The sequence below is a fragment of the Xenopus laevis genome, chromosome 2S (genome assembly GCF_017654675.1).
Source record: "Xenopus laevis strain J_2021 chromosome 2S, Xenopus_laevis_v10.1, whole genome shotgun sequence".
Lineage (NCBI taxonomy): Eukaryota > Metazoa > Chordata > Amphibia > Anura > Pipidae > Xenopus > Xenopus laevis.
The window spans coordinates 162,065,582-162,137,670 of record NC_054374.1 but is presented as its reverse complement, the minus strand read 5'-3'; the positions used below and the strand labels follow the sequence as shown (position 1 = coordinate 162,137,670).

The 72,089-nt window shown below is 42.2% G+C and overlaps 1 protein-coding gene across 1 annotated transcript; it reads left to right on the top strand.

Moving 5' to 3' along the window:
* The first annotated feature begins 16,469 nt into the window (after positions 1 to 16,469).
* Positions 16,470 to 59,002, top strand: rab30.S (RAB30, member RAS oncogene family S homeolog). Its single transcript, NM_001091707.1, is given in 5 exon segments — positions 16,470 to 16,603; positions 52,688 to 52,787; positions 55,007 to 55,090; positions 57,796 to 57,979; positions 58,220 to 59,002. Coding segments are annotated over 4 exon segments (612 nt in total). The 5' UTR covers positions 16,470 to 16,603; positions 52,688 to 52,694; the 3' UTR covers positions 58,471 to 59,002.
* Positions 59,003 to 72,089: the final 13,087 nt, after the last annotated feature.

The window sequence follows — 72,089 nt, the reverse complement described above, 5'->3', positions numbered from 1 at the left end:
ACAGCCCCTAAATTTGCTCATAATCTGTACAGGGAGATCCCATAAAACTATGGCAGCATAGGTATTCCCCTGTACTAAGCACAATTCAGCAGGAACAGCCCCCAAATTTGCTCATAGTCTGTACAGAGAGATACCATAAAACTATTGTAGCATAGGTATTCCCCTGTACTAAGCACAATTCAGCAGGAACAGCCCCTTAGATTGTTCATAGTCTGTACCAGGGCCGGACTGGGATTAAAAAGCAGCCCTGGCAAAAAAAATCAAAGCAGCCCACTTCAGGTATGGGGGTTATCCGGAAACCCATTTTCCGGAAAGCTCCAAATTACAGAAAGGCCATCTTCCATAGACTCCATTATATTCAAACAATCCAAATGTTTAAAATTGATTTCATTTTCTCTGTAATAATAAAACAGTAGCTTGTACTTGAGCCAAACTAAGATATAATTAGTCTTTATTGGGAGCAAAATTATATTATTGGGATTATTTAATGTTTATATGATTTTCTAGTAGACTTAAAGTATGAAGATCAAGATTTGGGAAAGATCCATTATCCTTAAAACCCCAGGTCTGGAGCATTCTGGATTACAGGTCCCATACCTGTATATATGTGTGACATTGGCAACCAAGCTCCCCCACCCACACAAGCTATAAATAAAACATTGGTGGTCAGGGCTCCCAATAAAATTAGGAAAAAAAGGTGGTCCAGGCCTCCGATAAGAAAAAAAATATCGGGACAGCAGACTGTGCAGAGAGGCCCATGTGGAGGGCTGGTTTTACCAACTGTGGGGCCCAATTGAAACCATTTTGGCATGGCCCCCTAAATGGAGTTTTTCCATTTGGCACAGGGTTCCAAGGCTGGGTGACGAAAAGTGACTGCCTTTCCTTTTGTCCCATGATAATTACTCATTTCACTTATTTATTTCTATAGAGTTCAACTGCAAACATAACACAGGAATTCATTTTCACAGTATTTTTGTATTTTTAAAGAACTACCTTCAAACCTTCCTGTTATATGGTAAATAGAACAGGGGAATACCTATGCTGCCATCGTTTTATGGGATCTCTCTGAACAGACTATGAGCAAACTTAGGGACTGTTCCTGCTGAATTGTGCTTAGTACAGAGGAATATCTATGCTGCCATAGTTTTATGGGATCTCTCTGTACAGACTATGAGCAAACTTAGGGACTGTTCCTGCTGAATTGTGCTTAGTACATGGGAATACCTATGCTGCCATAGTTTTATGGGATCTCTCTGTACAGACTATGAGCAAACTTAGGGGACTGTTACTGCTGAATTGTGCTTAGTACAGGGAATACCTATGCTGCCATAGTTTTATGGGATCTCTCTCTCTGTACAGACTATGAGCAAACTTAGGGACTGTTCCTGCTGAATTGTGCTTAGTACAGGGGAATACCTATGCTGCCATAGTTTTATGGGATCTCTCTGTACAGACTATGAGCAAACTTAGGGACTGTTCCTGCTGAATTGTGCTTAGTACAGGGGAATACCTATGCTGCCATAGTTTTATGGGATCTCTCTGTACAGACTATGAGCAAACTAAGGGTCCCATAGCTGAGAGCACACAGGTGACGTATAGGACGCTTCTTCTTTCAGTCCCACCTCTCCTCCGCATACTTGCTTAAACCCCCACCCCCCTCAGCAGTCCAGACACGGGAAAAAAAAAAACAGAAAAGAAAACATACGCGGCCCTTGGGGTGAGCTCTTCAGACTGAAGAAAATGATCTGTTTATCGTCTGCTACTGTGCGCACAGAGGATCTTGCGGGAGGAAGTAAGCTCCTTAATTTTGTTATGGTGCGGTGCGCACTGCCCCGCGGCCCATTTACACTGCACAGGCAGCGGCCCAACGGGCATTTGCCCGTATTCACAAACGGCCAGTCCGGGCCTGGTCTGTACAAAGAGATCCCATACAACTATGGCAGCATAGGTATTCCCCTGTACTAAGCACAATTCAGCAGGAACAGCCCCTAAATTTGCTCATAATCTGTACAGGGAGATCCCATACAACTATGGCAGCATAGGTATTCCCCTGTGCTAAGCACAATTCAGCAGGAACAGCCCCTAAATTTGCTCATAATCTGTACAGGGAGATCCCATAAAACTATGGCAGCATAGGTATTCCCCTGTACTAAGCACAATTCAGCAGGAACAGCCCCCAAATTTGCTCATAATCTGTACAGAGAGATCCCATGAAAATATGGCAGCATAGGTATTCCCCTGTATTAAGCACAATTCAGCAGGAACAGTCCCTAAGTTTGCTCATAGTCTGTACAGAGAGATCCCATAAAACTATGGCAGCATAGGTATTCCCTGTACTAAGCACAATTCAGCAGGAACAGCCCCTAAGTTTGCTCATAGTCTGTACAGAGAGATCCCATAAAATTATGGCAGCATAGGTATTCCCTGTACTAAGCACAGTAAAAGTGACGTAAGTGTTTTGAGTAACAGTCACAAATCCTTTCAAGAAATATAGGATACACAGTAGATAACAGATAAGTACTACTATAGTTTATATAAACAAGCTGCTGTGTAGCCATGGGGGCAGCCATTCAAGCACAGGTTACACAGTAGATAACAGATAAGTACTACTATAGTTTATATAAACAAGCTGCTGTGTAGCCATGGGGGCAGCCATTCAAGCACAGGATACACAGTAGATAACAGATGAGTAATACTGTAGTTTATATAAACAAGCTGCTGTGTAGCCATGGGGGCAGACATTCAAGCACAGGATACACAGTAGATAACAGATAAGTACTACTATAGTTTATATAAACAAGCTGCTGTGTAGCCATGGGGGCAGCCATTCAAGCACAGGATACACAGTAGATAACAGATAAGATATTTAGTATACAATGGGATTCTTGAGAACTTATCTGTTTTGATAAGGTAGCTCCATTCTCAAGGTTCTAAATTATGCGAATAGACCTTCTTTCATTTACAACAAGGCCCCACACTTCATAGAACGAAATGTTTTACATAAAACACCCTTTCCCCCAGCTAGGAGGCAAATTTTCCTAACCTGCTTTGACACACCAGCCTGTACAGCTACTGGATCCCCAAACTAACTCGGCGTATGGGCACACACTGTCTATACTAGCATAGGTATTCCCCATAAAACTATGGCAGCATAGGTATCCCCTGTACTAAGCACAATTCAGCAGGAACAGCCCCTAAGTTTGCTCATAGTCTGTACAGAGAAATACCATAAAACTATGGCTGCATAGGAAATCCCCTGTACTAAGCACAATTCAGCAGGAACAGCCCCTAAGGTTCTAGATAATATACTTTATATGCTATCGTCCCTGATCTCAGGAACAGGCTTTATCTGACGTTCACAGCAATGTAATATAGTTAGTAAGGAACACGCCCTGCTGCCAAATAAAAACTGATATTTAAATTGCATTCTCCCATGAATCCAGCAGGGGGCTGTGTTTCACTGTTTTTGACCAGCAGGTACTGAATCATTTTTGGGACTGCGTTCCACATTCCCATTTAGTGGGAAGGGGAACTGCGTATAAAGCAACTCCAGAACTGGATCATTATCCCACTAATGACACAGAGTTATTGTCTCTGATTGTAGTACCCTCTGTATCCCCCTGATGGCGACCCTGTACATTTCTATATTAGGGATCATTAGAGATCATTAAAGGGGTTATTCAACTTTAAATTAACTTTTAGTATGATGTAGAGAGTAATATTTAGAGACAATTTGCAATAGGTTTTCATTTTTTTATTATTTGTGGTTTTTTTTAGTTATTTCGCTTTTTATTCAGAAGCTCTCCCGTTTGCAGGTTTAGCAATCTGGTTGATAGGATCCTAATTACCCTAGCAACCATGCACTGATTTGAATAAGAGACTGGAATATGAATAGGAGAGACCTGAATAGAAAGATGAGTAATAAAAAATAGAAAAAACAATAGATTTGTAGCCTTACAGAGCATTTGTTTTTTTTATGTGGTCAGTGACAACCATTTGAAAGCTGGAAAGAATCAAAAGAAGAAGAAGGCAAATGATTCAAAAACTATAAACATAAATAATGAAGACCAATTCAAAAGTTGCCTAAAATTAGCCATTCTATAACATACTAAAAGGTGAACTAACCCTTTAAGCAACGGTCCCTTAACTGAAGGCGGCTCTTTCTTACTGTTGCCCTTGGCATCAGGGCTGACTGGTAGTTGAAACTGGGAATGAACTGCTGCCAATTGTGTCCATGGCAGGTGAGTTGAACAGCAGGGGGTGCTGTCGTTTCACATTCATTAGGTTCATAGAAACTGCTAAAATCTTGAAAACAAGAAAAAAACTTAATGTAAATTGCAAAAGTGCTCAGAAGATTAAATCATTTCTTTCAATTGTTTACATTCTCTTCAAGTCAAGTAAAAGATGGTCAAACACTCCAAAACGTATTGCAATAAAACAGATCTTGACACATTTACACACAGGGGTTAGAAATAACTGGGGGAGGGGATTTTCTTTCCAATGGCTGCAGGGTCCTAACATCTGTGCAAGGACCCCCCCCATATGCAGATGAGCGTGCGCATGTTCAAGAGCACTGGGGATCAGTGTCGAAATTAGGGGTAAGCAGAGGTGGCACGTGCCTATTGCACAAAGGTAGAGGGATGCCAGGCACGTATCTCTTGTGCTGTCTTCCCCCTGTTCCTTCCTTCTTCTGCCGCCTTCCCCTAGTTCCTTCCTTCTTTCTTCTGCTGCCTTCTATTAGTTCCTTCCTTCCTCTTCCTCCTTCCCCCAGTTCCTTCCTTCTTCTGCCGCCTTCCCCTAATTCCTTCCTTATTCTTCCACTTTCCGCCGAGGTCCTTCATTCTGCTGCTGACTTCGCCTAGTTCCTTCCGTCTTCTGCTGCCTTCCCCTAGTTCCTTCCTTCTTCTGCCACCTTTCCCTAATTCAGTGCTGTCCAAATTCTTTGGTACCAAGGGCCAAAATTTTACTGGCCTATGTGGAGGAGGGCCGATAATGGAAGTCAGTGTTGACCACGCCCCTTTTAAACCACACCCACTGTAAACCACACCCATGTTACCACAAGAACTTTTAAGATCATATCCACATTAACGGTGGTAGCACACCAAACAATCAAATGGTTGGTGCTCACTGCAGGGAAATCCCTCATCACTCATATGTGAAAAATTGAAGTCATGTTAAAAACACACCCTTAGATCCATATGCCTCATCCTCCCCTGTGGATAATACAAATAAAACCCCAACACATGATTCAGGGGCCCCTAACAACAATTTCCAAATGCTAATAACCCCAAGAACAAACCCCTAACAGGCTTACATCCCACAGGTAGGGTAGGGCAAGCAGAGAATGGCACACACAGGGAGGCAGGGCCGGGCCAAGGTATTTTTGCACCCTAGGCAAGGGCTTCAATCAGTGCCCCCCCACCCAGTCCTGCATTACCATTTCCCACCTTACCAGTCATATAGCCCCCCTGTACCTGTGCCAGCACCTATCATATTGCCTCCATTTGTACGTATGCCAATGGCAGTCAATCCCTCAGATTGCCCCCAGGCCCCAATCTGTACCTGTGGCAGCATAAGATAAAACATCCATCATATTTTTACCCCCAATGTGTACCTATGCCAGCGGCAACCAAAAGAATCCATCATATTGCCCCAATTTGTATCTGTTCCAACAGTAGCCAATAATCCATGATATTGCCCTCAAACATGTGTGTACCTGTGCCAGCAGCCACCATATTGCCCCATGTACCTGAGCCAGCAGCAGCCAATCCCTTATATTGCCCCCAATCTGTACCTGTGCCAGCATCAGCCAAAAAATACACACTATTGCCTCCATATATGTACTTGTGCCAGCAGCAGCCAAATATCCATCATATCATCTGTTTACCTGTGCAAGTAGCAGCCAAGATATTGCCCACAAATATGTACCTGTGCCAGCAGCTGCCAAAAGGGAGCTGAGAGTGATTCTGTCTGGAACAGGGGGTTTATAAAGTTGAAAAACTATTAAAGGCCAAGCAAATCAGGGTTTAAAAAAGAAAGAAAGGAAATTCTCCTTAAAAGTGTGCCCCCCCATGATTGCGCTCTAGGTGGGCGCCTACTCTGCCTGCCCCTAGTTCCAGCCCTGCAGGGAGGGAAGGCAGAAAGGAGCAGGAGACAAGGAAAGCTCTCAGTCTAATATGTACAACATACAGTGACACAGTGCTGGTGCCTCATTAGCATTTTGTATAAAGTGTGAACAGGTGAACAATGTGGCAGTTTCAGTCTGGATCTCAGGTAGAACAGTACAGGCTTTAGGATATAAACAATAGAGGTGTCACAAGTGTGAACAATACAGGGGGATCACAGGTATGAACAATACAGGGGGTTAGAGTCTGAATTTGAGGTTTAAACAATGCAGGGTGCAGTTTATATCTACAGTGATACCTTTTAAAGTTTACATATGGTAAACAGACACATCATCTGGGGGTCCAAAGAAGTGGGGGTCGCGGGCCGCCAGTTGGACAGCCCTGCCCTAATTCATTCCTTCTTCTGCCGCCTTCCGCTAGTTCCTTCCTTCCTTCTTCTGCCGCCTTCCCCTAGTCTCTTTCTTCTGGCACCTTCCCATAGTTCCTTCCTTCTTCTGCTGCCTTCCCTTCAGGGGGCTCCTATTGATATTCCAGTTGCTTGTTCAAATCAATGCATGGTTGCTAGGATGATTAAAATTCTAGCAACCAGATTGCAGAAACAGCAAACTGGATAGCTGCTGAATAAAAAGCTTAATAACTTGAAAACCACAGATAATAAAAAATGAAAACCAATTGCAAATTATCACCCTCTACATCTGTCAGGGAGCCGGGATCTCCCTCCAGGGAGGTAGTCAGGATCAAGGAGGAAGCCCTCTTGAGGGAACAAGGTCGCGGTGTCCAAAGGGTTAATCGAAGAATAGTCAGGATCCAGGCAAGAGTTCTCAGGCAGGTAGATATCGGCAAGGTCCAAAGTCCAGGCAAGGGTCAAGGATAATAAACAGGAACAGGATTAGCAATATGAGCACACAGGGAACCCAGGAAATACTTTGGGAAAGGTTTCCTATACTTGGGCGCCATTCTGGCGTCTAGATCGTCTTTTTATTTTGAATTTGGCGCCATTGACGCCCTTGCGCCGACGTCGGCGCACTGACGTCATCGCGCCGGCGCCGCTTACCCACGTGGCGGCCATGGGCGCCGCCATTTTGGGAGCGACGCCGGCAGGAGAGGACGCGCCGCCCGGAGCTCCTGGATCTGCTCCGGGCGGCGATCGCGACAACATCATACTAAAAGCTATTTTTAAGGTGAACAATCCCTTTAAGGAGCACTTGAGAAGGGAGCAGAACCAGGAAGGTAGGATCTCCATTCCCACCTTCCCCTAGTTCCTTCCTTCTTCTGCCCTAGTTTCTTCCTTCTTTTGCCACACATGTATTGTTATTGCTTTCTATTTTTCATTTTTCTATTTTAGGGGTCTCCTATTTATATTCCAGTCTCTTATTTAAATCAATGCAATAATTATTGCCATAACTTGGATGGTCCATAGTACATTTGCAGCTCCTTGTCTTTAAGGACATAGGTGTATAGAGTGCAGAGCATGGGGCAGAGTATGGCTAACTGCACTCACACATTGTCTTCTGGTGCCTCCTGGATGCCTTGAGAGTCACTTACATCTACATCTACATTTAACACTGGAGTCTCTATAGTAACTGACCCAATTTAAAACTCCTTGTAAGCATTAATTGTCTCATGCAACTGAAGCACTTCAGCTTTGTATGGACTCACTCGCATGATCTTCATCCCCACCTGAACTCTTCCCTTGGGTCTTCACCACACCAAATACATTTGTAGTTGTTCTATTGTCTCATGTACAGGCCCAGTCTGATTTTGGCTATAATTATGGGCCATGGTTGATGAGGCTCAGGGCTGGGCCAAGCGCCCTGGGCAACATGGTCAGCCACTCTGCCCCCCCCCCACGCATACGGGGCGATCAACAGGAAGAAGAACAATCAGCAACCATGATGAGACAAGGGTCAAGACTTGGTGTAAGTTACTATTGCCCCCCACCTTTGCACCCTAGAAAGGTGTCTCTTCTGCCAACCCCTAGTTCCGTCCCTGATGAGGCTGCAGACCCCTCCAGTGTTATCTTTTATCCATGCTGTTGTTGGTCCAAGAGCTGAACTGTTTGATAGGCCTAATATTACCACCACGTAGCCACTTGGTGACCTGTTTAAACAAGCAGATCTTACTGTGCATGACTAACTAAAGGCACTTTCCTGACCTTGTATAATCCAAGGGGTTCGTTGGATGCCACCTCAATAACATGGAAATCTAACCCACTCCCATGGCATCTGACATCACTATAAGGGAGGCTTCCCCACATCTTCCACTCCAGGGAAACACCATCCTTCCAGATAGGAACACCATTTCCTTGGTCTCTCTGGTGGCACATAATACTTGGGATAGCTATAGGTCGCTCCATTAACATTAGACACAAGGGTTCTCCTACACCAGTTATGGGATAGTTTCTACCCTCATTTGTACTTCTGCAGAACCCCAATTTAAATGGGCGCCCATTAAAGTCAATGGGAGTCCGTTAATTGTTGCCGACGTCGATTCCGATTGTCGCTGTCGTAAATTTTTCGGGGCAAATTCGCAAATTTATTAACCTGCGGCGAAACGTGGAAATTCACTGCGAATTTGCATCTGTCGAATAAATTTGCCCATCACTAACTACTGTTGCTCTAGTCTGGACGTACTGTACCTCCTCTTCTCTTCCTTGAAGGACAATTTCCATCTAAGAGACCACGGGGGTCATTTATAAAGTTCGCGCATATTTTTCGCAAATGGTTGTATTGCGCATGTTTTTTGCTGAGCGCTAATATATTGCACTGCTCTGCCCGTCTTTCCGGTTTTTGCGAATTCGCAGTGTGAATAAATTTTCGCAAATGGCGCGCAAATGAGACAGGAGTTTGCGCGAGCGCACCCAATGTGCGAGGTTGTTGTGCGCGAAAATAGCGTTAAATTCGCAGTTTGCAAAACTGTTTTGCGAATATTTTATCCGTAATTGAGTCGCAGAGTGTGCGCATAAAGATTCGCAATTTGCGAATTGTGACATATTTATAAAGCCCCTTTAGACATTCGCATTGTGAATAAAAAATTCGCAATTCTGTATGCACCCTCTTATTCAGCTTTATAAATATAACCATGCGCAGGGCAAATATATTCACTATGCGAACCAATCTGCCCTGCGCGAACTTTATAAATGACCCCCCACGTGTCATCCACAGCCCACTAGGGAGTGTCACCTGACTGGCCCCCAACATTTACAGAGGTTGCTGTGTTTTACCAATATATTTTGAAATTGCTCATTAATTAGGGCCGCATGGGCCCTCCTATACTTCCTTGGCTTCCTCTGTAGTCACATCCCTGATGGGGCCTCATACAATGACTGGGTGGCTATAGTATCCACTAGGCCCCTAAGGGTGTTTATATGGAAACTTTTACAGACAGTGGCGGACTGGGACACCAAGGGCTCACCAAAAAACCTTAGACAAGGGCCCACCAAAAAACTTTAGACTAGGGCCTCACCCTCAGTACATTTTCTTCCTCTCCTCACTCAACCTCTATTCTCCTAGTCTTTTTTCTTTACATACTATAATATATTATTATATTCTATTTAGCCTCTTTGTTCTCATAGAAATAGGGAATGGCTATGAAATAGGCCAAGTGTTTAGTAACATGAGGGCCCATTTTCCTGGTATCCCGGTGGGCCAGTGGCGTAACTAGAGTGCCCCCTGCAAAAAAATCTTCAGAGCGGCCCGGCGCACGATGATCTCCATTCTACTGCCCACTTCCCGCCTGCCTCCACCCGCCCACATCCTACTGCTGCCCCTCCCATGCCCCACCTCCACCTGCCCACTCCATGCACTGACTCCACCCACTCCTGCCCACCACAGGTAATAGAACGGCTGGAGAGGAGGGTTTTTTTATTATCTATAGAAGAAGTCTCTATAGTTAGAGAGATGTAATGGACTATGTTAATGACTGTGGGACACAATATGGCACTGAAAAACATTGCGTGCAGTTACTAATCCCAATATATATATAACCCTCAATATTTGGTGTTTTTCTGGTGAATGATCTACCCCCCGGTAGCTCCAGTTTAATCCATTTGAGGCATGCACATTTACTGTTTCTGTAATGTTTAGCATATCCATGTCACAGACTGAACTGGGGTCTTTAGTGAGCAAATCATTTTCCATTACAATCCCATGTACAAATAGGACGACAGAGAGAATCACTAGAGCTATGACCTTGGGAATTTTGCACCCAGCAGCTATTTTATATTTAGCTTCTTGGGAAGGATGAATTGGTCTCCTGCTGTGTGATCTACACAATGTGAGCCTTTTGTTAAGCAAACCTCTTATTATAAGCAAGGCAGGCGCTGCAGAACCTCTTGGTTAAAGGGAAGTATTACCATTTGGACAACATATTGAGGTCTTAGTGCAAGTGTTAAAGTGGACCTGTCACCTACACATAAAAAGCTGTATAACAAAAGTCGTTTGCAAATTAAACATTGAACCCAAATAGTTTTTTTCATTAAAGCATCTATACCTGTTATAAAGGTATTTAAATATCTGAGCTGTCAATCAAATATTACATGCCCCGCCTCTATGCCTGAAGCAGTTCCTACATGTCACTGTTCTCCCCACATCTCTATACTTGTGTAGGGCACTATCTATTTGCATTAGGTTCCCCCATTCGGGCGCATATAAAAGATTTTGAGGTGAAACACATCTTGTCTTAATAACAGTGTCCACAAAATAGCTCCTGCCTGCTTGCTGTGATTGTGTAATTGCAAGACTGAAGGAAACAAAATGTAAATAATAAATGTAGTGTAAGTACGTTTTATTTTGCTCAACTAACATGATAAAAATTGTTTGGAATTATTTCTTCGGGTGACAGGTCCCCTTTATGCTAATTGGTAGCATGTCAAGGCAATGGAACATAAAATCATTCAGATTCATATCTCCCAACTGTCCCATTTTTAGAGGGACAGTCCCTCTTTTGACAGCTCAACTGGCAGTCCCTTGTTTGCACTGGAAAGTCCAGTTTTTCTCTGCACTGAACAGCCAGAAAAAGAAACAAAGTTTCTAACTTAATTGGCTTTTGGCAGAGAGCCCAGAACAGCCACACCTGCAGATAAGATACGTTTGTAATAATTTTGAGATAAGCAAATAAGTAATTGTAACAATATAAGATAACAGGCCCCTTGGGAGAAGTTAGACTCACAGCTTAAAGGGCAATTCACCTTCATTAGCAAAACTGTAATAACTGGAAAAAAAATGCAGAAATATGTTCAAACTTTCATAACCTGCCAAATTTGGTGAAATGAACATGGTAATTAGGGGGTTTGAAACATAAATGGGTGTGGTCAAGAAACTTTTTCTTCCCTCTTTTTATTTAAAAAAAGTTGGGAGGTATGAGATAGTGGCCCACAGAGTTTAATAATTAGCCACAAGATAAAAAGTGCTACTGTAAGCAATGTTTTCCAAACGTAGCTGCCCCCATGGCTACACAGCAGCTTGTTTATATAAACTATAGTAGTACTTATCTGTTATCTACTGTGTATCCTGTGCTTGAATGGCTGCCCCCATGGCTACACAGCAGCTTGTTTATATAAACTATAGTAGTACTTATCTGTTATCTACTGTATATCCTGTGCTTGAATGGCTGCCCCCATGGCTAAAAAGCAGCTTGTTTATATAAACTATAGTAGTACTTATCTGTTATCTACTGTGTATCCTGTGCTTGAATGGCTGCCCCCATGGCTACACAGCAGCTTGTTTATATAAACTATAGTAGTACTTATCTCTTATCTACTGTGTAACCTGTGCTTGAATGGCTGTCCCCATGGCTACACAGCAGCTTGTTTATATAAACTATAGTAGTACTTATCTGTTCTCTACTGTGTATCCTGTGCTTGAATGGCTGTCCCCATGGCTACACAGCAGCTTGTTTATATAAACTATAGTAGTACTTATCTGTTATCTACTGTGTAACCTGTGCTTGAATGGCTGTCCCCATGGCTACACAGCAGCTTGTTTATATAAACTATAGTTGTACTTATCTGTTATCTACTGTGTATCCTGTGCTTGAATGGCTGCCCCCATGGCTACACAGCAGCTTGTTTATATAAACTATAGTAGTACTTATCTGTTATCTACTGTGTATCCTGTGCTTGAATGGCTGACCCCATGGCTACACAGCAGCTTGTTTATATAAACTATAGTAGTACTTATCTGTTATCTACTGTGTATCCTGTGCTTGAATGGCTGCCCCCATGGCTACACAGCAGCTTGTTTATATAAACTATAGTAGTGTTTCTGAAGCAAACACACAGCTTTTACCAGTGCATACTAACAGTATATTATATACTTATGACTTTAAAACACTTAAACACTTTAAAACACACTTTTTTGGTGTTACTGTTCCTTTAAGATCTGCCTTGGCAAGGATTTCTCCTCTGACACCTTTACAGACTCAGGTATTGGAAAAGGGCTTATCGTTCGGTTTAACTAACAAACCTGACTTTTTTGAATTAGATCTGGAACTTTACCGTCTTTTCAGGACCATTAAATTAAAGGCACAATTTCAGGATAGGACTCCCCTAGATATACCGGACCCTATTGGGACTTTCAATGGCGGTCCATTGGGATTAAAATTGCCTAGTAATTATGTACCTGATTCCGACAATGTATTCATTGGGGCATTTATTAAAAATGTTATGAAGGATATGGTGGCACTTGAAAACAAATATAGAAAGGGGGAATGTAAATTGACAATTTGAGTAAGCCGCAAATGGATGCTTTACAGGAATTAACTAACAATAAGAGTCTTGTCATCAAATCTGCTGATAAGGGAGGGGCACTGGTGATCATGGACAGAAAGTCCTATGTGGACGAAATTCAGAGACAGTTGTCCGATTCGACAACATATCAAATCCTTGATCACAGTCCCCTCCCACGTATCCGCAAGCAAATTAACCAATTAGTGAATAATGCCATGGAGCTCAAAGTTATTGATGGGACATTGGCAGTCTTTTTAGAGGTTGAACATCCAACCACGCCCGTTTTCTACATTCTTCCGAAGATACACAAAAATTTGAATAATCCCCCTGGGCGCTCCATTGTATCTTGTGTGGGATCCCTTCTTTCTCCTCTCTCTGTATTTGTTGATCGTATTATTATTAATCCATACGTTAAAGCACATAAGTCATATCTTAAAGATACAGGAGATTTCTTTGATAAGATCCATACATGCACAGAACTAGGGGATGACACATTACTAGTCACGCTTGATGTGGAGAGCCTCTACACCTCCATCCCACATGATGGGGGTGTGGAGGCGGTCCGCCTCGAGCTGGACATGGATCCGGCTATGGATAATGCCCAAAAAAAGTTTGTCATACAATGTCTTGAAATGGTTCTGTATAACAATTTCTTTTTGTTCCAAGACCAATACTACGTACAAACACGAGGTACGGCGATGGGATCGAATGTGGCCCCGTCCTACACGAACATCTTCATGAACAGATTTGAGGAACAATATATCTATACTAACATGCTATTTACGAAATACTGCCACAAATGGTTTCGGTTCATCGATGATGTTTTCGCCATTTGGACGGGGCCACAGTCGACCCTAGAGAGGTTTATTAGAGAAATTAATTCTGCATTTACGTGCATTAAATTCACTTTAGCGTCCAGTTCAGAATGTATCCCGTTTTTGGACACAAGGGTGTGGAGATGTGGTGGGTCCCTGTCAGTTGATCTGTACGTCAAACCAACCGACAGGAATACCCTACTCCATTTTGATTCCTTTCACCCCAAGCAGGTAAAAAAGTCTCTTCCTAAATCCCAGTTTACTAGGGTTAAGCGAATTGTAAGGGACGAGCCCTTGTTGGGCTTAAGATTGACTGAGATGCAGGATAAATTCAAAGTACGAGGTTACCCCAATGATATGCTTATGTCACAACGTAGACAGGTTGAAGAAATGGAGGGAACAAATAGCAAAACGTGCCAGATAACTCAAGAGCAAGATCGTATTCCCTTTGTCTCCAAGTTCAATACCTTATCCCATAATGTCTCAAATATTGTAAAAAAAAACACTGGAAAATTTTGAGGGAAGGTCTTCCTAATGTGAATAGCTTTCAAAAATTTCCCATTATGTCCTATAAGAAAAGTAAAACTTTAGCCTCAATACTAGTAAAATCTGATATAGGCAGCCAAAAAATGAAACAAGGCACATTAAGACCAATTAAATGTGGCACTTTCCCGTGTCTTGGATGTAACTGTTGTTCTAATTGCCAAAAGGGTGAAGTGGTGCATCATCCCCGACAGGGTACACCATTTAAGATACGTGGTTACTACACATGCGCTACAAGCTTTGTAGTATACAGCATCAAATGCCCTTGTGGCTTTTCATATGTTGGTCAAACCTCACGCCCTATTCGTGAAAGAATTAGGGAACATAAATCAGCAATTAGAACAAAAAAGGTTGACCAAGCAGTTGCTGCACACTTTATAGAGGCGGGACATGGGATACATCAATTAAAATTCCAGGTATTGGACCATATACCCATGCTCAGATGAGGGGGTGATCGTAAAAAACTTCTACTCAAAAAGGAAGCTCAATGGATTAGGAGACTTGGGACACTGTCCCCACAGGGACTGAACAGGGAATACGATCTACAGGCTATCTTTCGCTGATTTTGCTTTTAAACAATTTTTAATTCGCTTTTTTAATTTGTTCTTGTTTTTCAGACAACTTGCATATATTGATTGGTCTGTGACCGACAAAGAGTTCACTACGATACTTAATGATGTGAAGTACTTAGTAACAGTATGTATGTAATATACTTTTTTGATACTTAAATGTAACCAATAGGTGGCGTGTTTATGATACAATTGTGTTACCATTATAACAATATGTATGCATTTTGTTGCGAACACTGCTGTACAACCAGTAGATGGCGAAAATTTCCTTTGTATAAAAGGGGTGGTTTTAGAGGGTGATTTTAGAGCTTGAAAAAAGGCCGGTAGGCCTGAAACGTCGCAGACCAGGCTGTTTGCCATAAAATGTACCAATAAAGGCATTTTAAATTGATGGGTGCTGTACGAAAAATTTCTTCTCTAAGGATTTCTCCTTGGCCCAATTCTTTATTCACTCCCCTTCCTTATCTAATGGCATACATAAGTATATAGTTTATAAGTACCATGGGGCTCTTGCCAATATGACCTTCGGAGAATACACGTGGGGATTTAGTCTCTGAGTATTATTTCTTATTAGACATAAATCCCAGGGGCCAGACCCTGAATGTATTAAGAGACGGCAGCAGCAAATGTACCTCCCACCTGCTTCTCTTCTTCTTCAAGAAATCTTGCTGCTTCTGACTTTTGAGACCAATGTAGAGATGGATATTCTGAGACAATTTGTAATTGTTTTTTATTTTGTATTATTTGTGGGTTATTTAGCTTTTCTCCAGTTTGCAGTTATATCAGTCTGGTTGCTAGGTTCCAAATTCCCCTAGCAACCATGCATTGATTTGAAAAAAGGAATATGAATAGGAGAGGCCTGAATAGAAAGATGAGTAATAAAAAGTAGCAATAAATGTATAGCTTTATGGAGCATTTGTTTTGGTTTTTTTTTAGATGGGGTCAGTGACCCCCATTGGAAAGCTGTAAAGAGTCAGAAGAAGAAGGCAAATAATTAATAAAAAAAAAAAAACTAAAGAGCAATTGAATAGTTGCTTACAATGAGCAATTCTATAACAAGCTAAAACTGATTCTGATACATTTTTTCAGGAGTCAGAACTAGCAGTGCAGAAAACCAGGCGGTGCTTTCAGGATCTGTTGCATTTGATAAATGTGACCATTTAAAACCATTTGCTTTATTTTATTATTATTATTATTATTATTATTTATTATTAACATGCATTTATTTCATGAATGTTTATGGGAAAGCTGCTTAGGAATAGGGAATAACAAGGGATAAAATAAGTCCTGTTAATAAAAGACTTTCCCTTTAGAGCAGAGGAGACACTGCTGCACAGATCACTTGGTTGCTACTCATTACTTTCCATTAGAGGAAATAAACTTGCAGCCTTTCCCTGCTCCTTCCCTGTATCAGTCGTATTCCAACATTCCTGCTGCTGCTGCTGCCTCCGCTATTCAGCCTTCGCTGCTCTCCTCTGGGACTTGTAGTTCAGCAGCCGCCAGTAAGCACCACGCCGGCTGCACATTATCATCAGGCAGGAACTACAATTCCCATAATCCTTCGGTTCAGATTGCTTCCCGAACCTATTGGCCGCTGTCCCGAGGAATGATGTCATAGTGAGAAGAGGGAGAGCTCCCGTGTATTCATTGTGCTCTCATGGAACGTTGCTAGAGGTCGGGATGTAGGAGGAGCGGATCCCCAGCAGCAGCAGCAGCAGCAGAAGCAGCAGAAGCAGCAGAAGCAGCAGCAAGAGCCCATGTCCTGGTGACTGTGCAGCCAAGAGCTTCTCTCTTCCTTTATATGTGGGAGACATCCCAGTCAAGGTGAGTGTCAGCGAGATGCCAACTTACCTCAAGCTGTGTGTGTGATGCCCAGGGCTGCCATGTAACTACTACTACTGCTTTGTCATGTGTCTGTGCTGCACCTCCCTATACAGTGTGTGTGTGTCAGTGTCACTGCAACATCTGCTTGTCCTTAGGCTTCTCCTGCTGCTGCTCCACTTCTCCACTCTCACAGCTGCCCCCAACCCCCAACATCACCATCATCCTCATCATCATCACTGCTCTTTCTGCTTATCCCATCAATTCTGCCTTTGCCAAAATGGAAAAAAAGGATAAAACACCTTGAGTGAGAGCGAGAAATGTCATTATCTGGCTCACGAGTTGTAATGTCACAATGGAGCTCAGGCTGTGCTGGGGGAGGACTGAGAGAGACGACAGACATTGGGCTTTATAGGTGAGGGGCCCCACTGGGCAGCAGTTACAGCTGGAAGAGTCAACACTCAATAATGCAGCACAGATTCACTTGTAGCCTTCTACCTGTATTACATTATAGCTTAGAGAAGCAATGGGATAGCATTCTGTGGGATAGCAGGTATAGTAGGGATGATGGTGCCTATAGTAACAGTGGATAATAGTCTCTCGGAAGGGAGTGTGACTGTGGGATAGCAGGTATAGTAGGGAAACATGGTGCCTATAGTAACAGTGGATAATAGTCTCTGGGAAGGGAGTGTGACTGTGGGATAGCAGGTATAGTAGGGAGAGATGGTGTCTATAGTAACAGTGGGATAATAGTCTCTGGGAAGGGAGTGTGACTGTGGGATAGCAGGTATAGTAGGGAGAGATGGTGCCTATAGTAACAGTGGATAATAGTCTCTGGGAAGGGAGTGTGACTGTGGGATAGCAGGTATAGTAGGGAGAGATGGTGCCTATAGTAACAGTGGGATAATAGTCTCTGGGAAGGGAGTGTGACTGTGGGATAGCAGGTATAGTAGGGAGAGATGGTGCCTATAGTAACTGTGGGATAATAGTCTCTGGGAAGGGAGTGTGACTGTGGGATAGCAGGTATAGTAGGGAGAGATGGTGTCTATAGTAACAGTGGATAATAGTCTCTGGGAAGGGAGTGTGACTGTGGGATAACAGGTATAGTAGGGAGAGATGGTGTCTATAGTAACAGTGGATAATAGTCTCTGGGAAGGGAGTGTGACTGTGGGATAGCAGGTATAGTAGGGAGAGATGGTGTCTATAGTAACAGTGGGATAATAGTCTCTGGGAAGGGAGTGTGACTGTGGGATAGCAGGTATAGTAGGGAGAGATGGTGCCTATAGTAACAGTGGATAATAGTCTCTGGGAAGGGGGTGTAACTGTGGGATAGCAGGTATAGTAGGGAGAGATGGTGCCTATAGTAACAGTGGATAATAGTCTCTGGGAAGGGAGTGTGACTGTGGGATAGCAAGTATAGTAGGGAGAGATGGTGCCTATAGTAACAGTGGATAATAGTCTCTGGGAAGGGAGTGTGACTGTGGGATAGCAGGTATAGTAGGGAGAGATGGTGCCTATAGTAACAGTGGATAATAGTCTCTGGGAAGGGAGTGTGACTGTGGGATAGCAGGTATAGTAGGGATAGATGGTGTCTATAGTAACAGTGGATAATAGTCTCTGGGAAGGGAGTGTGACTGTGGGATAGCAGGTATAGTAGGGAGAGATTGTGTCTATAGTAACAGTGGATAATAGTCTCTGGGAAGGGAGTGTGACTGTGGGATAGCAGGTATAGTAGGGAGAGATGGTGCCTATAGTAACAGTGGGGATTATAACTCCATATTTCCCACCTCTTACATAGTTACATAGTTACATAGTTAAATTGGGTTGAAAAAAGACAAAGTCCATCAAGTTCAACCCCTCCAAATGAAAACCCATAAAGTCTGTTTCATATTAAGGTACGAATGACAAAATAGGAATATCATGGGATTACTTTGTCAATCTGTGAGTAGTTATAGTTTTATCCCCAAAATCCGCTCTGTGTGGCTGACTCAATGGTTCCAGGTGGGGACACAGTAGAGCAGTGAGTCAAGTGTAGGGGCTGATTCTTGACTTGTGTTTATCCGCAGGGTGACAATGAGATGTGCCCTTGGCTCTTAAACACAAGTGTTTTTTGGGGTTCATCATCACATGTTTGAGATTCTGTTTTTAGCACCGAAGAGCATCAGCAAATTGAATTCAGTATATTCTGTACGCAAGAGAAGTTTAGAGTTGCGTTCGATTGCATTCGTGTTTCTTTAGACTCAATGTGCTGCAATTTCATGTAGTACATTATAGGGTTGAGTTTGGAACTCACACAAACATATTTAAGGGCAATTAAAAATGCATTTAAAAGCCACGCAGACAAAGGGTTCTGGGTGTATTGGATACAGTTGGATACAATGAGATGATCAGTAGAAACAGATCTCCAGGTACCACAGGACAGACTGCCCGTGTGACTTGCCTCATTGACATTAATGCAATCAATTACTTTGGGGCCCAGTTCCTCCCCTATCCACCTTCAACTCTTTCCCATAGGGCTACATGGGAGACGCCTTAGACAGAGGGGTGCTGACCACCACCTTCTGCTTTATCTCAACATGGGGAAGGGCTGATGTTAATTAAGATGATACTAATTAAGCTTTCCACGTGGCGGCATGAGTTACTACCCCCCTAAGCTTCTTATTACAGGGGAATATTCTCTACTTATAACTATAAATGTACATGATGAGGACATGGTGTAGAATACTATGCCATTCTCTCTTCTGCTACATTGCTTCAGGAGTCTGAACCAGCAGTGCAGTGAATATAAACATAAGGGTATAAGGCATAAGGGTTCGTTTAGAACGGGGCCTAACTGTACATTTTGGGGGGGGAGGGGCTGATTAATTTGGATTTCTGGAATGAACTCGCTGGGACGTAACAAGAATCTGCACTGGCTGTACATTTGGCAGAATTTAGAATATTTTCGCCGGGAGGCTGCACAGTCTGCAAACAATTAACCCTACAGGGGTTTGGATTGTGCTTTCTCTGTGTGGCCATATGGTGGGAGGGCTGGGGCTAATGGAATGTGGGGCCCCCCTTTCAGTCTGGATGTAGGTCTGTACCCTGCCAGGCTCAGTGTTATTAATGTTACCCCCCCCCCATGGGTCTCGTTTGGCCTAATTAGTGGCCTAAAATAGGATGGATCATACATCAGGTTTATTTCAAATGGCCAGACCCCTCCCCCCTATTTGCACAAGAGAGAATGCTGGGAGTTGTAGTTAAGTTGAGGCCTCCCACCTTATTGGAAATGTATGAAGCCTAGAGTGATGGGCGAATAAATTCGACTGGCACGAATCTCCCACGAAAATTAGTCGCATCAGCTGACTGTGGAATTTCTCGATTGTGTTGACGTCCTGAGCCTGGTCCGTCCTATACAGTAAGCGCACTACGTCATCTGTAACTTTAATGTTCCCATAACAATGTCTGTATTTCAGCACAACACGAACCTTCATGGGATCGGCCTGGTAAAGCTTCTCGGCATCAAAAATCGGCACGTGTCAACACTATTCGGGCACCCATTGACTTTAACGCCAGCATCAGCTTGGATCATGATTTTCATGATTTTTCGTGAAAATGTCTGATTTTCACGATTTTTAGTGAAAATATCCGAATTGCATGATTTTTTCGTGAAAATGTACGAATTTCACGATTTTTTCATGTACAAATTTTTCACCGTTTTGCGAATTTCGCAGGAAATTCACGAATTTTTCTGCAAAGTGAAATGGGAGAAATTCGCCCATGACTAATGAAGTCCACTAAATGGCAGTGCTAAACTGCATCCAGATGTACAGCTTAATATCTATGCAAAATCTATGCACGGGTCTGATGTTAAAGGGAGCACTCGGCTGTAGCATTAAAGCAGGGGAAAATAGCCTCGGCTTTTATTGACATACAGCTCCCAGCATGCTCTGCCAGCCTGTGGAAGGAAGACTCTGTTGAGAATAACTAGGGATGCACTGAATCCAGGATTCGGTTCAGGATTCTGTCTTTTTCAGCAGGATTTGCATTCGGCCCGAATCCTTCTGCCCGGCCGAACCGAATCCGAATCCTAATTTGCATATGGAAATTAGGGGTTGGGAGCGACATCACGTGACTTTTTGTCACAAAACAAGGAAGTAAAAAATGTTTTCCCCTTCCCATCCCAATTTGTATATGCAAATTAGGAGTCGGATTCAGTTCGGTATTTGGCCGAAACTTTGGTGAAGGATTCGGGGGTTCTGCCAAATCTAAAATAGTGGATGTGGTGCATCCCTAAGAATCACACAAGGGTCGTGCTGAGACTTGGAATTCTCTCTGTTTCTGCAGAAAGTTCCAGCACAATTCTCAGTCCAGCTGTGTGGGGTCGGGGAGGGGAGCCTGACATTAGCAATTTTAGCAGTAGAAATTCTCTGTATCACTTGCACTTTTATATTGGTTGTAATATTAACTATGGACAGGTATGGGGTCTGTTATACAGAATGCTGAAAAACTGAGGTTTTATGGATACGGGGTCTCTCTCTGATGTTTGGCTTCATATCATAAAAACAAATTGTGCCAATAGCACTCACCCAGAGTCAGCAGTAAATTGGCCCATAAAGGATCTTTTTTATCTTCCCTGCTTTAGTTCCATCTCTCAGTACAGTCAGAGTATACTGTGAGACTATACAGACCCATGAGTGGAGGCTGCATTAAACCCAACGACAAGGTGATGATATCTGGAGGCTTATATTATGTACGGCTAAACTCCCTGTCCCAACAAGAACATATAGAGGTGTAGGACCTGTTATCTGGAAACTCATTATCCAGAAAGTTCCGAATGACGGAAAGGCTCACATAGACTCCATTTTATCCAAATAATCCAAATTTTTCAAAATGATTTCCTTTTTCTCTGTAATCATATAGTGCAGTAATGGGATCCGTTATCCAGAAACCCATTATCCAGAAAGTTCTGAATTACGAAAAGGTTGTCTACCGTAGACCTTTTCAATCCAAATAATCCAAAATTTTCAAAATTATTTACTTTTTCTCTGTAATCATAACATAGTACAGGTATGAGATCCGTTATCCTGAAACCCGTTACCCAGAAAGTTCCGAATTACAGAAAGGCTGGCTCTCATAGACTCCATTTTATCCAAATAATCCAAATTTTTCAAAATTATTTCCCTTTTCTCTGTAATAATAACATAGTACAGGTATGAGATCTGTTATCCAGAAACCCGTTATCCAGAAAGTTCCGAATTACGGAATGGCCGTCCATTTTATCGAAATTATACAAATTTTTACAACTGATTCCCCTTTTCTATGTAATAATAAAACAGTAACTTGTACTTGATCCCAACTTAGATATAATTAATCCTTATTGGAAGCAAAACCAGCCTATTGGGTTTATTTAATGTTTATATGATTTTCTAGTAGACTTAAGTTGTGAAGATCCAAATTTTGTAAAGACCTGTTATCCGGAAAAACCCCAGGTCCCAAGAATTCTGGATAACCCATCCCATACCTGTACACTGGTCTTTCCTCTCAAGCTTTTCAAACCACCAAACAGTTGTAGATTTTGAGCCAAAGAGCTTCCAATCCGTCACAGTCTTCTGGGTTATTTATAGTGACAGGGTCTTGACTGCCGGACTCCACTCTCACCCCCAGGGCTTTACCACTCAACTCATGCTGGGGAGTCATGTGCTGGGACCAAGGTCATCTCCTGTGACCTTTAGCCTAAGGGCCGGCTTATAACAGAGGCTTTGTGGCATCGACACAAAAATAGGCCATTAGCCTAAAGCTAGAGTCACATGGATGGACCTTCCCTTGGCTGTATATGAGCTTTAATCTGTAGCCTTAGCTGTATTGGCTTCTCCTCTTTATCAGTAGCATCTGTACTACTCTAGTGTGTATATATATCAGACTTACTCATTCCATACAATGTGGAGCAGGTTAAAAGAGATTTCTATAGGGAACCCATTCTGATTGTTGCCAGTGCCCAGGAGATAAATAGGAGAATAAATGACCCTCCCTGGGGAAAAATATAAAATATATATATTAGTGATGCACTGAATCCACTATTTTGGATTCGGCCGAACCCCTGAATCCTTCCCGAAAGATTCGGCCGAATATCAAACCGAATCCTAGTTTACATATGCAAATTAGGGGTGGGAAGGGGAAACATTTTTCACTTCCTTGTTTTGTGACAAAAAGCCACGTTATTCCCCCCCTGCCCCTAATTTCCATTTGTAAATTAGGATCTGGATTCAATTCACGTCTCCTTATGTTCTGCTATTTATCCTTTCCCAAGCGCCGTAACATCTAACTTTCACCTCGTGTGACATTTATTCTTGCTGCCAGTGTTGGGCTCCTGGGCAGGAATCTGCTTTTGTTTGGCCTGAGATCTACTAACAAGGGCCTGGGCTGAACCCTGGAGCTGACTCTCTCTTTTATGTGCCAACCCACTGTAAATTGCCTGCATGACACCCAGTCATTATCCAAATTTTGATGATTTATTTCACCCTGAGGATAAAAAGTCAGAATCTGAAAATCCGGCATCTCAGACCTGCCTAGGTTGTATATAAGTCAATAGGAGAAGTCCCAAAGATATCCTGATCTGCGCTGGGTTTCAAAGATTACGTGATTTTTGGGCAAAAATCAGAAAAATTCGTACAATTCGTATTTTCGTGCAATTTTTTCATGTTTTTCCCACTCTGGAATTTTTCGGGAGAATGTATTGATAAATAAGGGGAAATAACCGTGCGGATTTGGTTGCAGTGTATTTCAGATAATAATGAGTTAAATTCAGATTTTGATAAATAACCCCCTATGTGTTTTGTGTAATCATGTTGACAACAATGTTTTTTTTATTCCTTTGTTGTTCACCTTTCAGATCATTTTTAGTAGACAATTTGCAATTGGTTTTCATTTTTTATTATTTGTGTTTTTTGAGTTATTTAGCTTTTTATTCAGCAGCTCTCCAGTTTGTAATCTCCAGTTTGTAATTTCAGCCATCTGGTTGCTAAGGTCCAGATTCTCCTAGCAACCATGCATTGATTTGACAACAATATTATGGATGCACCAAATCCAGGATTCGGTTTGGGATTCGGTTCGATATTTGGCCAGAATCCTTCTGCCTGGCCGAACCGAATCCTAATTAGCATATGCAAATTAGGGACAGGGGAGAAATTGCATGACTTTTTGTCACAAAACTAGGAAGTAAAAAATGTTTTCCCCTTCCCACCTCTAATATGCGAGATTAATGGCGTCTCACGTCTCCTTATGTTCTGCTATTTATCCTTTCCCAAGCGCCGTAACAACTTACTGTCACCTCGTGTGACATTTATTCTTGCCGCCAGTGCTGGGCTTCTGGGCAGGAATCTGCTTTTGTTTGGCCTGAGATCTACTAACAAGGGCCTGGGCTGAACCCTGGAGCTGACTTTCACTTTTATGCGCCAACCCACTGTAAATTGCCTGCATGACACCCAGTCATTATCCACTGCCAGGGATAGAGCACCAACATATTCCACAGAGATGTACAGAGATTATACATCATTTGATCAGTCCTTTGCCCCAATGGAGTTTACAATCTAATTTCTATATCAGTTTCCCATCAGTCAGGCAGTGTAGCTTACAATCTAAGGTTCCTATCACATCATTCCCATCAGTCCCTGCCCCAGTGGAGCTTGCAATCTAATCTTCCTATCACTTTCCCATCAGTCCCTGACCCAGTGAAGTTTACAATCTAATCTTCCTATCACTTTCCCATCAGTCCCTGCCCCAGAGGATCTTACAATCCAAGGTCCCTATCACATTCCCATCAGTCCCTGTCCCAGTGAAGCTTACAATCTAAGGTCCCTATCACATTCCCATCAGTCCCTGCCCCAGTGGAGTTTACAATCTAATCTTCCTATCACTTTCCCATCAGTCCCTGTCCCAGTGAAGAATGCAATCCAAGGTCCCTATCACATTCCCATCAGTCCCTGTCCCAGTGAGCTTACAATCTAAGGTCCCTATCACATTCCCATCAGTCCCTGTCCCAGTGAAGCTTACAATCCAAGGTCCCTATCACATTCCCATCAGTCCCTGTCCCAGTGAAGCTTACAATCCAAGGTCCCTATCACATTCCTATCAGTCCCTGTCCCAGTGGAAATTACAATCTAAGGTCCCTATCACATTCCCATCAGTCCCTGCCCCAGTGGAGCTTACAATCTAATCTTCCTATCACTTTCCCATCAGTCCCTGTCCCAGTGAAGAATGCGATCCAAGGTCCCTATCACATTCCCATCAGTCCCTGACCCAGTGAGCTTACAATCTAAGGTCCCTATCACATTCCCATCAGTCCCTGTCCCAGTGAAGCTTATAATCTAAGGTCCCTTTCACATTCCCATCAGTCCCTGCCCCAGCAAGCTTACAATCTAAGGTCCCTGTCACAGTAGAGTCAGATTTATCAGGAGCTGTATGTATTTGGGGTGTGGGAGGAACTGGGGTACCCGGAGGAACCCCACACAGACACAGGGAGAACATAGACATTTAGGTTCTAAAGAGATGCCTGAAGTTTTAGGGCCTGTCTCCCAGAAAGCCTTGTGTTTTGCTTTTACAGTCAATGGCTCTTTTGTAGGGAACACACAGACATTCCCTTGTATTTAAAGGGACACCATCATGAAGGAAGAGATATTTACATCCGAACAGGGAAGGAATAGGATGTTGATGCCCCTTTGTACCCCCAGCTGCTGCAGTAGGGTTTAGAAACTGACCTGTATTGATGCCATGCGTCCAACCTAATATTCCTGCTGTTGTTACTACCTGACTGCTCCGCTGAAAGCAAATGATGGAATCCAGTGCTTGGCATTAAAGGGGAACTAAAAATCTAAAGAAAATTGCTATTTAAAGTTTGAATGGCTGCACAAGGCTGCTGTACTGTGTCCAGTGTAGCGGGAAATTAATCAATGGCCCTTTAAACTTCTACTTTTATTTGTGAGCTTGTCCCATGGTCTGGTAACACGGCGCCAATTTGGGTGGACGGGTGCCGATCAGAACACAAGCTTCACAGGAAAGGGAGACTGCGCCATTGCTGGGGCAGATTTCTATCACAATAGCTGGGTGACCAGGGTTAACACTATTATACATTTCTGTATAAGACTTTACTTTCCCTTCAATCCTCCAGGCCTGCCCTGTGACCTTGTCTTTTTGTTTGGGGAGGAAGGAGAAATCCTGTGGGACTGCAGAGTCCCCTTGTCTCACTTCCATTGGCTCAAAGCCCAGGCCTCCTTACTCCTATAGAATTATAGTCGGCTGAATAAGCAGAGACCCAGTCACCCTGTAGGGAAACACACTGCTTATTGGTTAAAAGCTGGGAGATATTGGTCTGGGTGCTTATTGGTTAAAAGCTGAGAGATATTGGTCTGGGTGCTTATTGGTTAAAAGCTGAAAGATATTGGTCTGGGTGCTTATTGGTTAAAAGCTGAGAGATATTGGTCTGTGTGCTTATTGGTTAAAAGCTGGGAGATATTGGTCTGTGTGCTTATTGGTTAAAAGCTGAGAGATATTGGTCTGGGTGCTTATTGGTTAAAAGCTGAGCGATATTGGTCTGGGTGCTTATTGGTTAAAAGCTGAGCGATATTGGTCTGGGTGCTTATTGGTTAAAAGTTGAGAGATATTGGTCTGGGTGCTGATTGGGTAAAAGCTGAGCGATATTGGTCTGGGTGCTTATTGGTTAAAAGTTGAGAGATATTGGTCTGGGTGCTGATTGGGTAAAAGTTGAGAGATATTGGTCTGGGTGCTTATTGGTTAAAAGCTGAGAGATATTGGTCTGGGTGCTTATTGGTTAAAAGCTGAGAGATATTGGTCTGGGTGCTTATTGGTTAAAAGCTGAGCGATATTGGTCTGGGTGCTTATTGGTTAAAAGCTGAGAGATATTGGTCTGGGTGCTTATTGGTTAAAAGCTGAGAGATATTGGTCTGGGTGCTTATTGGTTAAAAGCTGAGCGATATTGGTCTGGGTGCTTATTGGTTAAAAGCTGAGAGATATTGGTCTGGGTGCTTATTGGGTAAAAAGGGAGAGATATTGGTCTGGGTGCTGAAATTAAACATGCCCATACACTGAGAGATCCCTTCTTTTGACAATGTCGGCAAACGAGCCGATCTCTCCCTGATATGCCCACCTTGAGGTGGGCAATATCGGGCTGATCCGATTGTGGGCCCTAGGGCCCATTGATCGGATCCTAATGAATAGCAATGGGCGGTCTGATCGCGGGACCGCATCAACGAATAGATGCGGTCGCGATCCGACTGGATTTTTTGCCCCATCCGATCGAGATCTGGCCAACATTCGGCCAGATCTCGATCGGTGAAGCACGGTCTGTCGGCAGCTTTTATCGGCCCGTGTATGGCCACCTTAACTCCCCCGCATCTTTATAGGGGTAACCATAACAGATTTTTAACTTACTGTACCCCAAAAGTTTTTTTAAAAGTTTATTTATTGAGCCCCTTCCTAAACCCCAATGTGGGGGGTAGGGATAGAGGACATAAGGCTGATAAGGGATGATGGGAGCTTTAGTTCCATAACAACTGAAGGGAATTATAACATATCTGCCATACAGGGAATGTGATTCATACAGGGACCTTTACAGAGGGGGTGGTTTACATTTAAGTTAACTTTTAGTTTTTGTTATAGTAGGGCTAATTCTAAGCAACTTTTCAACTGGCCTTCATTTTTCTTTTTTTTTATAGTTTTTGAATTATTTGCCTTCTTATTTCTTCTGACTCTTTCCAGCTTTCAAATAGGGGTCACCGACCCCATCTAAAAAAACATTCTCTGTAAAGCTACACATGAATTGTTATTGCTACCTATTCCTCATCTTTCTATTCAGGCCTCTCCTATTCATATTCCAGTCTTTTATTCAAATCAGTGAATTGTTGCTAGGGGAATTTGGACTATAGCAACTAGCAACTCGTCAGGGAAATAATCACGTAACATAATAATGGGGGGGGGGGGTGAAGGGGGTGACCTCTCGCTCCCGAAATGTCACATTCCATCCTTTTCTATATTTACTCTCCCTTCCTCCACTAGATTCTGCAGCATCATGGGAGTTGTAGTTCAGTCTTGCATTATAGCTAATATGGCATAATATAAATATTGATAATGATGATGATATGCGCTGCAGAATCTGTTGATTCTTTATGAATCATAATAATAATCATTGCACCCTCCCAGCCTGTTGTTCCCCATTATTGTAGCCTTAAATCTCTTTGCTGTTCCCACTTGGAAGGGCCATTAGGATTTGACATTTCTGCTCCTCTGGGTCGCTCACATTGTAGCAATTAAGAGGTTAAAGGTTGTCCCAAGAGCTTGCATAGGATTCTATGAGCCCTAAAGCCTCAAGATACAAGTTAAAGAACAACAACATCTGCAGGCAATATGTTCCTAAACTGATACTTTTACTTACCCTTTATATTCATTCCATATGCTGAAATAGCTTTATTCTCATTAATCCCAGAATTTACTGTGTACCAAAGATTTATACACTCTGTTTCTTTTATCTTCAAGGTGGTCCCTTCTTATTTCATCCTTTTTACTGATACATCACTTTATTGTGGAGCACATGTCTATAGCTGGACCAGGCTGCAGCATTGTGTATTATAAGGGATAATGTACCCCCTACTATAAATGATAAGGATATTAGAAGTCACTGAGGGGTTGTTCTGTGACCATATAAAGGCACAAGGCTGCAGGCTGAGTTATACAGGGGCCTCTGAGTATCACTCATGTATTATAAGGGATAATGTACCCCCTACTGTAAATGATAAGGATATTAGAAGTCACTGAGGGGTTGTTCTGTGACCATATAAAGGCACAAGGCTGCAGGCCGAGTTATACAGGGAACTCTGAGTATCACTCATGTATTATAAGGGATAATGTACCCCCTACTGTAAATGATAAGGATATTAGAAGTCACTGAGGGGTTGTTCTGTGACCATATAAAGGCACAAGGCTGCAGGCTGAGTTATACAGGGAACTCTGAGTATCACTCATGTATTATAAGGGATAATGTACCCCCTACTGTAAATGATAAGGATATCAGAAGTCACTGAGGGGTTCTGTGACCATATAAAGACACAAGGCTGCAGGCTGAGTTATACATGGAACTCTGAGTATCACTCATGTATTATAAGGGATAATGTACCCCCTACTGTAAATGATAAGGATATTAGAAGTCACTACGTAACATATCAGCACTGTATAAAAAGGATAATAATACAGGTATATATATATATGTATTCAGAGTAGCAGGGCTCATGTGTTTGATAGGCAGAGACTGACATATATACCTTTGTGTTGGCTCAGCTACAGTCTTAGGTGCCGCACATCTGGTTACAAATTCGGTGAGGGGGGCCCTGTTAGGGACATTTAGATTCTTTATCTGAGCCATGAAACACAGTAAGAACATCTTGCACTTCGCTTCAGTCTAAGGATCATCCCTTTCCTTCCCAGCGCTGCTTCGGGGCATGAATTCTGTGCAATATAAACACATTCCCCAGCAGATATAAAGATTATGGGCATATTAATATATTCCGACTCAGTATAAACAGGAGGGCAGGGGAGCTGCTGTACTGTATAGTCATTGATACACAATGTACCAGTGCTTTTAAGATTCCCTGTGCCAGTTGGACCCAAGTACTGTAAATATAAATGACTTGGAGGGCTCAGATGTAAACAATTTGGCAGCTTCCACTTACATGTATTTGTACATATATTTATATATAATGAGGGAATGTTCTGTGCTCATTATGTGTTGCTTGTTGTGATCTCTGCATTGTTGTCTGCACTGATCTCTGCACTGATCTCTGCACTGATCTCTGCACTGATCTCTGCACTGATCTCTGCACTGATCTCTGCACTGATCTCTGCACTCATCTCTGCACTCATCTCTGCACTGATCTCTGCACTCACCTCTGCACTCACCTCTGCACTCACCTCTGCACTCACCTCTGCACTCACCTCTGCACTCACCTCTGCACTCATCTCTGCACTCATCTCTGCACATGATGGGTGGGAAGAATTCACCCTACTGTATATGTATGAGCCCCCTCAACTTTCCATTGTATTTAAAGGGTTAAAGGACAAACAAACCCCTCCTATAAATGAGGTAGAATTTCTCAGTTAATTAGGCCGAGCCGTGAGAGAAGACTGTACATGCTGTAACTGCCTGAAGTTCTCACTTAATGTTCTTTTAATCACAGAAGATGACAATTTCTGGGCTGCAGGAGTTCTCATTCCCGGCTGCCAGTTTTACAAGCTATGGGCAGGAATGCTTTTCCGTTTAAAGCTCTACTGAAGTCTTTAACATTTAGTTGGGCAATTAGTTACCCATGGCAGTTACAGCAGCCTTATATAGGTATGGAATCGGTTATCCGGAAACCCGTTATCCAGTTCCGAATTATGGAAAGGCCATTTTATCCAAATAATCCAAGTTTTGAAAAATGATTTCCTTTTTCTCTGTAATAATACAACAGTAACTTGTACTTGATCCCAACTAAGATATCATTTATCCTTATTGGAGGCAAAACCAGCCTATTGGGTTTATTTAATGTTTACATGGTTTTCTAGTAGACTTAAGGTATGAAGATCCAAATTAAGGAAAGATCCATTATCCGGAAAACCCCAGGCCCGAGCATTCTGGATAACAGGTCCCATACCTGTAATAATAATAGTAATAAGCTCCCTTGAACTTCCCTTTAATTGTCCTTGGTGTGAAGGTACAACCCTTTGCTTCATTTGATCGGTACAGTCTACAAGTGACCAGTAGGGGAGCAGTTTCACTGCAGTTTATAAGGAAAGAATCCCCCAAACCAGTAGCTCCCACGTGTTTATTCAGATAGGTACATGTATGAACTGAATGTGTATATAAATCTGTATCTTTTATTTTGTGTGTTGGCTTTGGAGTCGCTTCCTCGATGTGTCGATCCGGGAAAGAGTGTAAGCTCTGATATTCTCACGGAGTTGCCATAAAGCTCCGACATCAATCACCTTTGTGCTCCCCGAGTTTGTGTATTTAACAGCCCTTGGGAAGATTGATGGCAGAATTGCGCATTGTGATGGTAACTGGGCTACTGCAGAGCTACGCCACATCCCAACCCCCAGTACCTTCCCATTGGCAGTGCTGCAGGGGCTCCGAAATTAATTTGTCAGAGGGAGAAAGAAGCAGAGCTGCTACACTGAACACTTGGAGGCTTGTGAGGTTTTAAAGGGCCAATAATGTCCTCCTGCAACAATGTAGCTGATTAACAGATCTGGAGGAGAACTGACTTCTGCTACATTGTTTCAAGAGTCAGAACCGCAGATCAGATAGGGATGCACATATACTGCTTTCGGAAGAAAATGTGCAATGAATGAATTGTTGCATTTACTTAAAGTAAGGGTCATACTGGGCCTTTGGGACATCGAGGAAAAAAACCTGGTGGGGCCTAAGCCTTTGTGGCCCCATTAGGGTTGCCACCTTTTCCAGAAAAAAATACCGGCCTTCCTATATATTTATCTTTTTTTCCCTATTAATAACATTGGGATCAACCACCAGCCAGGTGGCAACCCTAGGCCCCATTGACCCAGACCCAATCTCTACCTGCTTAGTTGTTGCTGATGCCCCCTCTGTGCTTTCACTCCCCTGAAGAAGGTATAATTATATGCATGGGGGTGAGGGGCTGATAGTGGGTGTGCAAGCAGGTAGGCAGGGGCCCCTGAGAGGGGGGTGTGTGGGGGCCCTTGGGGTAGAAGCCCTGGTGGATCTTGCACACCCCAGTCAGACCCTGCTTAGAGATTCATTCTATGTGGTGCATTTTTGGGTAGCGTTTGCCTATAATGACTACTGTAGGGGTGTTAAAGAGGGTCCACTAGGGGAGCATGCAGTGGTGTAAATAGATATTACTGGGCCCCACAGCAAATTATTTTTTATGCCCCCAAAATATATTTCTAGAGGCTTTTTACTAATATTTATTGAACTTGTATATGAATTGCAGTGTCAAGGGGCCCCTATGCCTCCTGGGCCCCCCTGCAGCCGCAGGGTCTGCTTCCTCTGTAGTTAAGCCCCTGGGAGCATGCAGGATCTAATTAAAGGGATACTGTCACGGGAAAACATGTTTTTTTTTTCCAGAAAATAGAGCTGCTCCAGCAGAATTCTGCATTGAAATCAATTTCTCAAAAGAGCAAACACATTTTTTATATTTAATTTTGAAATCTGAAATGGGACTAGACATATTGTCAGTTCCCCAGCTGCCCCCAGTCATGTGACTTGTGCTCTGATAAACTTCAGTCACTCTTTACTGCAAGTTAAAGAGTCCCTCTCTTCCCCCCCCCCAACAGCCTAACAACAGAACAATGGGAAGGTAACCAGATAGCAGCTCCCTAACACAAGATAACAGCTGCCTGGTAGATCTAAGAACAGCACTCAATAGTAAAATCCAGGTCCCACTGAGACACATTTAGTTACACCGAGTAGGAGAAACAACAGGCTGCCAGAAAGCAGTTCCATCCTAAAGTGCTGGCTCTTTCTGAAAGCACATGACCAGGCAAAATGACCTGAGATGCACCTACACACCAATATTACAACTAAATAATAAACTTGCTGGTTCAGGAATGAAATTTTATATTGTAGAGTGAATTATTTGCAGTGTAATTTAGAAATAAAAACCACAATCATAAAAATCATGACAGAATCCCTTTAAGCAGACTCAATAAAATGAGTACTAATCTCACATACCCCTTATAATTTGTGCCAGTAGCCCAAGCAACAAGAGGGTGGTGTAAATGGATTGGGGCAGAAGAGGCCTGTGATTATGTAAAACATAATTTAGACAACAACTGGCCTGAATTATTTAGGTTAATTTCCCCTTTAATATTTGGATTTTGTTACAGGAAAGGTAAAGAGATATTCCCTGTGCTGCTGTGAGATAACACATTGGCTGTAAGGGTTAAAAGGACAAGTAAATCTTAGTAAACAGCTTAGTTTCAGTAGAATGAATGAATCTCGTATCACCCCCTGCTCTGGCAGTGCCCATTCCTCTATTCCTGGTTATAGGGCAGCTCATCACCCTAGGGTGCAGGGTAACATCGTGCTTTTGTATAACGTTAGGAAGAGGCCCTTAAAAGTTAGGAAGAGGCCCTTATTCTAATGAAAGAAGTTTGCTGAGGACTTTACTTGTATTCAGCTTTGGACTGGCCCACAAGGACTCCAGCAATACCCCCCGGTGGGCTCAAGTACAAAAGACGGAAATATAGGCATAAAGTAGTGAAGAAGAGACAGAAGGGTAAAATAAAGAATAAAACAGAACAAGAGAGAGTAGAAGGGAGGATAGAAGGACAAGAGAACAGACCCCCTTTCTCCTTTTAGATTGTAAGCTCTGTTGAACAGGGCCCTCTGTATCACTTTGTGTATGATCTGTATGTGTGCACCCTTCAAGTGTACAGCTTTGCAGAAAGAAACTTTATAAATATATACTAGACCAGTAACACAAGGTGATTGTAGAGATGAGTAAAAGCATTTGTTACAGTTAAGCCGGTGGGCTGCACACACACCTCAACCCGACATTACTTACCCTTTAAATATTGTGCCTTTATAGCTGCAGGGTTTGTGTATGAAGGAAATGAGTGTGGAAACTTCATTACCTGCACAGGAGTAACTGTTACACTCACTGCACTGTAGGTTACGACTCTCAGCATCTTGTCCCCAGGCAGACACAACATTATGGTTATGCAGAACTACAGCTCAGGTCAGGGTGAGTCTGGGATAGTTCTGTGTCCAGCTGCTAACAACTCTGTTCCTTTAATTTCACTTAACCAGATTGTTTTTTTTTCCCAGCCAATCTCTGTGGGTCATTAATGGTATTTTCTCTGTAAACCAAGCTGCTGGTAACCCTCCCAACTCCCTGTAACCCTCCCAACTCCCTGCTACCCACAGCGCAGCACCCTGTGCATAAATGCAACCCTTATACAGTCTGTTAGTTAAAGGGGAAATACATCTATTATTAATGTTGTGCCTTATGCAACTGTGATTAAAAGCAACTTTCATTCATTAAACTTTTAGTTTAAGTTTCAGAGCGATTGGTAAATGTAGTTTCTCTATACTATATACGTGTACTTATCACACAGACGCATTTGCTTTTATTGTCCTTGCTCCTTTAAAACTGGATCCATGTCCCACGTGGCTAATAGGGGTTTCATTTTCTGCATGGCCGTCCAAATTTCAGTGCAGCCTGCAACATGAATCAACATGAACTTACTTGTTGTGTATAATGAGGATATTATTGTTCTATTGTTCTACCCATAAAGTACATGTGTAATATCCTTATATCTCACAGTAGGGGAATAATAATGCAGACACTGGATACTACAACCCTATTCTCACTGTTAGGTCTGTACATCACAATAGCCACTGTCTCTCATTGCTGCCTCTAATAGTGGCACCCACAGTGTCTGCCATGCACCCAAAGCAAACTCCAGCCCCTGCATGTCTGACTATTCATACCCAAGCAGCATTGTTCCTACTGTGCCTTCGGCATGACTCTCCCTGTCCCCTAATCTTTTGGCTGTTGGGTAACTAAAGTGAAGTCGGGGAATGTAGACAATTGTGAAAGTTGTCTGGTAAGAGAATGGATGGGAGACACTGCGTGATTGGGGGTGGAGGGAGTATCCTCCTGAATGATAAAGCTCAATAGGTCTGAGGTGGGCGGCAAGGAGGGCGGGGGATTTTTTATGGGGAGTGGGAATTAGCACTTAAAGAGAGACGTGGAGTTGTTTTCTTACTGTACTATATTTAATATACTGTACTCTACTATAGTATAATATACTGTACCTTACTGTACGATAATCTACTGTTCTATGTTCTACTATACTCTACCCTAATGTACTATACTGTACCTTATTGTACTCTACCCTACTACACTATATGCTACTGTGCCCTACTGTACTCTGCTGTACCTTACTGTACTGTACTATACTCTACTGCTACTATACTTTAGTGTACTGTACTATACGCTACTGGACTATACTCTAGTGTACTGTACTATGTTCTACTATACTCTACTGTACCCTAATCTACTATACTGTACCTTATTGTACTGTACCCTACTGCACTATATGCTACTGTGCCCTACTGTACTCTGCTGTAGCTTACTGTACTCTACTATATTCTACTGTACCTTACTGTACTGTACTATACTCTACTGCTACTATACTTTAGTGTACTGTACTATGTTCTACTATACTCTACTGTACCCTAACATACTATACTGTCCCTTATTGTACTGTACCCTACTGCACTATATGCTACTGTGCCCTACTGTACTCTTCTATATTCTACTGTACCTTACTGTACTATACTTTACTGGACTATACTAGTGTACTGTACTATGTTCTACTATACTCTACTGTACCTTAACATACTATACTGTACTTTTTGCACTGTACCCTTCTGCACTGTCTAGTGTACTGTACTATGTGCTACTATAATCTACCCTAATGTACTATACTGTACCTTATTGTACTGTACCCTACTGCACTATATGCTACTGTGCCCTACTGTACTCTACTGTACCCTACTGTACTGTGCTATACTTTACTGGACTATACTCTAGTGTACTGCACTGTACTATGTTCTACTATACTCTACTGTACCTTAACATACTATACTGTACCTTATTGTACTGTACCCTACTGTACTGTATGATAATCTACTGGATTATACTCTAGTGTACTGTACTATGTTTGACTATAGTCTACTGTATCATAAAATACTATACTGTACCTTATTGTACTGTACCCTACTGCATTATATGCTACTGTGCCCTACTGTACTATATTGTACTATATTCTACTGTACCTTACTGTATTGTACTCTACTTTACTGTACTTTAAAGATAAGACTAGTATAGGAATGGGAGGACAGTTAAAGACCCTACAGAGAAGCCCCCTGTTTGCAGTGTGCCAGGTTACACATATCAGTGATAGCACCTCTGTATCCCCAATCTGTACCAGACTGTCACTCTCTGCCCTGCACTGGAGCATCTCTCATAATTAACCCTTACAGTGACCTGCAGACAGAGAGTAAGAAAATAATATGTATTAGTGAGTCATGCTCAGAAGCTTTTCTTCTTCAGCAGAATTCCTCCTATTATTCTTTTATCAGAAAGGAGAAGGCAAATAATAACGGTGACGCAGTACCTTGCAGGGAGGGGAGGGGGTAGTCAGCTCAGGGCACGGACTGAGTCATTTCAATTAGAAGTACCTGCTTCTTAGAGAAAAATCACTTGGTCTTTTACTTTTATACCATTTATTGGAAATATTACAGCAATCTGCATGTTGTACTGTAATTGTAAAGCTACTTATTAACACTCATTCTAGCAGCTCTTTCTTTATCAACAATACTCATAACAGCATGGGACTTAAGCTGTGCAGTTTCCAGGCTAAACCAGTTTGTTTTAAATCACTCATGTATTATAAGGGATAATGTACCCCCTACTGTAAATGATAAGGATATTAGAAGTCACTGAGGGGTTGTTCTGTGACCATATAAAGACACAAGGCTGCAGGCTGAGTTATACAGGGAACTCTGAGTATCACTCATGTATTATAAGGGATAATGTACCCCCTACTGTAAATGATAAGGATATTAGAAGTCACTGAGGGGTTGTTCTGTGACCATATAAAGGCACAAGGCTGCAGGCTGAGTTATACAGGGAACTCTGAGTATCACTCATGTATTATAAGGGATAATGTACCCCCTACTGTAAATAATAAGGATATAAAAGTCACTGAGGGGTTGTTCTGTGACCATATAAAGGCACAAGTCTGCAGGCTGAGTTATACAGGGAACTCTGAGTATCACTCATGTATTATAAGGGATAATGTACCCCAACTGTAAATTATAAGGATATTAGAAGTCATTGAGGAATTCTGTGAACCCCCTGTAAAGTACTCCCTGTATATAAGGATAACGGACGTCACCTCAAAATTCCATTAAGTTCAAAAAAGCATTAGACTATTGGCCTTGTGCTTTTATGTAGTCATGGAACGCCTCAGTGACTAATAATATCCTTAGATTTCTCAATAGGGGGTTGTCTATTCAGTATATAATGTACAGGAGATCCATGGCTTGTGTTTTACTGTATATCCTGATATTTTACTGATATTTCCTCCTGTACAGAGCCTCTTGTTTTCTTTACTTTTATACTGTGCACATTTGCTCCAGGTCTAGTAACTGATAATACAGTATCTTGACAGCACAGAGCATTTACTCCTCCGTCCTTTGAAAGCAAACACATAAGCGGTTGCTATGGGTTACTGGACCTGGGGCAAACGCCCCCCTTGTAGGTTGATGTAGGTTTTCCTGTTACAGTTCCAGTGAGACGGGCAGAGCTGCCTGAGAATCTTTGGTCCTTTCAGCTTTCTGCAAGGCGGGTATTTGGCCCACCAGACAGGTTTCCATTGGCAGATGGCTGGGTGGCAGTTGGGAATAACTGGCACTAAGAGAAAGCACTGAGTGTGAATATTCAGTAAACGCAGAGATTTATTTCCTATTAGCCGGGATTTTTTCATCTCGGCCGTTACTAGACCTGCTAATTGCACTTGACCTCTTTGTGGGCTGCGAGGCTGACGCACTGGTGAGGAAGAGGAGGGGCGCAGGGGTTTCTATTGCCTGTTGGCACCCACAAAATTATCTACTGAATATTTGCAGGAAAGATCTGGCGATATGGACTCTTTTTTGTTCAGAGGAATTTGTGTTTGAGAGCACTCGAGCCGCTGTTATTATTTATTTTGCATTTTATTCTGCGCCTCTCATTGCTTTCTACAACCAGAGCTCCCCAACTGTGATAGAGGGAAAAAATAGTGTTCTCCCCCCCCCCCAAAAAAAATCCTGTATGCGTGCCAAGCCTCTCACAATGGGAGCACACGCTCATTATTCAATTACTTGTCTCTGAACTAGAGATGCACCTGATTCACTATTTTGGATTTGGCCAAACTCCCGAATCCTTTGCAAAAGATTCAGCTAAATGCTGAACCAAATCAGAATTCTTATTTGCATAAGGATTTGCATATGCAAATTAGGGGAGGGAAGGGGAAACTATTTTTACTTCCTTGTTTTGTGACAAAAAGTCACGCAATTTCCCTCCCGCACCTCATTTGCATATGCAAATTAGGATTCGGATTCAGTTCGGCCGAATTTGAATTCTGCTAAAAAGGCCGAATCCTGGCCGAATCCCGAACCCAATCCTGGATTCAGTGCATCCCTACCCCCAACATTGCGATCTGCACAATAGTTTTGTTTTGCCCAACCAGAGTGAGAGCTGTATTACCTGCACCTCCAGTTTGGGTATCAAATTTTATTGTGATCGGTGCCCTTTAATGTACCTGTAGGGCTCATGTAGTACAATTACAGACTCACAAAGAATTTGAGCCATTATATGTATTTGTTTTGTATTTAAAGGGGAACTAAAACCTGGATCAAAGACATGGGCGTCCACATGCATAACTTTTACTTTTCCACAGGTCTAAGAGTCTAGGGCTCCAAGGTGCATGGGAAGCAATGTCATTACCATTTTACTATATTTTAGACAGCTTGCGATTGGTCTTCCTTTTTAATCCAGAGCATAAGTGGCACTGCATGATGGGTAGGTGCAAGTGCTAATTGTATGGTGCAGACTTGGATGCTATTAGCATCACAGTGTTTGGTACAGTTCAGTATTGTCCATTATCTTTCTCACTGTACTTACTGTACTCACTGTAGCTGCCCAGAGCCTTTTAAACTCCCCGGCTTTGTATCATATTTTTATGTGCCATCAATAATTCCACTTATTCTCCCACGCTTCATCAGGCTCTTGCTTGGAGACAAACAGAATACAACTCGGTGTGTGCCATTCAACAGCCCCATCTTACAGAGGGACACAAAGTCTTTTTATTGTACTGCTTAACCCTTTTGCATTAAAGGTACATTGACATCAAAAAAGTAGTGTTTTACAGTTATAAAAATATAATATAGTGTAAAACTGGTAAAACTGCAGTGTTTGCTTCAGAAACACTACTATAGTTTATATAAACAAGCTGCTGTGTAGCTATGAGGCAGCCATTCAAGCACAGGATACACAGTAGATAACAGATAAGTACTACTATAGTTTATATAAACAAGCTGCTGTTTAGCTATGGGGGCAGCCATTCAAGCACAGGATACACAGTAGATAACAGATAAGTACTACTATAGTTTATATAAACAAGCTGCTGTGTAGCTATGGGGCAGCCATTCAAGCACAGGATACACAGTAGATAACAGATAAGTACTACTATAGTTTATATAAACAAGCTGCTGTGTAGCCATGGGGGCAGCCATTCAAGCACAGGATACACAGTAGATAACAGATAAGTACTACTATAGTTTATATAAACAAGCTGCTTTGTAGCCATGGGGGCAGCCATTCAAGCACAGGATACACAGTAGATAACAGATAAGTACTACTATAGTTTATATAAACAAGCTTCTGTGTAGCCATGGGGGCAGCCATTCAAGCACAGGATACACAGTAGATAACAGATAAGAACCACTATAGTTTATATAAACAAGCTGCTGTGTAGCCATGGGGGCAGCCATTCAAGCACAGGATACACAGTAGATAACAGATAAGTACTACTATAGTTTATATAAACAAGCTGCTGTGTAGCCATGGGGGGCAGCCATTCAAGCACAGGATACACAGTAGATAACAGATAAGTACTACTATAGTTTATATAAACAAGCTGCTGTGTAATCATGGGGGCAGCCATTCAAGCACAGGATACACAGTAGATACCAGATAAGTACTACTATAGTTTATATAAACAAGCTGCTGTGTAGCCATGGGGGCAGCCATTCAAGCACATGATACACAGTAGATAACAGATAAGTACTACTATAGTTTATATAAACAAGTTGCTGTGTAGCCATGGGGGCGGCCATTCAAGCACAGGATACATAGTAGATAACAGATAAGTACTACTATAGTTTATATAAACAAGCTGCTGTGTAGCCATGGGGGGCAGCCATTCAAGCACAGGATACACAGTAGATAACAGATAAGTACTACTATAATTTATATAAACAAGCTGCTGTGTAGCCATGGGGGCGGCCATTCAAGCACAGGATACATAGTAGATAACAGATAAGTACTACTATAGTTTATATAAACAGATGCTGTGTAGTCATGGGGGCAGCCATTCAAGCACAGGATACATAGTAGATAACAGATAAGTACTACTATAGTTTATATAAACAGATGCTGTGTAGCCATGGGGGCAGCCATTCAAGCACAGCCATTCAAAAGAGAAAAGGCTGAGGTTACACAGCATATAGCAGATAGACTCTGTAGAACATAAAGGTGTTATCTGTTATCCATTATTTAACCTGTGCCATATAGCCCTTTTTCAAGTTCTGCCATTGCTACACAGCAGCGCCCAGGCAGAATATACCACATTGTTGTGAGTTCCGCTATCCTGCCTACTATATATATATATATATATATATATGTTCCTCCCAATTCTGGATTTTTTCGTGGCAAGGGAATTCGTGGCATGCAGATCGTGGCACTACTACACCACAAGTAACTCTAATTGCACAGAGAAATACATGTAGGGATCAGGCACAGACTGTTTAGATACATAGTACAGGTGTGGGATCTGTAATCTGGAAAATCCGTTATCCAGAAGGCTCCAAATTACAGGATGGCCATCTCCATAGACTCCATTTTATCCAAATAACCCAAATTTTTAAAAATGATTTCCTTTTTCTCTAATTATAAAACAGTCGCTTGTACTTGATCCCAACTAAGATATAATTAATCCTTATTGGAAGCAAAACCAGCCTATTGGGTTTATTTAACTTTGCATGATTCTTTAGCAGACTTAAGGTAGGAAGATCCAAATTATGGAAAGATCCGTTATCCGGAAAACTCCAGGTCCCGAGCATTCTGGAGAACAGGTCCAATACTTATAGAACACTTTGAAGCAAAATGCTGCCATCAAAGTTTTGATCAAATAAGCAAATAAATAATTTCAGGAAGGAGGCACTGAAGTGAACGTTTTTGGGAAGGTTGTGCCATACGTAAAAAAGATGAGATATTTAAATAATTTTTCTGATCGTTTAGGTGTTCCTATCATTGCTTGTGAAACCCTTAGGGGCAGAATTATCAAGGGTCGAATTTCGAGGGGTTAAAACCCTCGAAATTAGACCATCGAATTGAAATTGAACTCCTTCGAATTCGAATATCGAATTCGAAGGATTCAGCGCTAAAATAGCATTCGATCAATCGAATAAAAATCATTCGATCGGACGATTAAATCCTTTGAATCGAACGATTCGAACGTTTTTTAGCGATCGATCGAATGATTTTTATTCGATGCCAAAAACTTTAAAAAATCCACTGAAAGGTCCCCATAGGCTAATATAGCAATTCGGTAATTTGGCGAAGTATTGATATCGAAGGATTTTTAAAGAGACTGTACTTCGACTATCGAATGGTCGAATATTCGAACGATTTTTACTTCAAAACGAAGTCGAAGTATCCTATTCGATGGTTGAAGTATCCAAAAATTTACTTTGAAATTCGAACTTTTTGGACTTTGAAAATCCACTCGAGCTTAGTAAATCTGCCCCTTAGAGTTAAACCGGTTGTTCACATTCCAAACACTTTTTCAGTTGAGTTGTTTTCAGATTGTTTCCTAGAAATAAAGACTTTTTTCAATTACTTTCCATTTTTTATTTGTTATCGTTACTCCAAATTGAAGTTTACAATTGAATGTTCGTGTCTCTAGTGTCTCAGTCTGGCATCACAAATAGAAAATAGAAAGTAACTGGAAAATGTCTTTATTTCTGGTGAACAATCTTAAACCAACTCAATTGAAAAACGTGTTTGAAGATGAACAACCCCTTTAAATAAATGAAAGGGCGTAATGGGCCTGACAGTCAGTCTTTCCCCGTAGCAACAAGATACGAGTCTGGTCGTGACATAATTTCAGCCTGTGCCGGGTGCATTTGAGCCGCTTATTGTGGATTAATCCTGTCGTTGGTGCATTAGATGCGCATGAGATGTTAAATAAATTCAGGGGCCGCTTTAGGGCTGAGAATCTTTCATATTAATCGGGGTTCTGCTATACTGTAGGCTGTTTGTATGGGACATAGGCTGTTTGTATGAGACTGTAGGCCAAATCTCCCCCTAACTGACCTTCAGACTGGGCCCCTTAGTTCATAACAAGGTTACAGATATATAGAAACATTGGGGTAACAGTCACCCTGCTATAGTTCCAGGGGTACCCAGGGCACAAATAAACACACCCCAAATCTCCCCCTAACTGGCCTTCAGACTGGGCCCCCTTAGCTCATAACAAGGTTACAGATATATAGAAACATTGGGGTGTCACCCTGCTATAGTTCCAGGGGTACCCAGGGTACAAATAAGCACTCACCCCAAATCTCCCCCTAACTGACCTTCAGACTGGGCCCCCTTAGCTCATAACAAGGTTACAGATATATAGAAACATTAGGGTAACAGTCACCCTGCTATAGTTCCAGGGGTACCCAGGGTACAAATAAACACTCACCCCAAATCTCCCCCTAACTGGCCTTCAGACTGGGCTCCCTTAGCTCATAACAAGGTTACAGATATATAGAAACATTGGGGTAACAGTCACCCTGCTATAGTTCCAGGGGTACCCAGGGCACAAATAAACACTCACCCCAAATCTCCCTCTAACTGACCTTCAGACTGGGCCTCTTAGCTCATAACAAGGTTACAGATATATAGAAACATTGGGGTGTCACCCTGATATAGTTCCAGGGGTACCCAGGGCACAAATAAGCACTCACCCAAATCTCCCCCTAACTGACCTTCAGACTGGGCCCCCTTAGCTCATAACAAGGTTACAGATATATAGAAACATTGGGGTGTCACCCTGCTATAGTTCCAGGGGTACCCAGGGTACAAATAAACACTCACCCCAAATCTCCCCCTAACTGACCTTCAGACTGGGCTCCCTTAGCTCATAACAAGGTTACAGATATATAGAAACATTGGGGTGTCACCCTGCTATAGTTCCAGGGGTACCCAGGGTACAAATAAACACTCACCCCAAATCTCCCCCTAACTGACCTTCAGGCTGGGCCCGGCGGGATGACACTCGGAGCGCTTCATTTTCCGAAGTAGACTGAAGTTGCCTCACGAGGAAACGTCGGACAACTTCGGAAAACAATGCACTAGAATGTAAATCGCTGGTGGGAAGGCAGTTCGGGAGATTAGTCGCCCCGAAGAAGAGGAGATTTATCGCGGGGCGACTCATCTCCCAAATCGCGTGTGATCCTGTCCTGAAGATAAGGGCTGATAGTGAGAGCACTTATCAAAGCGGAGCTTGGCTCTTATCTTTAAAGGGGAAAATATACCCTATTCATCCATAGGTTTCCTTTTCAATTCCTTTATTAAGAAGGTGAAGTTTGTGTATTTATCCTACTCACAGGAAAAAACGCTGCACCCCCAGTGGTTCTGGATCAGACTAAGGGAAACTGTGGCATTTCCATTAATAAAAATGTCCAACCCAAACAAATACAGAGGGAATGTACAGTGGTCGCCAACGGAAATCATAAGTCAGATGTATAGAACATGGACGCAGCCTCTGCTGTACGTTATAATTCGATTAATAACCCATTTAGAGCTCAATGGACCAAGAAATTAATCTGAATTTAAAACAGCCTCATCGTCGGGTTAATTTGATGGAGAAGCATCTTTCTGTTAATAAGATAATAATAATCATATTGTTACTGGCACTTAAATATCTCATGTTTATTTTAACCCTCTTAGTGCTGGGGATCTTACAGTTTATATTGGGGAATCAGCCAAATAAAAACTGTGCACCACCCTAGCCATTAAAGGGGTTGTTCACCTTTAAATAAACTTTTAGTAGGATGTAGAGAGTGATATTTATTATTTGTGGTTCTTGAGTTATTTTATTCAGCAGCTCTCTAGTTTGCAATTTCAGCCATTGCTAGGGTCCAAATTACCCTAGCAACCATGCATTTCTTTGAATAAGAGACTGGAACATGAATAGGAGAGGCCTGAAAGGAAAGAGTAGTGATAAAAAAGTAGCAATAACAATACATTTGTAGCCTTACAGAGCATTTGTTTTTGTGGATGGGGTCAGTGACCCCCATTTGAAAGCTGGAAAGAGTCAGAAGAAGAAGGCAAACCATTAAATACTATACCAACTATAGACCAATTGAAACGTTTCTTAAAGAAACACACTGGCACAGGGTACCTGATTTGCCCTGGTTGCCTTGGGCTGGAACAGAAGCACAAAACATAATGTACAACATTTCTAGCCACTTTTTTTAGTTAGGCTTTAGTTCCCCTTTAAAGGAGAACTAAAAAAGCAGCTAGAAACATTGTACATGATGTTTTGTGCTTCTGTACCAGCCCAAGGCAACCACAGCCCTTTAGCAGTAAAGATCTGTGTCTCCAAAGATGCCCCAGTAGCTCCCCATCTTCTTTTCTGCTGATTCACTGCACATGCTCTGTGCTGCTGTCACTTACTGAGCTTAGGGACCCACTCACAATATACAGTACACATAGAATAGAAATGTCACAATATAAGGCTGATTAGTAATTAATACAGATAATTACTACATGGCAGCACAGAAACCAGTGCAATTAGCATCAGAATTGAATAATCAGCAAACCTGTAGCATCAGCTTATATTACAGCCAGGGAAGCTCATTTTCTGCTGGATAATTAGTGACGAGCCCTAAGCTTAGCTTCTCAACAGCCAATCAGAGCCCACTGAGCATGTGAGTGTCACAGACACTTTCCAAGATGGTGACCCCCTGTGACAAGTTTGAAGTCCTGGATCATTGCTGCTATTGACAAGCTCAAACTTTAGCCTCGTGCAATAAGTTCGCTATATAAAACCGAAAAATTTAATTCAGCCTCATGAAACAAAAAATATCATTTAAAGGGCACCCGTTGGGCAACAATATTATCCCCAACCAAAGGAGCAGCCTAAATGAGTCCACACTCCGCCTGGGGGTAACAGTAGTTTTTCTTTAATTGCCCCCCTGCCAGCAATTGGCCATTAACTACTGTTACCCTCAGCCGGAGTGTGGACTCAATTAGGGCTGCACCTTTGGTTGGGGATAATATTGTTGCCCAACGGGTGCCCTTTAAATGATATTTTTTGTTTCATGAGGCTGAATTTAATTTTTCGGTTTATAATTCCCTTAATCGCTGTGATGATCTGGTAGCAGATGTAACGCGGTGACATTTCTCATGCCTCGGCCCAATTTGGCACGGAGACGTTAATTAAATTCCCCTCGGCAGAGAGGTGCGTCACTGCTCTACGTATTTGGCACATCATGAGGCCACACTGGGTTTATCAGAGCCTAGAGTCTGTGCCTAATGCTTATTAGTATATAATAATATCATTATTATATGATCCGCATGGATCATCTGGACTTGCACAATACTTTCATGGAAACCAGCTGGTTATTAGAATTTATCCTAAAAGGGCATGTTCCGCCCGAGCCCCGGGGACAGTCTCTGGATCGTCCTGGAAGTTCATTTGTATCTTGATCTTGAAGGGCAACTAAACCCCGTAAGAAGCAAAGCTTATCTGACATTGTGCGGTGTGTGTGTTGCATTGAGTGTGCACAGAAGTCACTGCTCTTGGGAAGGTCTCCTGCATGTCATAGTGAAACGGAAAGGAAAGGGTATTTAATCACATTCCCCCACTCAATCTCTGTATAATCCATTATTCCTACTGCATCTGCTTGAGGCACAAGTAGCACTGACGGTTGGTGATCAAGAAACTGGTTTTCTGGGCCATCGATTATACATTTCCCTTGTTGCGTGTTTTGGCAACTCAGAGTAGCAAGACCAAAGACACTGGCCAGGAAGGAGTTAAATATATACTAGGGATGCACCGAATCCACTATTTTGAATTCGGTAAAATCCTTCGCAAAAGATTCGGCCGAATACCGAACCAAATCCGAATTCTAATTTGCATATGCAAATTATGGGTGTGAAGGGGAAAACATTTTTTTGTTTTGTGACATAAAGTCATGCAATTTCCCTCCCGCCCCTAATTTGCATATGCAAATTAGGATTTGGTTCGGGCCAGGCAGAAGGATTCGGCTAAATCCGAATCCTGCTGAAAAAGGCAGAATCCTGGCTGAATCTTGGATTCGGTTCATCCATAATATATACTGACCGGCTGTGTATTTTGCAAATGGTACAGGCTTTATCCAACCATCAGAGCTGACGGAAATGAGGTGCTGGTTTTTATTATTGTATTATATGTGGTTTTTGAGTTATTTAGCTTTTTATTCAGCAGCTCTCCAGTTTGCAATTTCTGCCGTTGCTAGGCTCCAAAGTACCCCAGCAACCAATAGAGAGATCAGTAAAAAAAAATATCAATTAAAATACATTTGTCGCCTTACAGAGACCATTTGTTTTTTAGATGGGGTCAGTGACCTCCATTTGGAAGCCTGGTCAAAAGTAGGTAAAAAAATAATAATAAAAAAAAAAAGATGAAGACCAATTGAAAAGTTGTTAAGGAGTGGCCATTCTATAACATACTAAAAGTGAAACCACCCCTTCAATGACTCCAGCAAAACTCGTAATAGAACTTTAATACTAGGGATACACCGAATCCACTATTTTGGATTTGGCCGAACCCCCGAATCCTTTGCGAAAGATTCGGCCGAATACCGAACCGAATCCGAATCCTAATTTGCATAATTAGGGATGGGAAGGGGAAAAACTTTTTACTTCCTTGTTTTGTGACAAAAAGTCACGCGATTTCCCTTCCAACCCTAATTTGCATATGCAAATTAGGATTCGGTTCGGCCTGGCAGAAGGATTCGGCCAAATCCTGCTGCAAAAGGCAGAATCCTGGCCGAATCCCGAACCGAATCCTGGATTCGGTGCATCCCTATTTAATACCCTCCCTCACAGATTGTTCCATTAAAAGTAATAAATCCTCCCTATAAATCCATTGTTGAGCTGTATAATATATATATACAAGTGATTTATGTATAATGCATGACAAGTCCCTGCAAAACTGCCAGGTGCTGATAAGATCCTCCGACGTCGCCTGCAGCCAAACCCTCGGCCGTGCAAACGTTTAGACAAATGCAGAACAAATACCGGCGGAGAGGGAGATCTTCACTGCCACTGGCAGAAACATGCGGTAGAAGAAAACGAAAAAAATAAATAATGCTGACTTTTTAAAAATCTGTTTGATTAAAAAATATCTCTTGTGCTTTAAACGGTGCAACGGAGAGAGATGGGAAATCGGCATTTTCAGCTTCCCGGGAATGTTGCTTTAGCGTAAGCAGCTTGTGCAGGCATGTCGCTAGTAGGAACTAGCAGGTGCACCCTTTACGTTTCTCTGAAATGTCCCTGTAGCTTGTGCACCCTAGAGACCTTTTAGAATATTTTGCAGGCTTGAGCTTGTGTATGTCCTTCCTTCATATATCTCAGTAGCAAGCTTGGGCAGATGTGCAAACATTTGGGTTCCTGTGAATTATTCATTTGAGTAGCTACCTTGGGCACCCTTTTATGTTCCTTTGATTTTCTCAGTGAAGTAGCCGCCTAGTGAATGGATCTGTGCAACCTAGGGCCACCATCAGTATTTGCGGGGCTCTGTACAACAAATTTTCTGGGCACCCTTACAAGTTAAAGAAAAAACATTGGTGGCCAAGGACCAGTACAAGTAACGAAAACCTTTGGTGGCCAGCCCCCCCCCATTAAAAAAAAAACATTTATGGCCAGGCCCCCCAAGTTAAAAAAAAAAACAGCTGCCAGGGCCCCCCCAAGTTAAAAAAAAACATCAGCGGCCAGGACCCCCCCAGGTTAAAAAAATTAGTGGCAAAGGTTAAAAAAAAAAATTGCTGTTCGGTATGGCTCATCTCCTACTTCAACACAACTCGGCTCCTTCTCCAGCGCAGCTCGGCTCCTACTTCGGCACAACTCGACTCCTTCTTCAACTCAGCTCGGCTCCTTCTTCAGCGCAGCTCAGATCTTACTTCGGCACAACTCGGCTCTTTCTTCATCGCAGCTCGACTCCTACTTCGGCACAACTTGGCTCCTTTTTCAGCGCAGCTCAGCTCCTTCTTTAGCGCAGCTCGGCTCCTTCTTCAGCGCAGCTTGGCTCCTTCTTCAGGCAGCTCAGCTCCTACTTCGGCACAACTCGGCTCCTTCTTCAGTGCAGCTCAGCTCCTACTTCTGCACAACTCGGCTCTTTCTTCAGCACAGCTCGGCTCCTACTTCGGCACAACACAACTCCTTCTTCAGCGCAGCTCAGCTCCTACTTCGGCAGTTCAAGGGTGGCCCGGTTAATCCTGGAAACTCAACACGGCCGGGCCTCCCTTAACATATAGAAGCCATCGGGCCAGGGACAATTGTCCCCTCAGTGCACCCCTAATGGCGGCCCTGATGCAACATATAAGCTTGTACTAATTTCTCATGAGAGTAGCTGAATTGTGTAGATGCCCATCCTTTTGGTTCTTAATATGTCTCTGTAGGACCTATAAGAACTAGCATGTGCTGAAATCCACAGTGCAAATGATGGACCTAGACAACATACCCTGTATATTTCTGAAAAGGTAAACTTTTCTTTGCACCCTTTAAGTTTCTGCACATTTAGGATAAGATGCCTGTGCCCATCTAGTTCCTATGAATTTCTTAGAATACCTGCACATTGTAGTTCCCCATATGATATCAATGATCTGTAGAATATTAATATTTGGGTGTGAAATTCCATGGAGACTTGCGTTGCAGGTCTTGGAAAGTGTCTGTGACATTCACATGCTCAGTGGGCTCTGATTGGCTGTTGAGAAGCTAAGCTTAGGGCTCGTCACTAATTATCCAGCAGAAAATGAGCTTCCCTGGCTGTAATATAAGCTGATGCTACAGGTTTGCTGATTATTCAATTCTGATGCTAATTGCACTGGTTTCTGTGCTGCCATGTAGTAATTATGTGTATTAATTACTAATCAGCCTTATATTGTGACATTTCTATTCTATGTGTACTGTATATTGTGAGTGGGTCAGAAGATCATTGTCTCACCTACAGACAGACAGAAAATACTTCTCCAATAATATCGTTATTATACTGCGCCTTCGTAATAAATTATTAGGAGTAATTATTCCTTGGCAGATAAATATCCATTTATTAGGCGGTTGCCTGGATACATGCACAATGCTGTGGCAGCCAAGAGAAGCCATCCGTCAGCTTAATACAAACTGTCGCCTGTAGTTCGGCTCTGACAGGGGAATATTAAAAGTAATGGCACCTGCAACGCAAGTCTCCATGGAATTTCACACCCAAATATTAAAATTCTACAGATCATTGATATCATTTGTTTATAAAGTGCCCCTCTTACCATAGCTAGAGCAATGACAGGGCAACCCAGAAGGGCGGCTTTGGTTACCCAGATGAATGGCCATAGCAACCAGACACCGTTTTAAGTTGTGAGAGGGGCATAAAGTTGCACAGTTGGATAGAAGCCTTCTGTCTACAACATTCTAAAACTTAATTTCCCCTATAACCGATTAATCGATTGCAGGAGAGAGGGAGCTGCTCTTTAGCTGGATGTTTAGAAGCAGGAGATTTGTATCATTAATTGTATTGCTTATAGGGGTTGTTCGTCTTTCAATTAACTGTTAGGGGCATATTTATCAAAGGTTGAATTAAAAATGCAAAAACTTCGAAATTCGAATTCAAAAAGACCAACGGAAATTAAGTTGAAGTTTTTTTTGGGTCGAAAATGTCTGTTTTCGACCGAATAGGTTCGGATTTGGCCGAATTTGAAGTCCACCAATTTACTCGAAATAGGTTCTAGGAGGTCCCCCATAGGTTGAAACAGCAATTCGGCAGGTTTTAGATGACGAATGGTCGAGGTCGCATTTTTAAAGAGACCGTATATGATAAATTTGATATTTTAATTTTTTAATTTTTTTCAAATTCAAATCAAATTTGAACTATTCCCTAGTCGAAGTACACAAAAAAAAAAAATTTCATTCGAAAATTCAACTGGACCTTTGATAAATCTGCCCCTTAGTATGATGTAGAGAGGGATATTCTGAGACAATTTGCAATTGGTTTTCATTTCTTATTGTTTGTTGGTTTTGAGTTTTTTTTATTTAGCAGCTCTCCAGTTTGTGGTTTCAGCCATCTGGTTACTAGGGTCCAAATTCCCCTAGCAACCATGCACTGATTCGAATAAGAGACTGGAAAATGAATAGGAGAGGCTTGATTAGAAAGATGAGGAATAAAAAGTAGCAATAACAAAAGTCTTACAGAGCATTTGTTTTTTTAGATGGGGTCAGTGACACCCCCCTTCATTTAAAGGCTGGAAAGAGTCAGAAGAAGAAGGCAAATAAATAAAAAAATATAGAAAATAAATAATGAGGACTAATAGAAAAGTTGCTTAGCATTGGCCATTCTATAAAATACTTAAAGTTAAATTAAGGGTAAACCACTCCTTTAAATACTAGTTCATGTGGGGGATATGTGGCAGTTAGCAGCAGTCGCTGACAGTTCTACTGGTTATTCTGAGTCCTGGAGTGGCAAAAAGTGACAGATGGCTCCGCACCTCACTCGGGGGCTGCATCTCATTCCGTTATTAACAGGAACGATTCAGCTCATTAGATTTATTGGGAAAAACGGAACATGATTCATAGCTCTCGGCGAATTGGAGAAAAGCCCATTAATAATTATTTGTTGTGCCGCAGGAAGGGGGGACAGAAAGTTACACGAGTCACAGCATATATACAGAATGATCGGGACCTGGGGTTTTCCAGATAACAGATCATTCCGTAATTAGGATCTTCATACCTTAAGTCTACTAGAAATTCATTTAATCATTAAATATATATATATATATATATAAAATAGAGCAAAGATCAGGCCTGTTGTTCCATGGGACCCGGCGTGGGCTGAGAATACGGGGTTGAACAATTGCGACTCACAATGTGTCTGGAGCCTGGGCCAGAGTCTAAGGCTTCTGTGTTTGTTCATCTATTGGCTGGAGATTGTGTCATTAACCAGCCGGAGGGACAAGAGGGAAACACAAGTTGGAGGAGGAGGAAAATCCAGTTCATACAGTATAAACTGATCCCCTGCATATGAATTTCCCTAGACCCCCATTTCTCTATATAATTCTGGGTGCCCTTACAACACTTGGTTTAATGCCAGAGTAACTCACAGCAACCAATCAGCACATAAGCTTCACTGGCAACACCTATTTGAAAGCAAACAGCTAATTGGTTGCTATGGGTTACTAGACCCGGTGCCCCAGCTATAAAAGTGGGAAATGGTAGCGGAGCTTTTCCCTGTTTCTAACAGAATGATTTTTTTCCAAGGGATGAGCAGTGACGAACATCCTGATAACTGGATATCGATTCAGGTGATGCTGCTCCGTGCTACTCGGGGATACGGTTGCCAAGGTGACGGGCAGGGGAATCACATTGTTATATAAAAGGATGGGGTCATTGCTAAGGTCCGGATAATGAATGGCTTATTATCATTTCTTTACTCACTTAATTGAAATAAGATTTTTTTTTTCACCATGGGACAGTTATTGATGAGATGTTAGTCCTTTCTTAATTAGAAATGACTTCAGTGTGCAGTTCTGCTAAACTGTATTGGAGGGGCAGGTACTGGCAGCTAGTACTCCTTCATTATAGTCCAACTACTCTATATCCTTATATGTTCCTGCTGAATTGTGCTTAGTACAGGGAATACCTATGCTGCCATAGTTTTATGGTATCTCTCTGTACAGACTATGAGCAAACTTAGGGGCTGTTCCTGCTGAATTGTGCTTAGTACAGAGGAATACCTATGCTGCCATAGTTTTATGGGATCTCTCTGTACAGACTATGAGCAAACTTAGGGACTGTTCCTGCTGAATTGTGCTTAGTACAGGGAATACCTATGCTGCCATAGTTTTATGGGATCTCTCTGTACAGACTATGAGCAAACTTAGGGTCTGTTCCTGCTGAATTGTGCTTAGTACAGGGGAATACCTATGCTGCCATAGTTTTATGGGCTCTCTCTGTACAGACTATGAGCAAACTTAGGGGACTGTTCCTGCTGAATTGTGCTTAGTACAGGGAATACCTATGCTGCCATAGCTTTATAGGATCTCTCTGTACAGACTAGAAGCAAACTCAGGGGGCTGTTCCTGCTGAATTGTGCTTAGTACAGGGGAATACCTATGCTGCCATAGTTTTATGGTACTGTTTCTCTCTGTACAAACTATAAGCAAACTCAGGGGGCTGTTCCTGCTGAATTGTGCTTAGTACAGGGGAATACCTATGCTGCCATAGTTTTATGGTACTGTTTCTCTCTGTACAAACTATAAGCAAACTCAGGGGGCTGTTCCTGCTGAATTGTGCTTAGTATAGGGGAGTAACTCTTAGAATTACAATACTGGTCCCCCATAGCTGTACCTAAACTGCAGTATGATATGTGACCTCTCTGTGGAATAGAGACTCTCAGACCTGCAGGTCTGGTTTTGGACCCCGTAATAAGCTGTGATTTTGGGGCCCATCCAGGAAGAACACAAGGGATCATAATGTCCTCGCTGGAGGGTGAAACGCTGTGAAGCAGGAACAACCCAGGGGTGCTGACTCCCAGTGACACCCTCCCACGTGGCTGCAGCTATAGGGAAAACCAGCAGGGGATGGTCAATAATTTTCATCGTGCAGAATATAATTGAGCCAGTGAATACCTGCCTAACTGCAGAGGGTTAATGATAATGAAATAAAGTCATAGTTAATTATAGAAGGGGTAATGTGGCAGGTCCAGGGTAACAAGACAAGAGTTGTACAAGTCACAGACTCACTAATCACATACGTTGCTATTTGCTAAGCTGGACCTTTGGCCTGTTTATTTGCAGGGATAAAGTTCCCCAGCGAATGACACAATTTATTGGTTGCACAACAGAAGCTGGTCGGATAAGGTTATTTTGCCGGTTCCTGGGATCTCAGTGGAGCTGCGCTGTACATGGGAGTACTGATCCGTTCTCTCCCTGCTTGTGTATTACAGCTGTGTAATGAGTATGGAAGATTATGATTTCCTCTTCAAGATCGTGCTGATTGGGAACGCTGGCGTGGGGAAGACCTGTCTCGTCCGACGGTTTACTCAGGTGACGTACACCCAAGTCACTTGTATCTACAGCTTGCAACTCTAAAGTACACATGGAGCATCCGTGCAGCCACTGGGACAGAATGTTCTGTTATACAGATAGCTAGAATCTCAGCTGCCATAAAGCAGGACAGGACTGTTGCTTACAATGGGGATCAGATAGGATCTGTGCAGCCACTGGGACAGAATGTTCTGTTATACAGATAGCTAGAATCTCAGCTGCCATAAAGCAGGACAGGACTGCTGCTTACAATGGGGATCAGATAGGATCTGTGCAGCCACTGGGACAGAATGCTCTGTTATACAGATAGCTAGAATCTCAGCTGCCATAAAGCAGGACAGGACTGCTGCTTACAATGGGGATCAGATAGGATCTGTGCAGCCACTGGGACAGAATGCTCTGTTATACAGATAGCTAGAATCTCAGCTGCCATAAAGCAGGACAGGACTGCTGCTTACAATGGGGATCAGATAGGATCTGTGCAGCCACTGGGACAGAATGTTCTGTTATACAGATAGCTAGAATCTCAGCTGCCATAAAGCAGGACAGGACTGCTGCTTACAATGGGGATCAGATAGGATCTGTGCAGCCACTGGGACAGAATGTTCTGTTATACAGATAGCTAGAATCTCAGCTGCCATAAAGCAGGACAGGACTGCTGCTTACAATGGGGATCAGATAGGATCTGTGCAGCCACTGGGACAGAATGCTCTGTTATACAGGTAGCTAGAATCTCAGCTGCCAAAAAGCAGGACAGGACTGCTGCTTACAATGGGGATCAGATAGGATCTGTGCAGCCACTGGGACAAAATGCTCTGTTATACAGATAGCTAGAATCTCAGCTGCCATAAAGCAGGACAGGACTGTTGCTTACAATGGGGATCAGATAGGATCTGTGCAGCCACTGGGACAGAATGCTCTGTTATACAGATAGATAGAATCTCAGCTGCCATAAAGCAGGACAGGACTGTTGCTTACAATGGGGATCAGATAGGATCTGTGCAGCCACTGGGACAAAATGCTCTGTTATACAGATAGCTAGAATCTCAGCTGCCATAAAGCAGGACAGGACTGCTGCTTACAATGGGGATCAGATAGGATCTGTGCAGCCACTGGGACAGAATGTTCTGTTATACAGATAGCTAGAATCTCAGCTGCCATAAAGCAGGACAGGACTGCTGCTTACAATGGGGATCAGATAGGATCTGTGCAGCCACTGGGACAAAATGCTCTGTTATACAGATAGCTAGAATCTCAGCTGCCATAAAGCAGGACAGGACTGTTGCTTACAATGGGGATCAGATAGGATCTGTGCAGCCACTGGGACAGAATGCTCTGTTATACAGATAGATAGAATCTCAGCTGCCATAAAGCAGGACAGGACTGTTGCTTACAATGGGGATCAGATAGGATCTGTGCAGCCACTGGGACAGAATGCTCTGTTATACAGATAGCTAGAATCTCAGCTGCCATAAAGCAGGACAGGACTGCTGCTTACAATGGGGATCAGATAGGATCTGTGCAGCCACTGGGACAGAATGTTCTGTTATACAGATAGCTAGAATCTCAGCTGCCATAAAGCAGGACAGGACTGTTGCTTACAATGGGGATCAGATAAAACCCCATAAATGTTCTATGTGAAAGCGATCTAGAACATGTGCTAGCGCCAATTCCCATTACTCTCAAGTTGCCATGACTACAGCATAGCCTGGCCATAAGATGAACATGCATTAGTTTGTGATCCTTTTATAAATAAAATATCGGTAAATATTCCCCATTGCATGTTAAGGATTAGTGGAATGAACAGATTGAAGTGAATGAGGGCAGCAACTCGGAGCATAATGAATTCACTGGGAGGATTAAGGTTAAAAGGGTAGTTTTCCATTCAATTGACTTTTAGTGTGATGCAGACAGTGATATCCTGAGACAGTTTGCAATTGGTCGTTCTTTTATTGTGTTTTTAGCTTCTTCTTTTTTGTTCAGCAGCTCTCCAGTTTAACAATTGCAGCAGCTCTCTGGTTGCTAGACTCCAGTTTTCCTTAGCAACCAGGCAGGGGTTTGAATGAGAGACTGGCGGATTATAGTAGAGGGGCTGAACAGCAAGATGAGGAATAAAAATTAACATTTGTATCCTAGTAATGAGTAATGAGAGCACAACAGGATCCTTTGTATTCATTGTATTGTCTATTTTATATTTAACGTTTCTCCTTGTTTTACAGGGGCTCTTCCCCCCGGGCCAGGGAGCCACCATAGGGGTTGATTTTATGATTAAAACTGTGGAAATAAAAGGGGAAAAGATAAAGGTGAGTTGTATCCAGGTGGCATTTATTCTAAACACTGATTATGTTTGTTTTGCTATACCTTAAGGGCTGCCATTAGGGGGTACTCAGGGTTTACTGGAGTGTGGCCCCCTTGGCCTGCCTGGTCCCCCTCCGACCCTTATGCGGAAGGGAGAATTTCTTGATTTCTACCCGCCCCTTCCCAATTCACACCCGGCCCGCTGTTCCCGCTCTATTTATAAACATATGCCCCGCCCCCTCAGCGACATCACAGAAGGGGCGTGGCAGATGCAAGTCTATAAAGTTAGGCGCCAGAAGCCGGCAGTGCTAGGTCGCAGGTGGGGAGAGCCGGAGAAGAGCTCAACCTGGACTCACTCACAACCCATTTTGTGCACAAGCCGGCCCAATCCCACCCGTGAGTAAAGCCGTGGGTCCCACAGGATTGGGTCGGCCCGCACATCACTACCAGTGACTACCAGTTAGGGCTCATGTTGAAGCTGGTTCATCCCTTGTGGGGTTTTGTTCTTGGAACAACATCTTAGAGAATAGTCCAAATGAAACTAATTGACCCGGCGCCCTTCAAACCAGCATATTTCTCTTTATTAATGAGCTGGAACTGATGCCCCTGCCATTCCTGCCTTGTATATGTCAACCTGAATCTTTTACACTGTTTATTGTCAGACATGGGGCATATTTGTCTGCAGAAAGAGTTTTGTGAATTGCCTCCTGTATCCGCATTGAGCCGTGAAACATATCATAGAGACGTGCAACATATCTCAAAGAGACGTGCCATATATCATAGAGACGTGCCACATATCATAGAGACGTGCCACATATCATAGAGCTGTGCAACATATCATAGAGACATGCCAAATATTAGAGATGTGCCACATATCATGGAGCTTTGCAACATATCATATAGCCGTGTAGCATATCATAGAGACATGCCACATATCATAGAGCTGTGCAACATATCATAGAGTAATATATATATATATATATATCCTTGATCCTTGAAAAAGGCCCTAATGTGGGCCGAAACGTCGGATTAATGCACTAAATAAACATTTTGGAAAGAAATATTGGTGTGCGGGTCTGTATACTACTTCTGTATATATATATATATATATATATATATATATATATATATATATATATATATCGTGAAGCATATCATAGAGACGTGCAACATATCAGAGTTGTGTAGCATACCATAGAGACGTGCAACATATCATAGAGCTGTGCAACATACGTGCAATATATCAGAGCCGTGTAGCATATCATAGAGACATGACACATCATAGAGCTGGGCAACATATCATAGAGATGTGCCACTTATCATAAAGCTGTGCAACATATGATAGAGTTGTGTAGCACATCATAAAGACGTGCCACATATAATAAAGCTGTGCAACATATCATAGAGCCGTGCAATATATCATAGAGACATGTAGCATATCATAGAGACGTGCCACATATCATAGAGCTGTGCAACATATCATAGAGCTGTGCAACATATCATAGAGCCGTGCAATATATCATAGAGCCATGCAGCATATCATAGAGACGTGCCACATATCATAGAGCTGTGCAACATATCATAGAGCTGTGCAACATATCATAGAGCTGTGCAACATATCATAGAGCCGTGCAACATACACTTTATTTAATATCTTAAATCTGGCTTCACTCATTTTTGCAAATTTTTTGAAAATTTTCAGAGGGTACTTAGCTTCTACACCAGTGGTATCCAAAAGGTAGATCAGGATCTACCGGTAGACCTTTAGTTGGTGATCAGTGGATCTCAAGACACTGTCAACAAACAGCTTGTCTAAATCACGTTTCATGCTTTTCATTCAGATATTTATCACGTTAAAGTTACATAAGAAATAGTTGTTAAATATAACAATATACATTTTTCCATAAATATAATATTTAAGTAATATGTTCCATGGAACAGAATGCTAACAATGCTTTATGGATGTAGATCATAATGGGAAAACATCACTAAAAGTAGACCCAACATGAGTAAAGTATGGGCACTCCTGTTCTACATTGTAAATCTTCTTAACTGAAACTGGAGTGTTTGTGTTCTTATCTGAGTGGTGTCCAGCTGGCAACACTTAGCATCATGGATAGTCTCCAATTCAGAGCCAGGCCAAGAAGCTTTGGCACCCAAGTCAATACTACTTGGCCTGGTGCCCTCCCTCCCAAGGCATCCCCAGCACAATTTGGTTTTAAAACCATCCCCCCATTCTTCCAATCGGTTTGCACCTCAATAAACCACCCCTGCCCACCCCTCGTTCCAGCGCTGCTCCAGATATTGGAGGTAGTAGTTCTACAACAGTATGGACATAGTGGATAGAGCCTTTGGATAATAGTCAGAAGGTGCCCAAACACAGTCAGATATTGTTGGCTGAGTTGGCCTTTCTTGACCCAACTGGCAGGCCAATGGCGCCTGTATCAAAGGAATCCTGGTTTTTTCAATTGATATCTTATAAGGAATGTTCAGATATTGATTTGGTTGTGTGAGAAATCTGTTCCCACAGAGGGGGGACCATAGCCAACCATGCCCAGCCCACAGTCCCCCATGGAAATCATTCAATTTTCCAAGATTTAGTACACTACATGTTTGGCCAGCTACCCTTTTCCATATTGGAGACTAAGCATCTCTACGACGCACTGTCCATGAGCAGGTCTGAGAGCTTACCTTCTCTTGTCCTAAACAGCTACAGATCTGGGACACGGCCGGCCAGGAGAGGTTCCGCTCCATCACTCAGAGTTACTACCGAAGTGCCAATGCATTGATCCTGACCTACGACATAACCTGTGAGGAATCTTTCCGGTGCCTTCCAGAATGGTTGCGGGAGATAGAGCAATACGCCAGCAGCGAGGTTATCACTGTGCTTGTGGGTAAGTGGCTGCTTAAAAAACATTGTTTACCGACGAGGCCTCTAATAGGCTAGAGTTACTGCACTACAGGGTGGTGTTGGGACCAAAACGCAAAGGTATAATGAAACCTGTATTCAATTGTGTCTGACCTAGAACTTTATACATTTCCCATCACTCCCTTGACTGAATTGTATTAATTCAAAGTGGAGGCCCAGCGATGCATAAAATTCTTATGTTTACTTTGTTTTATTTTATGTACAGGGAATAAGATTGACCTGGCTGAGAGGAGGGAAGTCTCCCAACAAAGGGCTGAAGAATTTGCCGGGACTCAAAACATGTATTATCTGGAAACTTCTGCCAAAGAGTCGGACAATGTTGAGAAACTCTTCCTGGACTTAGCATGCCGCCTGATCAGCGAGGCACGGCAAAATGCTTTGGTGAACAATGTAGACTCCTCATTGCCGGGAGAAGGGAAGAGCATCACTTATTTGAACTGTTGTAACTTCAATTAAATACATGGCCCAGTTGGAAGAGCCAACGCAAACGTTAAGCACGAGCTGGGAAACACTCGATGAGAACCTTCCCGTGATTCTGACCTTCTGAGTCACACCAACCGGTCCAGTTTTTGAGCTTCAGCATGATGGACCCAACGCTTCTTCTGGAGATAAGTCAACCGTGGTGGAACAAAAAGATGTGGGGAAAGATGACTTCAGTTGGCCATGGCGGGGCTACAGAACATTGTGGGCCCCCTTGGCTTCAGAAGGGAGAAACTAGTAAATAGTAAAAGCCTCTTTCAAAGACCAAGTAGCCACTAGTATCTATGTATATCAGGATTGGGGAAACGCTTGCATATACTCATTTTCTGATCTTTTTTTTAGTGTTTAGACTGTTTTTCATTTTCAGGATCTCTTCAACCTTGTCTCTCAGATTCATTACTACAGCACAACATCTTTCCATGTTTAAGAGCGATGGTGGACATGGTGTTTATGAGATGTCAGACCAGTAGGTCTAATTTGAATTTTGAAAATACAATGTTTTAAGGTCGTTGCCTCATTTCTAGTTTCCTTCAGTGCAGCCGTTGTCTGGTCAAGCAAACTCACATGGTATTTGCACCCCAATGCAGAAAAAAGGAGGTGCTTCTCAGATCTAGGAGTGGTTTCCTTTGCTCTATCTTGTAAAACATACAATAAGAGGGATTGGTAGGTGGTGGGGCCTGTAAGATGTTGTGTTCTTCATATGTTGGTGTGTTTCCCCTTTACTTTTTGGGTTGTACCATAGGACACATTCACTCATATTTACGGGTAAGTTGGCAGGACTAATTTGTTACAGAATTTTTTTATCTTCGCTGATTTCTCTTTACCATGGGGAGAGCTTAAATGGGGTGTTTCTTACACAAGTCTTACCATGTGATACAGCTAGAATGATGACTCTCAGTAGTAATGAACCTCGCTTCACCGTTCTGCTGTAACAGTGCAAGAAACAGAGGCAGGTAAGGAATAAGCAGATTGCATGTAGTCAGGCCAATAAGAAATCAGTGTATGGAATCATATATACAGCTGCTATAGTTCCAGGGGTACCCAGGGCACAAATAAGCACTCACCCCAAATCTCCCCCTAACTGACCTTCAGACTGGGCCCCCTTAGCTCATAACAAGGTTACAGATATATAGAAACATTGGGGTAACAGTCACCCTGCTATAGTTCCAGGGGTACCCAGGATACAAATAAGCACTCACCCCAAATCTCCCCCTAACTGACCTTCAGACTGGGCCCCCTTAGCTCATAACAGGGTTACAGATATATAGAAACATTGGGGTGTCACCCTGCTATAGTTCCAGGGGTACCCAGGGTACAAATAAGCACTCACCCCAAATCTCCCCCTAACTGGTCTTCAGACTGGGCCCCCTTAGCTCATAACAAGGTTACAGATATATAGAAACATTGGGGTGTCACCCTGCTATAGTTCCAGGGGTACCCAGGCACAAATAATCACTCACTCCAAATCTCCCCCTAACTGACCTTCAGACTGGGCCCCCTTAGCTCATAACAAGGTTACAGATATATAGAAACATTGGGGTAACAGTCACCCTGCTATAGTTCCAGGGGTACCCAGGCACAAATAATCACTCACTCCAAATCTCCCCCTAACTGACCTTCAGACTGGACCCCCTTAGCTCATAACAAGGTTACAGATATATAGAAACATTGGGGTAACAGTCACCCTGCTATAGTTCCAGGGGTACCCATGGCACAAATAAACACTCACCCCAAATCTCCCCCTAACTGACCTTCAGACTGGGCCCCCTTAGCTCATAACAAGGTTACAGTTATATAGAAACATTGGGGTAACAGTCACCCTGTTATAGTTCCAGGGGTACCAAGGCACAAATAATCACTCACTCCAAATCTCCCTCTAACTGACCTTCAGGCTGGGCCCCCTTAGCTCATAACAAGGTTACTTATATATAGAATTGCCTTCCTGACATTATTTTTTTGGGAGGAAAACTAGATTCAAAGTCGGTTTAAATTTTCGGGTCATTTGAACTTTAAAGTTTTTTCATGAATATCCTCCCATTCGAGTTGTGAGTACATTTAAATATTTTATAGTTAAGAAAAAGTCACATAACTTCAAAATTCGACCTTTGATAAATCTGCCCATATTGTTATTACTACTTTTTATTACTCATCTTTCTATTCAGGCATCTCCTATTCATATTCCTGTCTCTTATTCAAATCAGTCCAGTTTGTGATTTCAGTCATCTGGTTGGTAGGGTCCAAATTGCCCTTAATTAACTGCTGAATAAAATGTTAAATAAGTCAAAAACCACAAATAATAGAAAATGAAAACCAACTGCAAATTGTCCCAGAATATCCCTCTCTACATCATACTGGCAAACAACCCCTTTAAGTGAATAAACAGTGTCATTTAATATTGATTAGATTTCACATTTATGGCACATTTTATAAGCACCTAAACCGAGGAAGCAGATTTCAACTGGATCTTGGAAAAAAACAATAATACTCAAACTTCCCTCAATTGTTGACATTTTTACAAAAACCCAATCATGTTAATTCGAAGAGAAAAAAAATGACTGCTTAAAAAATGGCATTAATCCATTAATTTTTGCTAAATTCTATTTTTTAAAACAATTTGAAAAATTAAAATATCTTAAAATGCCCATTTTTCAGATTTTCTAGATTTTTTTTTCAATAAATCTTGAAAAACTGAGTTTGGAAAATTCCAATTTTTTTTAAAAAAAACATTGGATTTTGTTTACACTGCAGTTCTCTTAAATCACAGGAGATAAAAACACTCTTGAATTTTATTAAACGGAATCCTTTAATTCCCATTCTATTATTTATTTGATATTTCTTTGGTTGGGTACAGGTATAGGATCCGTTATGCGGAAAGCCATTATTTAGAAAGCTCCGAATTAGAGAAAGGCCATCTCCCACAGACTCCATTTTATCCAAATAATCCAAATTTTGTAAAAATAATTTCTTTTTTCTGTGTAATAATAAAACAGTCGCTTGTACTTGGTCCCAACTAAGATATAATTAATCCTTATTGGAAGCAGAACCAGCCTATTGGGTTTATTTATTGTTTACGTGAATTTCTAGTAGACTTAAGGTATGAAGATTCAATTATGGAAAGATCTGTTATCTGGCAAACCCCAGGTCCCGAGCATTCTGGATAACAGGTCCCATGCCTGTAAAATCTATTCCTTCATTGAACTTGTTTTTATGACCCACGCAATTTCCTACCCAGGTTCTGTTTTTTGCCTGATATTGTTTTCCTGGAATAGCCTTATTGATGAAATGGTTATAAAGTTATGTGCAAAAGGAATTGCTAGTGAATCTGGCTCACTGGCTGTTTAAATTCTCTGCACTGCTGGTTCTGACTCCTAAATCTGCTGCCGACTCAGAGAAGAACAGACTTCTGCTACATCGTTTCAGAAGTCAGAACCAGAAGACAGAAAGACAATATAAAGGAAAAGAGACAAGTGGCCAAACACAATGCAGCTATAGCATGTAGTAACGTAGGGAAATGTAGCGTTTTCATCTTACGCCTTTTGAGACATGGCCTAACGAGTGGGCCTTTATGTGTACGGAACCTTCACAGAGCGCATGAAAATCTGAACAGTAGACTGTTGAAAGCGAGCTGCTGGATGTTTTTGTGATGACTTGCCCTTTAAAAAAAAAACTTCCATATTTAGAGAAGGCTTTGCTGTGTTCCAGAATAATTTACGTTGTAGTATCTCACTCATCGGAACGAACCGGAGGAGAAAGCGGCAGAACTCTATGTTCCTTGGAAGAAGGGTCCAAATTACGGATGCACTGAATCCACTATTTGGGATTCGGCCAAATCCTGAACTGAATCTAAATTTACATATGCAAATTAGGTCTGGGAAAGGAAAAAGTGGGAAAAATTTTTTTTACTTCTTTGTTTTGTGATGAAAAGTCGTGTGATTTCCTTTCCTGCCCCTAATTTACATATGTAAATTAGGATTCGGCTTGGCTGAATGAGGCCGAATCCTGTCCGAATCACGTCGGTGCATCCCTAGTCCAAATGGGGGGCAAGGATATACACGGACATTGTTCCCATCAGAGCACATTCTGTAGTCGCACATGAGTGGATATTTCATGTAACGCAGCAGTGGATGAGTGAAGGAGCAATAATCAATAATCAGGAGAGGAATAAAATGAAAGGCAATAAGTGCATTGGCCACAAGATACAATCAGTTGTCCAAACTGCCCATCATGCACAGATAATATGCACATGGGCTGCATCTCTCTGCAGAGAATCCAACAGCCATAGCCATGTGGTCCTTATGGAGCTTGTGTTAATGTCTGGAGAAGTGACCCCAAACCAGTGGCTCATGAGTAAAATGTTGCTCTCTGACCTCTTGGATGTTGCTCCCAGTGGCCTCAAAGCAGGAGCTTATTTTTGAGTTTCAGGCTTGGAGGCAAGTTTTAGATACATAAAAACCAGGTGTACTGCCAAAGGGAGAAGACTGACAGTCCACATAAGGTCTACCAAATAGCCAATCACAACACGTACTCACGTCTTTGACACCCCCAAGAACTTTTTGCATGCTTATGTTGCTCTCCAACCTTTCTTTACAGTTGAGTGTAGCACACAATTAAAAAAGGTTGGGGGCCCCTGGTCTGGAGCGGAGATCAAGCAGTGTTTACAATTAATGCCATGTTCTGTATCAATGGGAGCCGCCATATTGTTGCTCAGCAGAGCAACTCGAATAGATTATTGGGCGCTAGGGCAGAAATACCCAGAAGAAGATGACTGGGTCATGTTTTGCGGACTTTGGCCGATTTCTTTGAAGATATGTAGGGTTTCGATTTAGCTTGACCAGGTTCTTGAATTCAGTTGAGTCCTGATAAAAATAGCTTGGATTCGGCCGAATCTTAGACTCAGAGCCTCCCTAGCCACAAGGTTCCCAGCTTGCTTTATGGCAGGAGCACCCCTGAGTTGCAATAGCCTCACTTCAGCAGATAATTGTCCCTATATTAACAGCACAGGGGTTCATGTACTCCGCATCAATAAATATTTGGAGGTGCCTCTGTATACACCACATCAAGTCGTAAGAGTGCATCTTCATACCTCCCAACATTTTGGAAGTAAAAAGAGGGACAAAAATTTTTTTCCCGCATGTAGCGCAGCAATTTATTGACCACACCCTTTTCTGTGGCCACGCCCCCTAATTACCATGTTTGTTTTACAAAATTTGGCAGGTTATGAAAGTTTGAAAATATTTCTCCTTATCTAAACTGTGTTTTTGTGTCTCAAAATTGTTACAAAGTAACTTATTTGCACCTGTTAGCTGTTCTGGGCTCTCTGCTAAAAGCCAATTAAGTGAGAAACTTTGTTTCTTTTTCTGGCTGTTCAGTGCAGAGAAAAGAGGGACTTTCCAGTACAAATGAGGGACTGCGGGTTGAGCTGTCAAAAGAGGGACTGTCCCTCCGAAAAAGGGACAGTTGGGAGGTATGCATCTTTTTTCTACATTTGCTTCGTATTACGTTCATGCTGAGTCACGTGACTCAATGAAAGTTGAAAATTTGGGGAAGTGTTTCATGTAAAACCGTGAGTGTATCGAATCTATTTATTTTGGCCAAACAGGGAAAGGACTTACCTAAAAGTAGCTAGGGCTTGAGCATAAGTGATCGACTGCACTAGATTCTACCATAACGTTCATGAATACATTTCTCAAATGACAAGTACAGGTATGGGAAACCTGTTATCCAGAAAGTTTTCCTTTTTCTGTGTAATAATAAAACAGTCGCTTGTACTTGATCCCAACTAAGATATAATTAATCCATATTGGAGGCAGAACCAGCCTATTGGGTTTATTTATTGTTTATATGATTTTCTAGTAGACTTAAGGTATGAAGATCCAAATTACAGAAAGCCCCAGGTCCCATACCTGTATATCATTTAAAGGATAAGTAAACCTTTAAAATAAGTGAATGTTAAATTTGTGATGTACATTCATTATTTATTTTTCTTTAATTTTTAAGATATTAAGGGATACATGTGCTGTTAATATGAATGAATTATGTTACAACAGCGCCACCTGCTGGTCAGTTTCCCACCAGTCTGACCAGCAAGTAGTCAAGGAAGTTGTCAGGAGAAAGAAAGAGGCTGATGTTCTTCTGCTTAGGAAAGATGTGAGAAAGGTTTCTAATTTTATTCCTAAGCAGAAGAACATCACAGCAGCCTCTTTCTTTCTCCTGACAACTTCCAGGATTTGAGCAATTCATCCTCTTGGGGTTCCGCTGTTAAAGGGGAACTATCACGAAAATGAAAATTTCATATACGCTTCCTCATACTGAAGTTTCTAAATACAATCAATTAAATAAAAATTCTGTACCATTTCTGAAATAATCAAGTTTATCTTCACTATTCCTCTCTCAGCATCTGTTTCTCTTCATTCTGTCTTCATGCAGCAGTTGGGTGTCAGATATTCACTGACAGTTAGATCCAATATATCTTATAGGGAGGCTCCTTTCCTAGCAGATGTATTAGAGCTCATTCAAATAACTGACTCCAGTACAAACAAAATAACTGCCTTTTGCACAAATCCTGCATGTAGAGAGACATGATGTCTGGTGATTTTAATAGAGTGAGCTCTAATACATCTTCTAGGCTAAATGAAGTATGCTGAAGCTCATATTAACGTTTCATTTTCAAGATTTCACGATAGTTCCCCTTTAAAACACAGTCTAGGAAACCGGATACCTTGCGTCCAGTTTTGGAGAATTAATGAAGAATTGCCTTGGGGATTTGTTACAAGAGGAGATGTTTCATGGAACGTAGGGGGGTGTATATTTTATTGAGCTATTATAAAGACCTCACAGGTCGAAGCTTTTGGAAATGTGCAAAAAAAAAAACTAGATGTTTTATGGTGCATCAATGTATGGGTCACCATTTTTCTGCAAACCACTTGATTTCTTACTAGAGACTGGGTGGGACATTCACTAAGATTCGTTATTGCGCCAGCGTCCGCTTCGCCGCACTTCGCCAGGCGTATTTTCGCCAGCGCTACCCAAATTCACTAAAATCCGAAGTTGCGCTCAGGAGAAGCATAAGCGTCAATTCGCCAAGCAAATCAAAGTTACGCTAGCGATGGTTAATTTGCATACGGCGCCAAATTGAAGTTACAATGGAGGTATATGTAGCATCACTTCACAAGCCTGGGAAACCTTCAAAACATCAAATAAAATGTTTATTTTGCCCTACACATGTGCCCACTGTATAGTTAAGGTGCCATGAGTTAGGAAATGTAGGGGGGAAGGAGGGGAGCCCCAAAAAATTTTTTGATCTTTTTCAGCCTATCACCCATAAAAAATGAAAAAACGCCAGCGTTTTTTGGGACTTAGAAAAATGTTTAACTTTTTTTGAAGCAATCCCTATCTACTCTATTGCACTTCGCCTGGTCTGAGGTGGCGAAGGAAGTCTGGGGTGAAAGGTAGCGTTCAGAATCATTTGCGCGTTGGTGAATTTGTGTAGTTATGTCCGTTGCGCAAATTCGCCAGGCGTAAGGGTGCGAAGTAACACTAGCAAATTTACTAGTGAATCGTGAATCCGTTAGTGAATCAGGGAATTAACGAAAATGCTCTACGCTGGCGCATTCACGCTAGCGTTAGGCGCTTCGTCGTTTAGTGAATTTGCCCCTGGGTTTGATCTGCCATTTAAAGGCTTGAGTGGCGACCTGTTCATGCCAAGACAAGATGCCCTTGGAAGTTGCTTTATCTCCGGAGTAGACAATGGAATAAATCCAAGGCTTTCTTCTTTCATCTCTGGCCACAAATAAGTCTTAAAGAATCTGCAAAATCTGCAGGTCTACACTCAGTCTTGGGACTATTAAGGCTATATTCCTCTCTTTCCTCTGGATATATCCCTGATGCTAATGCCAGGACTTGTGCAATTCCTCATCATGGGGTTCTGATGTTAAAACGAAGTCGAGGAAACCTGACAACTTGGGTTCAATTTCAGAGACTATGGAAGAATTACTGAAGGTTCCAGCGCTAGCGATGATGGAGGGAGCAGTCACAGAGATGGCTATAGTATTTTCTAAATGTATATTTGTACAGTGGAAATCTTGGCTGGTGCTGTTAAAATTCCCGTCCTTGTCAACGAAATGGTGCAATGCCTCCGCGCTGGATTCCTCGAATAAAGATCCCTGTGATGCATTTAAAGCTGTCAAACGAAATGACTGCTGCCATAAATCCAAGTTATTTGGGTGAAGGCTGAAGATGCTTTCGGAGTCGCTCGAGTCCTTCTTTAAATGATCTGAAGAGAAGCTTCTGTCATCCAGTTGGGGAACATTTACCATTGATCTCAGCAGGTGACTGTAACAGTCCATAACGGTGAAGCCGATAGTTTGGAATAAAAATCTGACGCGCTACCATGTGCCTACGAGATCTATATAGAGAAACACGACCAGGAGATGTCTCTTTCTTCAGGAATCAATCAATATAATCACTCTTATGAAAACAAGGATATTGAACTGTTAACACATCACTTTAATGCTCTGCAGAGGCTCTGGAGCTCCTCATTCAAAATATTTCCACCAAATAAATGGAATCAGTAAAGAAGCAGGGCCTACGCCGGCCTGGCTGGTCGTTCAATACAGGAACTGACCCGGGTCATTGGCTCGGAAGTGTTTCAGCAATTAATGTTGACCATCATTTAAAAAGATAATAAAGGTCCTACACACATAAGCCCATTAAAATGAATACTTGGCTTGTCTACTCGTTGTGCATTGCTAGCATTAGCAGTCAGAAGCCCCATTTGAATAGGCACAATGGGCTCACCTATAGTCCGATGCTTACTGGTGATGCCTTTGGTTTCCGAGAAGTGGCTACAACCTTTACTCATTCTGTCCTGCAATGTGATATATGAATCTGAAGTTCATGTCTTCTCCAGCTTTATCTATACCTAGAGAAACATGTTATCTACTTGTTCATGACCCCAATTGCCTCAAGGCAGTCCTTCCTGGCATCCAGACCACATCTCCTGTTGGCCTTTTATATAGGGTTAGAACATTAGGGTTATAGGGGTAGGCAGTTTGCCTTTGAACAATGGTAGGCTAATGCAAGGCTGACAATGCAACAGGGCATAGAGCACCTATCATAGCTAAACTGGCTTCCAAACCAGAGGTGAGGTACAATAGACAAACAAAAGGGAAGGGCCGCACTAGCTCACCGCTCTCCCCTCTATTCAGGTGCACAGTCAAACAGTGACCCCAAGACAACAAGACATTCCACGGTAGACGGCACTTCTGAAAAAAGAGTGGGTTTTTTCAGAAGTGCCGTCTACCGTCGAATGTCTTGGTGAGGTACAATAGAGCCCGTAGTCCAGTTGGGAGAAACAATACTATAATTGCTGGAAAATGCCCTCTAGCTGCCATGTTGGATCGCACACATGCTCATAATGAGCAAGTTCCCCTGCTCACTGATTATATGGATGAGCTGAGGGGGTATTGTTGTCTCCCCCAACCAAAATGCAGGGTCTATTAGCCTCATTTAAAGGAGAACTAAAGCCTAATCTAAAGAAGTAGGTAGAAATGTTGTACATGATGTTTTGTGCTTCTGTACCAGCCCAAGGCAACCACAGCCCTTTAGCAGTAAAGATCTGTGTCTCCAAAGATGCCCCAGTAGTGATAGCAGCACAGAGCATGTGCAGTGAATCAGCAGAAAAGAAGATGAGGAGCTACTGGGGCATCTTTGGAGACACAGATCTTTACTGCTAAAGGGCTGTGGTTGCCTTGAGCTGGTACAGAAGCAAAAAACACCATGTATAACATTTCTAGCTACTTCTTTAGTTTAACTTTCCTTGTCCTTTAACAGGCCCCCGTGCTAGTATTTTCTTACTTTCTTTGCAACTTATTAACTTATTGACTGGTATTATTATTTTCTGTACAGCTCAAGCAGTGGGCAGGCCTTTTATACCAACGAGAAAGGCATAGAACAACGCAATACATAAGGTGCTGAACAGAATGTACTGATCAGGGTTGCCAGGTCTAATTTTCAAACCCAGCCAAAAATTTGGCTACAAAACCAGCCCAAAACCAGCCAAGAGGCACTTCAAAAGTTGCCCAAAAAACAAAATGTGCAGTGAAAAAAGTCTAAAATAATAAATGAATATACGTGAAAATACGCTTTTTTCAAATTTTCAATATTTCACATATTTTTTTCCATGAAGCAAAATGGGACAGATTCTTCCACTATCAGGGGTGTAATTACAGAGGGGGCCCAGGAGGTATAGGGGCCCTTTAAAGCCCTAATAAATGTACAATTTCAATAAATATTGGTAAAACAGGTCACCCTATAGACATTTTGGTTGCCAGCTGATTTTTGCCCCAAAATTGTCTGAAATTAAGGAAACTCGACCGGAAAATGTGAGAATGCTTAAAAGTGACGGGAGACTGGGGTACAGAGCTCAAAATTTGGTAACTCCAGACTACACAAGTCAGTCCCATTGCATGCTGGGTATTGTAGTCTTACATTAAACTTGGCAGCTGGCAAATTGTTAAACAAAAACTACATTACCCAACATGCATTTGGAGACGCAGGCTTGGCACATTAGGGCAAGAAAAAACTTTGGCTTGTTTCCAAAGTACAAACCAGCCAAAAGCCAAAACAGTAGCCCAAATCCGCACCTTGGCTAGTTTGTACTTTCAAAACCCGCCTAGGCTTTAAATTAGTAGCCCAATTTGGCTGGAAAACCACCAACCTGGTAACACTCGTACTGATTCAAACACAGGCAAGGACAGAATCCTTTGGTATTTTTATAGTAGCCGTGGCTACTACTTATGCACATTTATATTTCTGCAGCAGGCACCGTATTTGCAGGTGTGATAATTTGCCTGTGAACTGCCGTCTAAACTTCTGTATTAAACTGCACATCACACGATGCACTGAATGTGGCAACAGCTGACGAACATGTGGCTCACTGCCATCTATATATTAAAAAAAAAATAAAATCTGCAGTACTAGGGTACATTTAATGATCTGATTTAATAGCTGCACGATTAATGATACCTTCACTCCAAATAGGAAGTTCCAGCCAACACAGCACAGTTCCACCGCCTGATTTAATAAGTCCTGGGCTCGGACACTTGCCAGGTAACTCCAAGTCTCGTCTGAAACCTGCAGAGGAAAAATGAGGTTTTAGGAAACAGTTTTACTTTAAGTAGACTCTCTGTTTCTTGTCTGTGAACTGCTTTAGAGCAAAGGTGCCAAACTTGCACACAGTGTTCCAAACATATTCAGCCAAACAGACGGAGGAATGTCGATTAAGAACTTAGGTTAAAGCCACAGTGTGGGACAGAGGACTTCTTTTTTGGGTCGATTGTTCTTTTGTTGTTTGTCCTTCTTAAAGGGGAACTATACTCCCCTAAAAAATAAATGTAAAAATGCTCTTTTAAAGGAGAAATAAAGCCTAACTAAAGAAGTAGCTAGAGATGTTGTACATGATGTTTTGTGCTTCTGTACCAGCCCAAGGCAACCACAGCCCTTTAGCAGTAAAGATCTGTGTCTCCAAAGATGCCCCAGTAGCTCCCCATCTTCTTTTCTGCTGATTCACTGCACATGCTCTGTGCTGCTGTCACTTACTGAGTTTAGGGAGCCACTCACAATATACAGTACACATAGAATAGAAATGTCACAATTAGGGATGCACCGAATCCACTTTTTGGATTTGGCTGAACCCCCGAATCCTTTGCGAAAGATTCGGCCGAATACCGAACCGAATCCGAATATGCAAATTAGGGGTGGGAAGGGGAAAACATATTTTACTTCCTTGTTTTGTAACAAAAAGTCACGTGACTTCCCTCCCTGCCCCTAATTTACATATGCAAATTAGGATTTGGATTCGGTTCGGCCAAGCAGATGGATTCGGCTGAACCCGTATCCTGCTTGAAAAGGCCGAATCCAGGCCGAATCCGGAACCGAACCCTGTATTCGGTGCATCCCTAGTCACAATATAAGGCTGATTAGTAATTAATACAGATAATTACTACATGGCAGCACAGAAACCAGTGCAATTAGTATCAGAATTGAATAATCAGCAAACCTGTAGCATCAGCTTATATTACAGCCAGGGAAGCTCATTTTCTGCTGGATAATTAGTGACGAGCCCTAAGCTTAGCTTCTCAACAGCCAATCAGAGCCCACTGAGCATGTGAGTGTCACAGACACTTTCCAAGATGGTGACCCCCTGTGACAAGTTTGAAGTCCTGGATCATTGCTGCTATTGACAAGCTCAAACTTTAGCCTCGTGCAATAAGTTCACTATATAAAATATGCCATTTTTAGTCATATTCATTTCTAGGGTTTAGTTCTCCTTTAACCCCTCACAATTTGCATTTTGTTTGCTCCTCTACTTTAGGATATTTGCAACTGTCGTACGAATAAAATGAATTTTAACAGCAGAGTCCATGCTGGTTCATTGAGCAACTGGCTAGGGTTGGACAGATGAAGAACAGTAGGGGGTGCTGTAGTGTTAGCAGTAACAACTAATAAATATCTTGAAAACGAGGGGGGAAAAATAAAGTAGAAGAGCACACTAAGCAATTTTACATTCATTTGTTTTTGGGATTGTGTTTTAAGGAGCTGACCAGTACATGAAAAGCCACGTCACTTTCTATATATTAACAACAGCGACAGTTTTTTATTTACAGAAAGTTCAGATGAACTGAAGAATCCGCTGAAACTTTTCAAGAAAACTCTAAGGGGCAGATTTACAAAATTCGAGTGAAGAATTCGAATGTAAAAAACTTCGAATTTCGAAGTATTTTTTGGGTACTTCGACCATCGAATTGGTTAAATTCGTTCGAATTCGAAAGATTCGAACGATTCGAAGTAAAAATTGTTCGACTATTCGACCATTCGATAATCGAAGTACTGTCTCTTTAAAAAATACTTCGACCACCTACTTCGGTAGATAAAACCTACCGAAGTCAATGTTAGCCTATGGGGAAGGTCCCCATAGGCTTGCCTGTGATTTTTTGATCGAAGGATTTTCCTTCGATCGTTGGATTCAAATCCTTCGAATCGTTCGATTCGAAGGATTTAATCGTTCGATCGAACGAAAAATCCAGGATTTGCGCAAAATCGTTCAACTTCGATATTCGAAGTCGAACGATTTTAGTTCCCAGTCGAATATCGAGGGTTAATTAACCCTCGATATTCGACTATTGATGAATCGGCCCCTAAAAGTCCAGTTGCCTTTGACTTAATTCTACTACATATACGTAGCATATAGATTTAATCAGCAGGGATGCGCTGAATCCAAGATTTGCTGCATTTGAATTCAGAAAAATCTTCGGACCAAATAAAAATCTTGAAAGCCACTTAACCCAATAGTAGGGATGCACCGAATCCCGGATTCGGCTTGGGATTCAGGCTTTTTTAGCATGATTCGGATTCGGCTGAATCTTTCTAATCGGTCGAACCGAATCCAAATCCTAATTAGCATATGCAAATTAGGGGAGGGGAGGGAAATCACAAAACAAGGAAGTAAAAAATGTTTTTCCCTTCCCATTTGGTTCGGTATTCGGCCGAATCTTTCGAGAAGGATTCGGGGGATCGGCCGAATCCAAAATAGTGGA